Consider the following 72,089-nt stretch of genomic DNA (forward strand, 5'->3'; position numbering starts at 1 on the left):
AGGGAAGACAGGAACGAACATCCAGAACAATACAATGACGGAACTGGGGACTACTGACTTAGACACGGACTAAATACACAAGACAAGCTAGACTTAATAGGACACAGGCGAGCACAATCAGGATTGAACACGAGGTAATGAGGGGGGCGTGGCACACATCGGGATCGTACGGAGCAGGGTGTGACAGAACCCCCCCCCAAAGGCGCGCACACCGGGCGCGCCAGAGGAGAGGCGACGGACGAGACGAACCGGGAAAACAGGACCTGGAAAACAAAACAGAACGTCAACCAAAACCAGGGAACAGGATGGAGACACAGAAGAAGACCAAGGACGAGAGGAAGGACAAGAGACGACACAGAACAGGGAAGGCAGACAGGCAAACAAGGAAGGGAGACACAGAAGGGGAGACAGGCGGAACAAAAGGGCCAGGAGTGAACGGAGGAGGAACAAAGGGACGAGGAGCAGAGACAGGCGGGACAAACGGAAAGGGAGGAGGAACAAGGGGAGCACGAGGGAGCCCAGGCGGGCGACGGGCAGCGGCCGGAGGGGCCGCAGGCGGGAGGGAGAAGGGAGCTGAAGGGGACCACCCAGGGGCCAAGGGAACGGGACGAGGGAGTGACGGAGGGGACACGGAGGGAGCAGGAGGGAACACCGGTGCAGGCAGGCAAAAGGGGGAAGCCGCGGCAGGCGGAGGCGCAGCCGGAGCCGGCGAAGGCGCCGTCCGACGCCCAGCCGGAGCAGGGGGGCCCGGAGGCGACCGACATGGAGCCGGAGGAGGGACCGAGGACCAGCACCGAGGATCCAGGGGGGGACCCGGCGGCGACCGCCGACCCCGAGCCGGAGGACCCGCAGGCAGCCACCGAGCCACAGCCAGGGGCTGAACGGGCGAGCCAGGGGGCAGGGCGGGCGGGACCCGGGCCCTACGCCTATGTCCCCGTCCCTTGCTGGAGACGGAGAGGCGGGGTCCTGGGGGGCGTCGGCTTTGCCGGGGTAAGGGCGAGGGAGTCAGGAAGGAGGTGCCCGAGGGTGTAGACTCGGGCAGAGCAGGGGGCGTGGCTGCAGGTGATGCAGCCGGGGCCGCGGGCGTGGCCGCAGGCGGGCCGGGCAGGACTGGAGAGGCGGCCTCAAGCAGGGCCGCGGGCAAGACGGGAGAGGCGGCCTCAGGCAGGGCCGCGGGCAGGTGTCCAGCAGGGGGCGCCGCGGGCAGAGCGGCGTCATCCTCCGCTGGCGTGCGGCCAGCAGGGGGCGCCGCGGGCAGAGCGGCGTCATCCTCCGCCGGTGCGACTGCCGGTGAGCAGGGCTGGCCGGACAGGACAGGCGAGACAGGCAGGACAGGAGCCGGCAGGGCAGGCGAGACAGGCAGGACAGGAGCCGGCAGGGCAGGCGAGACAGGCAGGACAGGAGCCGGCATGGCAGGCGAGACAGGCAGGACAGGAGCCGGCATGGCAGGCGAGACAGGCAGGACAGGAGCCGGCAGGGCAGGCGAGACAGGCAGGACAGGAGCCGGCAGGGCAGGCGAGACAGGCAGTTCAAGAGCCGGCAGAACAGGCGAGACAGGCAGTTCAGGTGCCGGCAGAACAGGCGAGACAGGCAGTTCAGGTGCTGGTAGGACGGGCGCCGCCGTCACGTGGCCAGCACGGGGCACCTCAGAGGGCACCTCGGGTGTGCGGCCAGCAGGGGGCGCCTCGGCGGGCACCTCATTCGGAGCTGCAGCGGGCACCCTTGGTTCCTGGTCACCAGGGGGTGCCGCCATCACGCGGCCAGCAGGGGGCGCCGTCGTGGGCGCCGCCATCACGCGGCCAGCAGGGGGCGCCGTCGTGGGCGCCGCCATCACGCGGCCAGCAGGGGGCGCCGTCGTGGGCGCCACCATCACGCAGCTAGCCGGGGGCGCCGCCATCACGCAGCCAGCAGGGGGTACCGCAGCGGGCGCCGCCCTCACGCGGCCAGCAGGGGGCGCCGCAGCGGGTGCTGCAGCCAGAGTGGTGGCAGCTGCAGGAACCGCAGGCAGGTCAGGCAGGACAAGCGGGTCAGGTGGGTCAAGTAAGACAGGCGAGTCAGGCTGGACAGGCGGGTCCGGCAGTGCCGCGGGCAGAGCGGCGGCATCAGCAGCAGGCGGTGCCGCGGGCAAAGCGGCGGCATCAGCAGCCGGCGGTGCAGCCGCGGGCAGATCAGCGGCGGCAGCAGGCAGCGCAGCCGCGGGCAGATCGGCGGCGGCAGCAGGCGGGTCAGGCGGGACAAGCAAGACAGGCGGGTCAGGCTGGACCGGCGGGTCAAGCAGTGCCGCGGGCAGAGCGGCGGCATCAGCAGCAGGCGGTGCCGCGGGCAAAGCGGCGGCATCAGCAGCCGGCGGTGCAGCCGGCAAAGCGGCGGCATCAGCAGCAGGCGGTGCAGCCGCGGGCAGATCGGCGGCGGCAGCAGGCAGCGCAGCCGCGGGCAGACCGGCGGCGGCAGCAGGCAGCGCAGCCGCGGGCAGACCGGCGGCGGCAGCAGGCAGCGCAGCCGCGGGCAGATCGGCGGCGGCAGCAGACAGCGCAGCCGCTGGCAGATCGTCCCAGGCAGGGAGAAGCGAGCAAGCCCCCACGAAGAGCGTCGGGGCAGCTTCTTCGGCTTTACCCCTTCGCTTCTTCTTCTTGCGCCGCCCGGAAGCTGTAGGAGGCTGTGACGTTGTCTCAGTACCGGCGAGGGGCTGGAACCGCTTCGCCCGGAATTGGTGGACCAGCTGGAGCAGCAGGGAGCGCACCTCCGCCAGAATGCGCTCCTCTGTCACAGGGTTTACTTCCTGGAGGAGATCCCGGCTCCGTTCGACTAAGCCGAATAGCGTGGGGTCTTCCTGGATCTCCGGCTGCTCTCCCCAGTACGCGACCTCATGCAGCAGGACGAGCCAGAGGTCGTCGCCCTGCTGCGTCGCGTTGTTTGGGAGTTCCGTCATTCTGTCAGGATTCAAGGTCGGGCGAGCCGAAAAGCAGGCGATCGGAGCCGTCAATACGGACAAACGGGGTTTTATTAGGCGAGGGAAGACAGGAACGAACATCCAGAACAATACAATGACGGAACTGGGGACTACTGACTTAGACACGGACTAAATACACAAGACAAGCTAGACTTAATAGGACACAGGCGAGCACAATCAGGATTGAACACGAGGTAATGAGGGGGGCGTGGCACACATCGGGATCGTACGGAGCAGGGTGTGACAGAAACCAGCCTTGTTCATTTTTTTCCCCGCTGCGTTCCGCAACGCGCTAACATGCAGAAATGTACGAGTGGAAGTCAATAGTTAACTACCTTGGTAAACATCTGTTTCCAAACAGATTTCGCGTATTTGAGATCGCTGCTTTTTTGCTCGTTATTCCTGTTTTTATGGTTTTATTTATTTTTTTGCACGTATTTGAATTTTATTCATCAGTTTCCCGTTTTTGACTCCGTTTGCCTCTACCAATCATAAGGTACATATAATTTTAATATTGGGATAAATTTTCTTAATAATTGAACGCTATTTGCTCATCAGACCAGGCAACATTTTTCCAGTCTTCAACTGTCCAATTTTGGTGAGCTCGTGCAAATTGTAGCCTCTTTTTCCTATTTGCAGTGGAGATGAGTGGTACCCGGTGGGGTCTTCTGCTGTTGTAGCCCATCCGCCTCAAGGTTTTGCGTGTTGTGGCTTCACAAATGCTTTGTTGCATACCTCGGTTGTAACGAGTGGTTATTTCAGTCAAAGTTGCTCTTCTATCAGCTTGAATCAGTCGGCCCATTCTCCTCTGACCTCTAGCATCAACAAGGCATTTTCGCCCACAGGACTGCCGCATACTGGATGTTTTTCCCTTTGCACACCATTCTTTGTAAACCCTAGAAATGGTTGTGCGTGAAAATCCCAGTATCTGAGCAGATTGTGAAATACTCAGACCGGCCCGTCTGGCACCAACAACCATGCCACGCTCAAAATTGCTTAAATCACCTTTCTTTCCCATTCTGACATTCAGTTTGGAGTTCAGGAGATTGTCTTGACCAGGACCACACCCCTAAATGCATTGAAGCAACTGCCATGTGATTGGTTGATTAGATAATTGCATTAATGAGAAATTGAACAGGTGTTCCTAATAATCCTTTAGGTGAGTGTATGTGGCACATATATGACTGGGCCAGGAGAGGGGACCTCAACTGACCACACTTATTTACTGTAATTTCACATGAATACCTGCAAAAACAGTTCCAGAAATATTGCTAAATTAATCAACTCAGTTGAAAACATAGTAATAATGGAAATAAATACCTCTTTATCCAATCAAAAAGCTCCATTCACCTTAAGAAACTCCTTAGTGTTCACTTAACTAAACACAATCATTCATGTCACGTCCACAGACTGTGAATGGACAATGCATAAGTGCAAACCAGAATTAGCATAGTAATTATTCTCTGGTTTTCATTGAAAGCAGTGCATACTGCATGAGTAAATATTTGTCCAGGTGAATATCTCGATAAGGCTGATAACAAATGTAGTGTTGTTTTGGGGTAAAGTAATATTTTGCAAGCACCATGATATTTTATTTTTTAAATGACATCATTTCATTTTCGGAACCAACTGGAACGATTTCTTTGTAAAGTATACAGTGCCATATACAGTCTATGGTTAGACTATATCATCAACCTTAATAGTTATGTGTGACTATAATCCAACTGCTCACACCTGTCACCCCCAGGTATTTTTAAGTCAGAAACTATTAGTGCAGAATGACTATTGATTTCTCCTTTTAAATACAGTGGAACCCACTTATAGTGATCACGGTTGTAGTAATAAACAGCTTTTATGGATCAAAAAGCTTGGGAGAGAATCAATCCTACAGTCATGGCCGAAATTATCGGCACCCCTAGAATTTTTCCAGAAAATGCACCATTTCTCCCAGAAAATTGTTGCGATTAGAAATGTTTTGGTATACACATCTTTATTCCTTTATGTGCATGTCACGCCCCGCTCCGTCCGCTCCTGATGTGTGCCGCGCCCACCTCGTTACCTTGTGTTCAGCCCTGAGTGTGATCACCTGTGTCCTGTTAGGTCTAGCTTGTCTTTTGTATTTAGTCCTCGTCTGAGTCAGTCTCTCCCAGATCTGTCATTGTATTGTCCGTGGATGTCTCTGCGTGCTCGTCGTTTGCCAATTAAACCCCGTTACCTGACTTCCTGGCTGCTGTCGCCTGCTTCCCGGCTCGCCTACCGTCCGATCGTGACGGATCAACACAAAAAAACAGAGAAAAAGGCCAAATTTTACACCATTCCACACGGAACTCCAAAAATGGGCTGGACAAAATTATTGTCACCTTTTCAAAATTGTGGGTAAATCGTTTTATTTCAAGCATATGATGCTCGTTTGAACTCACCTGGCAATATAGCAATCACACCTGATGCCAGTTAAAATGGAGAAAAGTTGACCTTTCTGTTGTGTGTCTGTGTGTGCCACACTAAGCATGGAGAACAGAAATAAGAGCAGAGAATTGTCTGAGGACTTGAGAACAAAAATTCTGGAAAAATATCAACAATCTCAAGACTACAAGTCCATCTCCAGAGATCTTCATGTTCCTTTGTCCACTGCGCGCAACATGATTGAGAAGTTCACAACACATGGCACTGTAGCTAATCTCACTGGATGTGGACGGAAATTGATAAAAGACTTCAATGAAGGATAGTCCAAATGGTGGATAAACAGCCCCAATCAACTTCTAAACAAATTCAAGCTGTTCTGCAGACTCAGGGTGCAACAGTGTCAGCTTGAACTATCCCTCGACATCTGACCGAAATGAAACGCTATGGCAGGAGACCCAGGAGGACCCCACTGCTGACACAGAAACATAAAAAAGCCAGACTGGAGTTTGCCAAAATGTACTTGAGGAAGCCAAAACCCTTCTGGGAGAACGTCTTGTGGACAGATGAGACCAAGGTAGAGCTTTTTGGTAAAGCTCATCATTCTACTGTTTACAGAAAATGGAATGAGGCCTACAAAGAAAAGAACACAGTACCTACAGTCAAAAATGGTGGAGGTTCTAAGATGTTTTTGGGATGTTTTGCTGCCTCTGGCACTGGATGCCTTGACTGTGTGCAAGGCATCATGAAATCTTAAGACTACCAAAAGATTTTGGAATGGAATGACCCTTTATTGCTGTTGCAAAAAAAAAAACACCTCAGCAACATAAGCACATGGTCACTACACCTTACAACATAAAAGTCGTGAATTGCAACAGGGGAGGGAAATGGGGAGGTGGAGGTAGTCCAGCATAGACAAACATCCATCCGGTCCTGCAGCCATTACGGCGCTGGTCACAGACCCGCCTGTTCACGCTGGGGGTATGAAGCGGCGAAGGCGTGGGATCGGGGGAGGGTGTCCTTGGGATTGGGGGAGAGGAATGCAAGAGAGTCTCACTGCCTTGTTCTTCCGGGGGAGTTGTTGAATTCAGCAGCAGCCTTGGCCAAGGCCAGTGCTGATTAGGGGGGAGCCAAAAGCAGATAGATAGATATGGTTGTTTGGGTTTTCGGGCAAGAAGCTGTAATTTCGCAGCTCCTCTAATGTCCACGCTGGTTTTATTTTTTAACTTTATTTTGATAAGCCTCCTTTGCCTAGTATGGAAGCCCGTTACTACGGAGCCCCTAAGGGGACAAAGGAGGAGAAAAAAAATGGCAGAAGAAAAAAACGCAAAACATGACTTTTTTTTTTTTCTTCTGCCGTTATTTTTTTCTGCTCCCTTGTCACCTTAGGGGCTCCGTAGAAATTAAATTAAAAACTTACATTTTATAGAATTTTTTCCCCCGGTGGCGGAAAAGGGCTTCCATAGCCTTGCGATAACCTGTAAGCTTCTAGCTAACTACCGGAGGCATGGTGGGAAAAAGAAAGTTATTTGCTCTCAATGACAAGTATAAACTCATTGAAGCTTATTTAAACTGCCAAAAAACTAGCCACCGAGATGCAACGGGTACAACTACAATAAAGCTATATTTTATGCACAATATTATACTTTATTGAAGCGCCGAGCAGACCGAGGAATCGCGGCGCCGGCGAATGAAAACAACAAGAGGCGGGCTGACCCGAACTTGTTCTTTATGTTACTCCTTAAAATGACGACTCAATAAGCAACAATAAGACCAATACAAACAATAAGCCATAAATGACAGGGGAACACGGGGAAGTTACACTAAGGATGGTAAGACATATACTGTACACGGCGGGTAATAACACGATAGCTGCACGCGAGGAACAGACAAGAACCGAGTACAACCACAGTTAAAGATACACGCGACAATCGGATACTCTGCAAAAATACAAACGGGCTATATACGAGACATACACGGGGCTATATGAGATATGCAGATGCCGCCGGCGCTGCAATATTATATCGTATTTGAATTATACATAGTTCAGTAATTTAATTTGTACAGTACTTTAATTTGACAGGTGTTTGAAACAGCTGTACTGTAATTTGAAAGAGTCAATAAAATTCTGTAAATAGTGATGCTGTTCGTTTTATTACCTTATATTCATGTAATAAATATACAAATGTTAATTAGATGGTAATCTGTCTGCAACATAAAAAAGAAAAATTGGTTATAATGATCATTATAGTGATCAATTTCACCCAGACAGACTTGATCACTGTATGCAGATTCCACTGTATTTGGAGACTGCCAGATATGTAACATGTACATAGGTGATGTTGCAGAGGCAGCCAACTGACATTCCCTGAATGAGAATCCTTGCATCCATAGCTGAATGTCAGTTCATTCTGCTCCAACAGAATTTCTGATCACAACTGGTTAATGGTATACCTCTCAATCCATGCCTGCGCACTAGGCCATTTTGTAACTAGGCTATGTAATAAAAGTGGAATCACTTTTATTACTATTTATAAAATCATTAACATTACTTTTTATTTTATATTTATTTATGCTGTAATTCAATCTACTCTGACATCTTTGCCCCAGGGCAAAATCTAAAACTTTTACAATGCTTTCAGGGAAATCTGGTCCATATCTACTCCTTTCATACTCTGACCAAACCCTGTGAAATGGGTTTCTGGATAAATGGGATTGTCATTAATCCACACGCTAGGCTCATCTATAATTAAGTAGCCAAAGGATTGTGTGTGACCCCACCCCCTTCTGCCTCTGCCTTGAAATTAGACATCTGAATAGATAATGCCAACATTTATTTCCTTCAGTAAGCCATCAGATATGAAGCTGCTATTGATTACAGATGGTTCCGCTTCCTGAGCGACATTGTTGACCTTTAGGGCAGTGTGGAGCATTCTCGTTGGGGCCCACTCATTAGATGTGCCTTAGGGCCACTTTGAACACCTATAGAACACTTCACTGAGCAGATCCATCGTCCTGCAGGAAATTCTCCTGTAAAGGAGTGATTCTGAAAGGTGGTCTTTTTGAGTAGCATTGGGCAGTGCTAATTCTTTTATATTTGTCTTAGTTGTTTTTTGTTGTTGTTGTTATTTGCCACCTGTTAAACTGCATTGTTTTTTCCTGTATCCATGACATAACACAGTACCATCCCTTAGTGTATGAGGTTGTGCATTTGCATTTTAAAATCTTACTCTGATAAACAAACTAGAAACAATAATCCTTTTGAAATTACAGTGATTCAGCCCAAAATAATAGTTTTCAGGTGCAGGGTGTTTGGAGCACATCGAGGGCATTAGAAGGTGCAAGGCAGGGGAACACCCACACAGACACAAACACCCACTATGGACAAGATACCACTTCTCCTGTTTGCATGTTTATGGGATGAGGAAACCACTGCAATGCAGGGAAATAAGCAAAGTCCACACCGAGAGCAGGGCTTTGCTTTATGCAGCCATGATGTGAGGTCAACGAGGCACCCCATCTTATACAACAAAGATAATACATTTCAGAATGGAACACTTTATATTAATATACTGTTTTGTTGTTTCATAGGCTCCTAGCAAGATTAAATGAACCACGTATAAATTAAGCATATCAAATGGTCTTATTTTACCGTATTAAAAATAAATTACAGCAAATAAAAATCAGTACAATGCTACTACTACTGTCTCACAATAACTTGTACAGCAAAATATCACCTCACATGGGAAACAAAAGAAAAAAATTAACATTACAAAACCATGAGCTTTGTTCTGTCTTCTGTAAAGAGAGAACAATGTCTAAGAATTTGTATTCTAAAATCAACCATGGCTGTGTCATGCATAACATACTGTTGAATTACATGGGGACAATTTATAAAAGTACAGAAATAAATGGTTTAGTGCATGATATTTTTCCAAAAGGAAGTCAATATCCCTATTAATTAGAGGAACTAGCTAATTAAGCTACACCTATTACTGACACAGGTATTAGGCACTGAGCCAGCAACAAAAATTTTTGGTACAAAGGATGGTCGTATACAAGAGGCCACAAGATGCCATCTTTCCAACAAGTGAGTTCTCGAAATGTATGCCCCACTTGAGCTGCACTGGTCAACCACAAGTGAAGTGATTGTGAAGTGAAAATGTCTGGGAGCGAGTGGTAGGCCACACAAATCCACAGAAAGGGACACAAAACATTAATACCTAGCCTAAATGGCAGCAGATCCCACCAGCAATGTTCCAGCATCTAATGGAAAACCTTCCCAGAAGTGCTGAGGCCTTGGTAGCAATAAAGGGAGGATCATCTTCATAATAAGATGTTGGACAAGTCACTGCCCACATACTTCTGGCCATATACAGGGTACTTCAACTTCAACTGTACACCAGATTTTCATAGAATGGCAGCCCAAGATTATGTAACCAAGCATAAGTAATATGAAGTGGATGTTTGCATTGTAATGAAAGATTATTTGTTTACATTCCATAGTTTAGTAAAATTAAATTATTACATATACTAAGTCCAGGTAATTTGAGTACCATTACAGCGATACTGTATCAAATTCTTAAGAGATAACACCCATCTCCCAGCAGTCTATCTCCCAGTCAGAGGGGAGGGTACAAAATATTCCAAATGTCTTTAAATTGTTGTAGTGAACTACTGGAACATCCGCCCGAATTCCCGTGTACTGTACAGTGAAATGTGGCAGGGAAAGTATTTACAAATATTATCCAGCAGGTGGCCCTAAAAGTGCGGGTAAGCGACTATTTTCTCGCTATTTTACATTCTTCGCTGAATTATGTTTTTTTTGTATAGTGTGTAGCCAATGTCGTCCCGCATTCACAAAATTATTATTTTTGCTGTATCGCTATAAAACATAGAAGCAAACAAAGCAAAAACTATTACGAAAGTTACCTAAATGCGTATAATAATCAATGCCACTAGTAGGCCTAGTAGTTTCAATAATAAGTGTAATAGAATATCAAACAAAATAACAGCAATATATATGCATCTACTAAAATCCTAAATCTAGCCCAATATCTAGCCGCACTCATAACATCTCCTTACTACACATAGGTTTGGGGGGGAATAGATCATATTTCTGTATGTGTGCGTGTGTGTGTGTGTGTCACAACTTGTATATCATTTAATTTTATTTCGGTCCTTCCTGATTGGCTTAGAAGAACACTGTAAAATGTGTAACCCTCCCATCTCCTCTCCTTTACTCACGGCTTACAGCATCTTGCTGAGGAGCGCACATATCCATTGGATTCTCGTGCAGCAGAGCAAGTACCGCATCTACAGACGGAGGACGAGCATCCCGTTATATGGGTCCTGCTTAGTACCCGGACAGGGGACGGGTGGCCCGCAACTTCACCACCCGGTATATTAAATGCTGTTCGTTTTTAATTACTACTGAAATTCGTTCTCCAAATTATGTTGTCAACGACTACAAAACAGCTCCTTTCCAAGTTGATAGAAAATAAGGAATTTTGCGGCTGAATTTTTTAAATAACTTTTTCTTATTCAATCAGCACTCACCTGCCCATCGAGGTGATTAAAGTGCTCGATTGCATCCACTGTTACCTAGTTTTTGCGATCTGAACGAAAAGCTGCCCATGGATTTAAAAAACAAATGAAACTTAAGTTTTCTAACATTTACCCACTACAATCACTGACTGTTACATAACTGGGACGTTTCCTTGTCCCACCATTATACTTTAGTAACTATGTCCGCGCTACGGAGGAAATTTGGAGAGGACTATCAGGTTGTGAACACCAACACTGGAGCGATGTACTCAGCGCCGGCCAAAAAAAAGCGCCAGCGCTTCGTAGAGAAGAACGGCCGCTGCAATGTTCAACACGGCAACCTGGGAGGGGAGACCAGCAGATACATATCAGACCTTTTCACTACGCTGGTGGATCTGAAGTGGCGTTGGAATTTGCTCATATTCATACTAACTTACACTATCGCCTGGCTGGTCATGGCTTCTATGTGGTGGGTCATCGCCTACATTAGGGGGGACCTTAATCACGGCCACGATCAAACGTATACTCCGTGTGTCGCCAATGTCTACAACTTCCCTTCAGCATTTCTATTCTTCATTGAGACGGAGGCCACCATCGGTTATGGCTCCCGCTACATAACAGAGAAATGCCCAGAAGGCATCATTCTCTTCCTGTTCCAGTCGTTGTTAGGGTCTATTGTGGACGCTTTCCTCATAGGCTGCATGTTCATCAAGATGTCCCAGCCGAAGAAGCGCGCCGAGACTCTCATGTTCAGCCAGGACGCCGTCATCTCGCAACGCGACGGGAAACTCTGTCTCATGTTCAGAGTTGGCAACTTGAGAAACAGCCATATGGTGTCCGCACAAATTAGGTGCAAACTCATAAAGGTAAGAAAATTATGTGTCGATCCGTTACAGCAAAGAACATGTCTTGATAACCACGTAGGCTATTTTTCATGCAAGACCACTAATGTTGTTAGACTGTGACGTGGGGATGTATATCATACATTAATGCAAGTAACCGTTTTACAGGCATGCATGCAAGTTCATACAATTGTAATTCATAACCAATAAATAATTTTTTTTTTGCAAAATACTCAGTACACTCAAAACTTAAAGGACAAAAATCTAAGAAGCAACTTGCTGTCAGTTTGGAGTTGAATACATTTCCGTATATCAATTTATTATTATTATTATTATTATTATTATTATTATTATTATTATTATTATATCTTGATTAAGTAACTTTATCTAGTTATTGTCATCATGGTCTGTAGAGTCTGAGCTATGAAGCTTATGTCATGAAGAATGGTCTACTCTGGACAAACATATAGACCCATTTCCGTTCACTTTGATAATGATTGTAATGTTCACATATAATATAAAGTTAAATAAAGCTCCCACTATACTCTTGTTTCTCTTGAATCTAGGGTTTCATAAAAGTGATTTAACTTTATAATGCCTGTTAATCAGCCAAGATGCATAATCTTAAAACTTGTGAGATGAATTTGATGCTAATTAACAAAAAAATCTATATCAATTATTGTCTGGACCTCCATGCAGAATACACATCCATTAACTTTAACAGAATATAAAAATATAAACACCATGAGCAATTACACGTAAAGTGGCCATATACCAGTGTGAACATGGAGCTAAGCTTCAAATCAGAATAAGGTTGTGTAGCAATGACAGCTTCTCTTAATCACCTGAAAAACAGATCTTCTGGATAATGTGAGCCTTAATAGAGACATATGGTAAACTCATCTTACAAAAATATACTTTACACAGTGGTTAATCACTTTGGTTGAAAACAGTTTCATTGTAAAATAATAATGGCATGCTATTGTAAAGTAAAAAGTCAACATGGAAAATGCTGCCAAAACAATTCATAGGTAAAAATAATGTTTACAGCTATGTTTTAAGAGTGGAGATCACCTTGTAAGTGATCAGAACAAATCATATGACTGGTTCTAGCCTTATGTCTGGCCCTTATATCTCAAAGAAAACATCAATTGCTTCTTGAGCATCTTTCACTATTCATAGCGCCCTTTAATGCCATTACTATGAATTCTAGTATAATACTGTTTATTTAAAACTGATGGAGCATCACTACTGCATAGTGAAACTTGAACTTGGTGTGGGCCAGTGTTTTATTTGTTTCTGAGTGCATATCCATGTGATTTGCCCTCAGAAAATATGTGTGCTGATCAGCACTGTGTATCATGGTTCTCCAAGTGACACAGTGAGCGCACAGCCTGTGAATACACCCAGCCTGTAATAGCAGAATACATTTAGAATGAAACTTGCCAAAGTAAATTGTTATTGTTATTCATTCTGCAGTTGCAAAGGAATACCTTTTTGAAATCAATTTAAAGTTTGGCATCTACTCCACCACTTGCTGTGCACATTTTTATCATCAAGGTTTGCCTGCCATGTATAAGATATATTCCACAAAAATACACTACTCTCCATTGCAGTATTGTATGTTACCTAATGGTGGCACTGTTACTTCTTCCACATCCTTATATTGCATGTCCCACTTTGCACTCTAGTAATTTCCGAACTAGTTACAAAAGGATATTAATCTTAGAAATTCAGAATTTAAATTCAATTCAAAGATAACCTTCTTAGGGAAATCTAAATTATAATGTAACGCAATCCTAGAGTATATTTGAAGAACTATTAAGTTTTATGCTCTGGCTGTTTGATGACAATGTGTTGAGTCAGAGTACAAGGAGGAAAATAAAACTATAAAACTAAATATTTAATTAAATGATCCCTCGATTATGTGTTTTATACCCAAAGCATCTGACCCCTCATGTTTAACAAAATGTGACCCAACTATCAACTGATAGCCTAGAGCAAAGGGTAGAAGGTGTGGATGATGTAAATGTTAATATAAATGAAAGTGCTGCTAGGTGTGTTAGACAAAATTCATTTTGTCAAACATCATTTTATTTTCTCTGTCATTTGACACCGTTGACAAAATAATAATTTTACAGAAGTTAGCAATGCAATATTGGAAGAGGTCTTCTTTATGAGGGTATATTTATAATGTATTCTCTTATTACGTTAATAAAAATATGTGTTTTTGTTTGTATTAAATCAAAGAAAAACTGACAGCTAGAAAAAGAGGAATTTTTGTACAATGTTTAAAAACTTTTGCTGTTTTTGCTGTCACTGGTGTATTTCGATTTACTTGGCAATGAATCAATACTAATGCCTCATTTGTTTATAAAGCAATTTGAAATTTCCTCACTGTACAGGAGACAGAATAGTACATAAACACTGCTGTTTGTTGTTTTTTTATAATACGACAGACACTTTGGATCCAGGTTGAATCTGATTTACAGATGGTCTGGACGCTGTTGGTTTAGCAGTTGTGCTGCCAGAACTGGAACAATATAAGAGACTCTTGACCACAGTGATTCACAACCAACAGCTTTGCTGGCCCTAAGTGGCATGTTAAAAGTGAATCATTAAATGTCAAACACCTGCTTCCCATCTTGCACTGATAATCATTGTGGCTAATGAAATGTCTACCTCTGTTGTTTTGAAGGTACAGTATGGATGACTCAATATGTTACAGCAGCACAAAACATCAACTAATTACGAATTTGAAATGATATCTTATGTCATTGTGGTGGAGTCATATATTATGTATATAACGGAAGCTATTCTCGGTATAATCAGACTGTTTGTTTAGCCAAATAACATATTGTGCAAAATAACATATTGTCCTTACAGGGGAAAAAAAACTGAAGTGAAATTCCCCTTGACACAGGTTGTTGTTATGCTCAATATCCCTCTTACTAAATCAATCTAATGTACTCATTTAAAATGCGAATAGCTAATTGAACAATTCTTTTCATGATGGTGATTGCTTGTTGGTGATATGTAATCTAACATTTGTGGGGAATCTGTTGGACTAAAATTCCTACCTTATGTTCTGTGAAGAGTACGTCCTGGAGCAGTTTCAGTCTAATAAATTATTGTGGGAACAAAGAGATGAATCTGATACTGAAGACTTATATAATGACCATATATTTTAATACTTTACATATTTTGAATTAAACCCAATTTTTATGACAACTGTAATCAATATGTTTAATTATATACTTGATTTCACAACAGTTTGAAATGATATTATTCTCAATTACTATGAGTCACAAAAGAAAAGCACAATTAAAATGTGATATGAAATAGTTATTGTTCCCAAATGAGATATATACAAGTTCATATACACCAAAAAAAAAAAAAACTTTTATTAGTTTGTGAATATTGGTCCAGTTAATATCCACTTCCTGCTTAGCCCTGACTTAATATGAAATTTGATCACTGCAAGGTTTAGCTTGGCTGTATGTACTAGAAAAACTTGGGACAATATTTTCATTAACAAATTAGTTGCTGTGCCTTCGGAATTTTGGATGGGTTTTAAGTGATAATTAGCCACGCACAGATCCCAGCTCTCACAGCATGATGCTATCTGCTGCACATTTTCTATGGAGCAACAATCTATTCTGGGGCAAATTAGGCGGTGCTATGTCACTCATTGCATAATGAGAGTGTGGCTGTTGTGTCGTAGCGAAATGAGTCCAAAACATGCTCATTGGCAGCTGAGATGTGCTGCTTTGGCTTTACATCTGGTGAAGCAGTACTTGATGGGACCTGAGACATACCTGCCTGCAGGAACCACTTGCCTTCCTCTTTGCTTTCTCAGCAGAGACAGATGCAGGCTGCACCCAGTACCCCTGTAAATTAGATGAGACTGATGGTATATTGCTGTTTTGAAACTAAAACATAAAATCTTTCAGTTCTCTTTTCCTGGCTTTTTGTGCTAGGTATACTGGAGAAGCCATTCTGATTCAGTCTTCCATACTTTGATATCATAAAGTCTAGTGGGTGTGTTGGGATCAGAGCATGTGAGCGGAGTGGAGCGAAGCGTGAGCGAGGAGCGGAGCGGGCGAAATTTGGTCAGAGCACGGAGCGGTTTTTTAATTAAGGCTGGAGCGGTCGCTCTGTCTTGCTCCAATTTCGCTCCGATACAGCTCACACTACGACTCTGAGGCGTGCGCAAATCTTCCCAGAATTCATCTATACAATTATCAAGATTTAGATCCGCTTTGGAATCTAAAAAGACCTTTCTCGGAAACATGAGTGTGCTACGCGAACACGCGGAGGCCAGAGCAAAACTTGAGCAAGTTTTATATGGTTGTAGCATATTAAGTCTATAAAGTAAATAAAAGTATAAAAGCCTATAATTTGGCAATCAAATAAATTAGTTTGTCATTCAAATTAGGTCTAATAGGATTTTTTAAATTCACGTAACGCTGTCAGTGAAATTTTATTTTATAGAGAGACGCAGCAGCAGCATCAACAGAAAATAACTGAGGAATTTAAAACGTGGATGCGCTTAGCCTGTATATTCTTTAGGCTATTAAGCCCACTGATTCCTTTATTTTTAAGCCTATTTTGTGTGGAATGCCATTGCCAAACCTGTCCATCGTTGCCTATATGTTGTTTAAAAATAAATATTTTCTGTTCTGAGTGCCGTTGCTCACATTACTTTATGATATAAGGCATCGGTTTAAGGTGATATTTGTTAGGCATTCAGATTATTTGTCCCTCTTTTAAATTTGAGCGAGCGTGGAGCGATTTGACTGGAGCGGGAGGAAATTTTAGTGGAGCGAGGAGCGGTGTTGAGCGGAGCGACTTAGTGAGAATTAGAGCGGAGGAGCGGGCGGAGCCAACAGCCTCGTGAGCGAGAAGCGGAAATTCTCACCGCTCCACTCCGCTCACATGCTCTGGTTGGGATATATGACATGCTAATGGTCAGGATTTACTTTACAGGATAGATTCTTGGCACAATCTTTGCATGAATTTAAAGTAATGTTGGGAGTGTAAAGGATATGCTTCCCTCGACTTTGCACCATTCAGCTAACTTCAGTCAGCAGGATTTTCATTTCTCTGTCAAGGAAAACACAAAAGTCACACTGCCCGAACATCAGGAAACAGACAGGCATCGCCTGTGTCCTTGCAGGCTTTAGTAGCATTGACTGAATCTGAAGTACCTGCATGTTAAATGTATTAAGTCATATTCATCATCATAATGCACATTACTTATTAAAGCAATGTACATACACGCAGTACATGAAATAACACATTAATACAACGGCGCAGGAGAGAATTTGATACTGAACAGGATATGACTTCATCATTCAAATACAAAGGTCTATGGGGGGGGGGGTGAATGAATCCAATTGAATTCTTCCATTAAAAGTGTGAAGCTCTTACTGTAGCTTACTGAGTATAAACTAAATTTCCTCTTTAGAGTGCAGCATAACTCCCCTTAGAGGAATATTTAAGATTCCCATATATTATTCCCACGTGTTAATACTGATGCCATGCTGCTGTGCTGTGGTCGCATGATGCGGCGTCTCCAGTTTACTTTGGCTTTCGGTGTTTCGTTTCCAGTGCTCTTTGTCTATATAGATGCCCAGCAGTCTCCTCTGCAGGACTCCCATCTGCCCTGCTCATACAACAACGGGTCAGTATTAGCCAAGTGTCAGGAGACAATGCTTTCCAGTTCATCAGCTTTGAGGAAAGAGGAGTCCCAATCTGCTTAGCAATCTGCTAAAGGTGATACTATTGTGTGCTTGCAGCCTGTGTCTGAATGCTCTCTATTACACTGTGCAGTCAGATAGAGACCACATACTTCACTCTGTCATTCAATCTAACAATGAAATGTTGCATGAGTTCCTTAAGGCATTTTTCAGATGAATTGCCATAATATATATATTGATAACCTGTACTAGGTTTGCAAAAGGGTGGAGAAATTCTGGAAACTTTACATGGGAAGTTAAGCTGGGGAATTTTGGAAATATTCAACTCGACATCAGACAGGCACATGCAAACTTTTGTGAATTAATACTGCAAAAATATGAAGTAAATGACTTCCTAATGAATAGAATGCTGCGTTTTGCTGTTATTTATAGGCTATAACAGGTGTGTTGTCTATAATTAATGAGTTGAGTCGGGCTGTTGGAACTCACACTAGCTGTCAGATACAGCAAAGAAAGCAAATTCTATGAATAATACAATGTAGAAAATGTTGTAGAAGCCGTACGTTTTGATGCAGATGTTTATTTTGTGTACACAGTTACTCACAAGCACTTGGTTACAATGTTATCAAGATTACTGCCTTAAAGTTCAGCGTCTTGCGATTCTGATGGCATGGGTATGATTTCTGTGTGTCAAAGGGTTTATGAGTTATTGTTTTTAAATTCAATCAATGCATTGTACAGCGATTGGGTGCCAAAGGCTGAATTGTCAATGAAATGGTATTAGCTAGCTTACATTTAGCAGATCTGATTTACTGGCTAGTTAGCTACTGTATAAACACATTTATAATTGATAGTTTATTGTCCCCATGGAGAAATTGTTTTTACGCCTCCCTCAGCTTCCTCTTTGTAGAGTAAGTTGTCCACGAAGGGCAGCCACCCGTAGTAGTGCCCAGGGAGCTGGGGGTTAAGGTCCTTGCTCAAGGACCCGCAGACGTGCTAAGGCTGAGTTTGAACCGGCAACCTTCTGATTACAGGCACAGGCCACTGAGCCACACGCTGCTTAATATTTGCTAGTTAAACTTTATTAATATAGATCAAATATATTTACCCTAGTAATACCATCAAAACTTGACTGCATGTAGTCCTGAGCTCAAATGCAGTAGTGTGGCTTCAATAGTCCTGCTATAGTGTGCATGATTCTAGAAATGGTCTGTGCATGTGATGGAGGAATGCACAGTGCAGGGTAGAAATTCAACTGGTTCATCTGGTTGTTTTAACCAAGATCATATTGCAAAATGCTTTTTTCAATTACTTTTAAGTTCCCTGTTATAGGCTAACCTGCAATTTAGCAAATTTCCAGTTTATTCCTATTAATTCCTATGTATTCCTGGTAATTCCCATGGAAAGTGTCCAATTGAAAATTCCCAGAATTTTGCAACCTTATCCTGTACCTACGGAGTTTAAACCCTGAAACTTATCTGCTGAGCTGCACATAGCTGTACCATTTAAATCAGATGGTTCTGCTTCCAGCTGGAACAAATCCTGCAAAGTTTTTGGTAACGCTTTACTTGAGGGGACACAAATAATGTACTAGTACACTCTTACTTAATGAATTAATTAACCAGAAGCTAAACTAGGTACTGATCCCATGTTCATCATCATTAATCAATCATAACAGTTCATGTATTTCTTGCAGTTACTATATTTGTTCATAATTTATACTTAAGTAGTGAGTTACTAAGTTACTTGTGCCCCCTCAAGTAAGGTGTTACCAAGTTTTCCAACTTTACAACCCAGAATTGGAGCATCTTTATGTTTCTTCAGGAACACTATACAAGAAACATGATAAGAAAATACTTTAATAATTCTTTACTAATGACATGGTTGCATGGGGAATCAATAAAGATCTTAGCATGTAATATAGCATTCAAAATATTAGGATATGGGTATGGGAACTTCACAAGAAAGCTGAAGATCATCAAGAACAACTTATCTTTCCCTTTGAACAAATCAAATATGTACCCCTTCAGGGTCATGCAAATGTTCCCTGATCTGCCATTGCAAATCCCACTGGAGATGCGAGGAACTGATCGCTCTGCACATACCCTGTATATCCAGTCCACAGATGGTGCACTGACTCACACGTAACTCCACCCTGGCACTCACAGAGTGTGAGGTGAGATATTTCACAGGAAGGAGTCTGTACTGATATCTTCCCAGCCGTAGCATCAGTGTGGAATGTAAATGATTATCCAAATGAGACAGATTTGTAGTGCACAGTAAGATGAGACACTGGTGGGAGGGAAAACCTGTAGAAAGATTTCAGAAAGCTCCCAGACTCAGATGTGTAATATATATCCACGTGGCAATATGTTGCTTTTCATGTGCTGTGCTCCTGACGTAGCCTATTCTAAATATGTCTTTATAAGAGAGGGAATTGTCTTTTCATCCATCCAGTGACCAGAGCCTATCCCGGAAGCTAGCGGCACAAAGTGGGGAAAAACTCTGGGTGGGGCACCAACCCATTGCAGGGCACACACACCATTCACACCTACAGGGAATTTTCTTTACTCAAATTCACCTTAGTTTGTTTTTAGACTGTGGGGGGAATCCAGAGGAAACCCCACGAGGACATGGGGGAACAGCACGAACTACTGCACCATCATGCAACCAACATGATTCACTGCTCACTTTCTCTGGAAACACTTCACCATTGTGCCATATGGATACTCTCAAACACAGTAGGTGTTAATATGCAGTAGATAACACACTGTAAATACTAATAGTTATCTCAAATACATACTAAATACATTTGTTGACTTTACTTAAGTTTAAGTTTTTGCAATTCTTACTAGATTTTATCGAGTTGCTGTTGCTTCAATGGAGAAAAGCACAGTTTACTCATTATTTTCAAGTAAAGTTCATTCAACTAATCTTGTATACAGGATTTCCAACTTAGGTCAGGTGGCTGGCGTGAGATTTTCAATTTGATACAAGTCTGCACACGCATTTACTTGTATGTAACAATTTTATTACCTTGTAAATGGTCTGTAGGGTTTGCAAACTACCCCAATGCTTTTGAGATAGCTAATTTTAGGTTTATAATGGAATAATATAGATTTACCGTAATATTGCTTGTGTGAGCGTGAGAGTTTGAAAGCGTGACTGTCACACCAGATGTGTGAGAGATGGCAACCCTGTGTATAGGAGGGATTCAAAAGCATTGCAGAATCGCATCGCACTGCCATCTTGGCGCATTGTCCCTTAAAGTAAGTAGTACTCGGAGAATGTGAATGCAAGCCAGTAGCACGGTGGTCCTGAAGGTCAAAACACAACAATATTTCAGAAAACACAATGACATTTCAAAAAACACAACGACATTACAGAAAACACAACGAAATTTCAAGAAACACAACGACATTTCAAGAAACACAATGACATTTCAGAAAACAGAAAGAATAGGACCAAACTTCTTGTTCGTGATTGGACAGTACCCTTGGAGTGACATGTGTTGTGTATGCGTATGTTCACTACAACTCCCAGGATTCAAAACGTCACGAGGGAGTTATAAAAATGGCAAGGCCCCTCCCTACAGATGAAGTTTCTGGGAAGTGTGCGATTGTTGTATGATTGAAAAAGTTCAGTTCTAACAACACAACTTGGTCTCCATCTATCTTATTCTTTTAATAGTATGCAATCTGTGTGTTACTTTACGGACACAACAACATGGTGAATTTATTTTGTTCTTTCTCTGTATACCTCACTTACAGTAATCATGAGGAAAGTAAAACGGCTGAAAGTGTTTTAAATTTTGCACATCAGTGTGTAACAGGTTAAAAAAGAGTTGGATTATATGAGCAATGTGATTTTTGTTATGAGGACAAAATATCCTTTTTATAAATTAGTGTATAATTAGTGTGCGGTTGGGTTAACTGTGCAAAGTGTTTTGAAAAAAGGGGCAGCAGCTGTTACAGCACAAAGTGTACTGTACTGTTACGTTTTCCATGGCAGTGTCACGCACATACAGGCAGTGTCTCGTGACTACGGCAGCACTGTCACAGGACAGCGCTGCACTGTCACAGGAGAGCGCAGAAGTGTACTGTTAAGACTGGCATGCACGTATGGGCAGTGTCTCGTTACTACGCCGGCAGTGTCTCGTAGTGCAGTCTTACTTGGCGAATTGTCTCGTGGTAGCACGTTGAGTGCCACTTTAGGTACAGTATATTCGTCCAAAACAAACCAATATTCAATCATTAGCAATTTAAGTGTTAATGGGAGTTTTGTTCTTAATCGTCACTTTGTCTTGTCATATTTATTCGGCTATATTAATGGAAACATAACACGTGGGAAGATGTGAACATGATTTCTACTGTTACTTAATGACATAACAAAGAAGTTATGGCAACGAAATGCTATTGTTTTTCATCCAAAGATGCTCCCCCTAGTGGTACATGCCAGTTACTTCAGAATAATTAGTGTTTTTTTAGCTTCTAACAAGCATCACTAGCATGTGTGAAAGCTATTGTGTCAAGCTAGTACAGCAAGTTTTATTGTGGCTGTCAGTGTAGGGACAGATGTACAGACACACACATAGACACACACACACAGTGACTTACTTGCCATTATGTATTACTCTGTCTAATGATGTTGTAATGTATTACAACACATCCATGTCAAGCGCCTTGGGACGACTCTGTTGTGAAAGACACCATATAAAGTTGAATTGAATTGAAATCCATATGCATATAGCCATATTGTTTATGTTATACTGCATTACATTTGCCAACTGGACGTCCCATTTCTTAAAACAACGTGACAATTTGAAGTAACCGGCATGTACCACTAGGGGGAGTGTCTTTGGAATACCTATAATAGCATTCGTTAGACATAAAGTTTTCAATCTTTTTTTTATTAATGAATGGTAGATATTGTATTCTCAGCAGTGTAATGCTTACAGCGTTGTGAAAGGGCGCTTCCAGACATCGTATTTCCCCCACAGCGTGACAATCTGAAGTATCCGACATGTATCACTAGGGGGAGTGTCTTTGGATGAAAAACAATAGCATTTCATTGCCATAATTTCTTTTTTTTGTCATTAAGTAACAGTAGAAGTCACGTTCACATCTTCCCACATGTTATGTTTCCATTAATATAGGCTAATAAATACAACAAGACAAAGTGACGATTAAGAACAGAACTCCCATTAACACTTAAATTGCTAATGATTGAATATTGGTTTGTTTTGGACGAATATACCTTCAGTGGCACTCAACGTGCTGCCATGGGACAATCCGCCAAGTCAGACTGCACTACGAGACACTGCCCATACGTGCATGCTAGACGTCACCCCTGATTTACACTGGATGCGTATCCGCTGCGGTGCGAATGCGCTGCGTTCCCATTCCGTCCGAGGCCGTCCGCCAATTCACACTGGATGCGTTTGTATCTGATCCGGCGCGCCGCTGGTTTGCGAGATCACATGACCACGGGAGAATAACATTTAACATAACATGTATCTATGTTTCTATGGATAAAATAATGTGTCACTCCCATATAGGTTACTGAACACTTTATTAGGAGTTTACAAGTACTTCACAGTACAGGTTACTTTCATTAAAAATCAAGTATATACATAGTTAATTGGAAGATTCAACTTATCGTCAAATCCCAAAACTTCTGAAGTTTCACTCCACGCCTTCTCCTTTCTACTATTATCCTTGTAAAAAGGATGTCTGGGGTCGTACACAATTCCGTGTTTCTCCACCACCAAAATTAATTTTTCCTCGTCCATGATGTGACGGAGAATTGGCGCATGCGCTCTGTGTTGCGTTCTTGATCCGTATCCGTCAAAAATAGACTTGATGCGCATCTCGACGGACTGCCGGACGCGTGACGGAACAGAGACGTAGCGGAGACGCAACGCAGCGGATCTGGTGTAAACTGATGCATTGACTTTATTGGCGGCTATTGCCTGCGGCTGCCGTGTCGGAAACGCACCGCAGCGGATACGCATCCAGTGTAAATCAGGGGTAAATCAGGGGTGACAGTACACTTCTGCGCTGTCCTGTGACAGTGCCGGCGTAGTCACGAGACACTGCCTGTACGTGCGTGACACTGCCATGGAAAACGTAACAGTACAATACACTTTGTGCTGTTACCCCTTCTCAAAAGGGGCTTTGTTTTCAAAATTGTGCCTAAGCAATCGAAAAAAAAAACTGTAATAGCTGAAAGGTAAGCCACATAGTTCTGTGTGTCCAACCATCTGCCCAGGTCCACGCAGCTCCGATAAGATAGCCCTTCTCATGTCAGCTTCTGAGTAACAGGTATCCGTCTTTTCAGTCCTAATTCTCTAAGGCGTGTTTTCAGGGTGCTTAAGGAAATGTTAATGTTATAGTACGCAGCAAGCAAATCGATAATAACCTTGTATGAATGCCCTCGATCAAAATACAGTAAGACCTCGGACATTCACGAGGTTACGTTCAAGAACTTTCATTTGAAAGTTAGCTTAATACATTACCTTTAAAAAACCAAATGTTTGAGTACAGTATCACCTAACGGGTATTTGTCACACTAGCACAGTTACAGTATACTAATGTTACCCCTACTAATTCCTAGAACACGGAATTTGCTGCCGTTTTCTTTTGCATTCACAGTAAGGTAAAATGAGTAAACGAACCCTTTCGGTGGATCCACCGGAAATACGTCACCTCCACAGGAAATACGTGATTTTAAGGGGCGTAAAGTGGAGCTCCACAGGAAACACGTGACATGGAATTATTTTTACATGCCTGTGTTGACCAGCAGGGCCTCCGGGTTAATGCTGTTTGTTATGAGAAAAATTAAATTACTGGCACATGAGTGTGTTGATTGATTTTTTTTAAAATTTCATTCTGTTTGTTGTTGCTGTCTAAATAAATTTAGCTGTTGATTGAATATAATTGTTACATGTTGATCATCATTTATACAACACATACAGGGCTGCATATAACTGGTACGCAAGTACGCATTCACCTTTAAAAGCGATACGTGCGGCAATCGATTGCTGTGACAGTGTAAATGCGTACGTATTTTATGTGCATTTGCGCTGATATGACAAGAAAATACCGTGCATTTCAACCTATATACCGCAAATGAAGTACGAATTAGCATATACAGGTTAAAATGCACAATAATTTCTTGTCATATCAGCGCAAATGCACATAAAATACGTACGCATTTGCGCTGTTCCAGCAATCGTATATAGTATATGTTTATAACAGTTAAGGCAAGACCAATATTACTGTATATATTAGTAATGTGTATGGAAAGTAACATAATAGCAATTGCGTATGTATGGCATGTTTATAACTGCTTATCTTATGACCAATATATATATTCCACAAACTAGATCAGACCAGATATATATATATATATATATATATATATATATATATGTGTATGTGTATATATATATATATACAGTATATATGTATATATATATATATATGTATATATATATATATGTATATATATATATATATATATATATATATATATATATATATATTTCTCTAGCGTATAAATGAACAAAAACATACTTTTTGAGAATTTTACAACTGAAATTCCGCGGTAACACACAGTTTGGTCACGTGTTTCCTGTGGAGCTCCACTTTATGCCCCTTAAAATCACGTATTTCCTGTGGAGGTGACGTATTTCCGGTGGAGCTCCACTCTACAGGCGTCTGCAGCTGGACACTCTTGGAAATATAGACTGCGTTCGGTTTCATGCAGCCACTTACAGCGCTGGCTTAAAGCAATGCCTTCTGGTCCTGATGCAATGCATCATGGTTAGATTTTTTGTCCGACATATTGGCTGAAGATATACGCATGACGTTTTTATCCCAGGAAGTTCCGATGCGTTATCTGCTATTTCTCTCGAATATTTTACCTGCTAAAAAGTTTAAATAAATGACATAAATGCTCTAATAGTACACATAAGTTAGTGGTTTATTTATTGTTCGTTACTGCACTTACTGTCACGTGCAAATCAGACAATGGACCTCAGTTCAGATGAGAACAATTCAGACACTTCTGTGATGAAAATGGGATCACGCATGTGAAAACCACACCAAAATATGCTCAGGCCAATGGGGAAGTTGAGTGTCAAAATGCATCACTGATGAAGAGAATTAGAATTGCTCACTCAGAGGGATTAGACTGGAAAAAAGAATTGCGAAAATATGTGACTGTGTACAGAGGCATTGCCCATGCGACAACAGGTAAAAGCCCCGCCGAATTGCTCTTTAATCGAAAGGTCAGAGGAATGTTGCCAGAACTTATTGAGATGCATGCTGATCAAGAACTATGTGATCATGACACAGAGCAAAAAGCAAAGAGTAAAATGTATGCAGACATGCGCAGAGGGGCACGACAGTCAGAAGTCAGTGACAGTGACACTGTACTCTTGCGACAAGACAAGACTGACAAGATCTCAATGACATTCAACGCGACACCACACAAAATCATCAGCAAAACAGGAAACATGGTCATAGTGGAGAAACAGAGGGAGCTGAGAACATAGAAACCAACGAATCAGGAGGAAAACACATGAATGTAGCGCAGACTCTGCAGTCAGAAAATGACACTGACACACACAGGCAGGCAGAAAGGTCAATTAGGCCGCAAAGGGTCAAGCGAACACCCAGTAGACTGTCTGATTATGTTTGTGAGTGATATGAATATGGTGCATGAGCTTCACAAGGTCAACACTTTAACGTTGCTCATGATTTTGTAAAGAGAAGTTCACACAGTTTATGTTTGGTAACCATTGAATTCAACTTCTTGTAAATGGAAAAAAACCTTACAGTTCATGTATTTTGAAATGGAAAACATCTGATTCATAGGTGACAGTCAGCAGAAGACAGAAATGTCTCTTTATGCTTTAGTAAGTAATCTACGGTGATTGATGTGGTAATGTTGTGTTACAAAGCTGGTTGTTTAGAGAAACCTGCAAAGGATGTTGTTGAAATAAGTTAAGCTATGACTCTGATTAGTGTAATGGATCTTGATATGGTCCCATTCCATTTTGTTGTTGTTGTAACTGGGAGTTTGATGCTAAGAAAAAGGGGGATGTCATGTCCAGGGTTAACATGACTCACGTCAGTATGTTCGAAAGGTATTATGGGAGGAAGAAAAAGGAAATAAAGAAAAGTGAAGCATTCTGAGCAGAAGTTCGAGAGAGAGTGGGTGTGTCCGAAATCGCGCACTTCCTCCTGTAGTGCACACTACCATGGGTAATGGTGCGTTCGATTATTTCTCTCCAAGTCGGAACTCGGATGAAAACGTCACGATACGTCACGAAAAACATCACTTCCCGTCGGAAACACGCCCCTTTTATGACGTTGAATTCGGATAAGATTTTGTTGCCCGAGTTGCCCTTGTGACGTAATTTCAACATGGCGACTTGGTTTGTTTGTAGTTTATTTACTGTTCGAAAAAAGAATATCGCTATGAATGTACTAAAATATTTTATAAAGCTTTTAATGTGGTTTGACTAGTTCGTGTTTCTTGTTTGTCTCTCGGAAAAATCTAAATTTCTCCATTTTCTTCATTTGTAAAACTCCAAATCTGCTAAAATATAAAGCAACAATACACAGCAACGTGTTCATGGAGGCAGCCATGTTTGTTCCGAGATGTGGGTAGCTCGAACGGGAGATTGTCGGACGTGATGTCACTCAACTCGGAATTTCCGAGTTCCGAGAGAAAAACGAACGCACCATAAGTGCTGTCATAAATGGAACACTAACGTTTTGCACTTACCGGAAGTGACGGACTAGCATTTGATCACGATTCTCCAGTGCCACAAAATATTTGCCGTGTTTTGTTTACAATGAATTTCCTTGTGGTTTTATTTGCGTGTATATAACTTATCTACGACCGCCTAACCGGATAAAAAACTGCTAACATTTATGTGTGCGAACTCTTCCAAGCCGATATAATCGCAAACTCAAAATTATCTATAACTGTCATCAGAGAGTGACAGGCTACACACCGAAGTATACATCAGTAAAATAATTTTATTAATGTTACATTTATATGACGCATGTTGCCTCCGCTTGAGCTTGCGTGTCTGTGTTGTCCGCCATTATTTAAACTTGCCGAAAGTCCCTCCCCTTCCGCTACGTAGTCAAAATGGCGTCCGTTTAGTGCGAGTAGTGTCCATCGTTCTGCACTGCGTTTTCTGTCCGTTTTCAGTGCACCATCCGGGTACTTTCAGTGCACTTAATTTTGGCTTAGTTGTCAGTGTGAACGCACTACGCCCTAAAATCGCGCACTAAAAGTGCGCAAGTGCGCGATTTCGGACACACCCAGTGTGCGTGGTTTTTAAGCCGGATTAAAGTCTGAGGATATCTGTCAGTGCGGAGCTGAGTAGATATATAACAGTCGCATTTAACCCATTCAATGTATTTGTATTAGAATAATAGTTATGTTGGTAGTTAGTGGATTTAGCTACCATTTTCATACCAGTGTTTTATTCAAACAAGTTACTGTATTAACTACCTGTTAATGCCACAATCCACTTCCCGCCTTCAACTAGAGATGCACCGATACCGATATTCGGATCGGTATTGGCGCCGATCCAGACCTATTTGACGGATCGGGAATCGGCCATGCGTGACCGATCCACATCCTATACTTACTTATTTAGTTTTTGGCAATCAATCGCACGACAGCTCTTTCCCATTTTACATGTGTGTTTTTGCGGAATTCAAATCGAACGCTATCACTGCCCCTAAGTCTTTTTTGCTACTCAGTCAGTGGGTGTGAGTACAGTGACTTCCGCCTGCTGTGAGGTCATGCGCATACCCTTCGCAGTACGAGGATCATAAGATAAGACGTGACGATCTGGGAGTATTTTAGGCTTTTAACAGAAATCGGAAGCACAGCGTTTTGCAATCTATGTAAAATAAGGTTTTGAGGTGGGAATAGCGTTTAATGGAAAATCCCATTTAACAAAGCGCACGCAACTGCGAGACAAAACAAAGCAATGGATGATTTGGGAGTCGCTAACTTAATTGGACTGTTTTGCGAACTCGTTGCTTGAGATACAAGAGGGGCTGCCATCGCAACAAAAGTGTAACTGCGCTGATGCCAATGGGAGAAAAACTGTTAAAATTTTAAGCATTCGCCACTTGTGTATATTTGCTTTGAAGATATTCATATTGAACTGCAAATGCCTCAAAAACGCTTAAAACAAATGAGGTGGAACAGTACGTTATGTATGTTTGTAGTAGCCTAATTAAATATTTTTTGTCATACATTTTTTCCATCTGTATTTACTAGCTTAAAAAAATAATATGTAAAGTATAACAAAGTAAAAAGAGCTCTTGTATCGGAATCTGTATCGGTATCGGCAGTTGTGTATCGAAATCGGATCGGAACTGAAAAAACGTGGATCGCCCATCTCTACCTTCAACATGTCCATTAGCTCGCTTGTGCATCACGTAATGGCTGCATCGGGAGACGGCTATAGGGTAAGCTGCTCTAAATATACTTGAGGAAAAAATAGATTCCAGAAAGTTCCAAAAAGCCAGACTGAAATTTATCGTGCACCGAGCACTATTCGCCAGAGAGACTGATAGATAATTTGTATTTTCTCCATTTATAATTACATTTTCTATATGTCCTTGTATTTGAAATATCCTGTATTACTATATGTATTTTTCTACCAAACATGTACAGACTTATTTTTCTTGTAGTTATTCTCTAAACAATACAGTATACTAACTATTTACATAGCGTTTACATTGTATTAGGTATTATAAGAAATCCAGAGATGATGGAGTGATAGAGCGGTGGCCAGCTCTTTTTACAGAAAAACAAGTAAGTATGGGACTTTTATATCCCTGTTCATTGTTATTTTGTCTGTCAGTTTTACATTTAATTATGGTGTTTTATGTCTTATATGTAGAGTTTAACAGGATAGCCACCGCAAACCTGCAGAGTGACTTTTTTGATGCCTTGAACTGATACACACCATGCTTTATCACAATCTTCAAGTCTAAGAGAGGAAATGTTGGGCAGACATTGACTGAGTTACTGAAGCAAGTTGATGTTGGGGTTAGTCAATTTTAGTTTTGATTTACCTTTTATTCAAGGGTAATGTTTACCTAAACAGTCCTGGACTGTCAAACTAACAACTGTCGTCATGCTTTCTTTCCAGGACTATAATGTAAATATTGCTAATTCTTGAACTTAAATTGTTCTTATTCTTTAGAAGCCAGATGTGACAGCAATGTGGTCCCTTGTTCTCAATGGCCTCCCTGTTCTACTTGGTGATGAACCTGATGACTTTTACAAGACCTGCTTTGTAAGTTATGGTGTAATTAAAGCCCTGCTTAAGAGTAGGTTTGCAGTTTGCCGTAAATCTATACAAGTACAAAGGAAAGCATCAATATTGGGAAAAAGGTAAAACTAACATGGCTGGATCACTTGTTTACGGTTTCCAGCATGTCCTTGTTTAGATGAAACATTATATTGGTGGTTTTCTCAATTTTCTCCTATGCAGGATTCAGAGAATGAAGAGGCCTTCACACAGATGTCTGTAGGGGTGCTGACTTTAGTCATTGAAGATACACCTCAGTGCTCTCCATATCAGCTCCACCTTCATGCAGTCTTGACTGCAATCGTTGTTGAGGGAACGATTGTAATGGGTGATCTCTACAACCTTCCACAAGCACTTTATCTCCTGTTTGGCCTGTCAGATTCCTTGCACTTAGAGTATCCCAAGTCCATGAAAAATACTTTCAGCTTCATTCAAAAAGTAATGCTTGGCTTGGGACAAACTGCAAACACTAAAAAATCTCCTTTTGAGTTAGATTTTCATGTTGTTATGGCCATCTGATTTACAAATATAACCAAAACCCTGATTTCATTTTCATTATGGTGTACCAGGGATGTACAAGAATTCTGTAATTCCGAATGTTTCATTGATTGATTTGTTTAAATGGTTTCAAACTGTTTTAATATGATTTTCTTTGTGCAATGTCTATATGACTGCATTTTGATATCTTATTTTTGATGCCATGAAGGACTACTTGATAGTTACAGGGCAAGACATCGGTTATTTTCATGAGATGGCAATGTGACAGACGTGATCAAACGACAGATTTTTTTAATTTGATGCATACTAGAATATACTGGAGACAACAACTGAAATTAAATAATATCAGGAAAAGTGGAAATTATATAGCTCATCTTTATTTAAAATTGTATTTTTTCTATTAAATTGGATGCTGTGTGGTTGGATGTAAAACAGTAAGGGAAAAATAAATTGCAAAAGTTATTTGCAACTGCCTCACTGTTTTGATTCTTGGTTTAGGATAAAACATGATGTTTATTGTAGGAATATGAAATCTGTTTTGTGTAGTACTGAAATCACACCAGAAAAATTTACTTGGTCTTTTTAAATCAATCAGTTCACATGGTTTTATCAAATACATCTGATTTCCAGTTTGAGTAAAATGAACATCAAATATTGAGTAATAGTTAATACTACTTTAGTTAGTCCAACTTGAAGAAATATATGGTTTGAAAACCATTTGCAGTTTGCTTTACTTCAAAATAATGTGACTTGGAATAGTAATGGAATAGTAAAGTTGCCCATACTAAAGCTAATTATGTGAACTGTAGGGACTTATTTGAGTTACTTGAACTCAAGTGGAGGTATAGTAAACTTGGGAAATATTGGTCATTATAACAAGCAAATCCTAGTCCACATTACTTAAGCTGAATAAGTACATTTGCTAAAACTTTTCAAGGCAATCGGTTTGCATGCTTTTTTTAAGTAAAGTCAACTAATTGCATTTTACAGTGCAGAACAAATATATCTGGTCCTGTTTATGTAACCTGGTCTTGTTTGTGTTAACTCAATGCTATAACTTGCATATTTTGAAAGATTTTTCATTTGTAGCCACCAAGGGAATGAAACCATCACTGGTAAAGCATTGATCTGTTATATGTTTCTCAGTCTAGACAAACTCCAGAAGGTGAGTTCCTCCCCTTGGACCAGTGTGAGCTGGATGTGGGTTTTGGGACCGGCGCAGATCAACTCTTCCTGGTGTCTCCACTCACAATCTGCCATGAGATCAACCCCAAAAGCCCCTTCTTTGACCTCTCGCAGCGCTCCCTCATGAGTGAACAATTTGAGATCGTCGTCATCCTCGAAGGCATTGTGGAGACCACTGGTGAGTGTGTATGTCAGGGGAGAGAGAGATCCCCTTATCCTCTTCCTCATGTTTCACTCCCTCCTCAGTCTGTATTCACCTTTTCTGCTCTTCCCCATTGCAAGTAGAAGAAATAACAATTCTAAAATTGTATGTTAATATAATAATGTTATGATTTGTTATCAGTTGCCCCCTAGGACAAATAACGTTTATCCTAATAACTATTATAATTTAGAATTATGTTGCTTCATCAATAAGTAGTTGATTATTGATTATTAACAGTTTATTTAATAGGAATATTGTTTCAAATTCAATTATAGGCCTTAATATGAATTTCAGGATGATTGTTATACAAAATGACTTGGGATTATGTAGAAAAAAATGTGCAAAAATGTATTACAACATAATACATTTGGACTTGGACATTACGATTTCGCACACAATTACACACACATACACACTTTCTAGCTAATCAGCTTTCATATGACTGTAGTCCTCATGTTCTCATGCATAAAGAGTATGCACAGAAAGCATGTGCCATACCTTTCATACATCAGCCTCATTATAAAAAGAGTACCACCAGTAGGAAACTTCTTAAATCAGCAACTGACAACAACTGTGTCACGCTACGCCGGTGAGCGGGCGGGTAAACAGGATCACAGAGTCGGAGGTTCGGGGAAACGGGACTTTAATGATGACCAGGGCAGACAGGAAGGGACGACACGTAACAATACAATGACTAACCTAGGGATCACTGACTATGACAAGGACTAAATACACTAAACAAGGTGAGGAAAACGAGCAACAGGTGAGATCCATCAGGGAAGAACACGAGGTAATGAGGGGGGCGTGGCACACATCGGGATCGTACGGAGCGGGACGTGACAGAACCCCCCCCCAAAGGCACGCACACCGGGCGCGCCAGAGGAGAGGCGACGGACGAGACGAAACGGGAAAACAGGACCTGGAAAACAAAGCAGAACGTCAACCAAAAACAGGGAACAGAACGGAGACGCAGAACAAGAACAGGGACGAGAAGAAAGACAAGACACGACACAAGACAGGGAAGGCGGACAGGCAGACCAAAACAGGAGACACAGGGGGAACAAAGAGCTGAGGAACAACAGGGCGAGGAGAAAAGACAGGTGGGACAGGCGGGAACGGAGGAGGAGCAAGGGGAGCCCAAAGGAGCCCAGACGGGTGACGGCCGGAGGGGCCGCGAGCGAGAGGAAGGCAGGAGCCACAGGGGACAATACGGGGGCCACGGGAACGGGACGAGGGAGAGATGATGGGGACACGGAGGGAGCAGGAGGGAACGCCAAGGAAGGCAGGCAGGAGGGGGAAGCCGCGGCAGGTGACGGCGCCGTCCGACGAACCGCCGACGCAGGGGGGTCCGGAGGTGACCGACAAGGAGCCGGAGGCGCGACCGAGGACCGGCACCGCGGAACCAGGGGGGGACCCGGAGGCGACCGCCGACCCCGAGCCAGAGGACCCGCAAGCGGCCCCGGAGCCCCCGCCAATGCCAGCGAGGGCGAGCCAGGGGGTAGGGCGGGCGGGAACCAGGCCCCACGTTTATGGCCCCGTCCCTTTCGGGACACTGACAGGCGGGGTCTTAAGGGGCGTGGGTCCCTGTAGGAAGATGGATCCCACTCAAAGTCCCCCTTGGAGACAGGAGTTTGAGTTTCGGGAGGGGCCACGGGCGAGGCCGTTGCAGCAGGGGGAGCCGCAGGTGAGCCGGCCTGGACCGGCTGGACCGGGGAGCTGGACTGGACCGGAAAGCAGGGCTGGACCGGGGAGCTGCCAACACGGGATGCCGCGGGCAGAGCAGCGGCAGCAGCTGGCAATGCAGCCCCGGGCGTGGCCTCAGGCGATGCAGCCAGAGGCAAGATGGGTGAGACGGGCAAGTCAGGTACGTGGCCAGCAGGGGGTGCTGCAGGCAGAGCAGGGACCACTGCAGGCACCTCGGGCGTACGGTCAGCAGGGGGCGCCTCAGCGGGCGCTGCCAGCACGCGACCAGCAGGAAGTGCCGCAGTGGGCGTACGGTCAGCAGGGGGCGCCTCAGCGGGCGCCGCCAGCACGTGATCAGCAGGGAGTGCCGCAGCGGGCGTCACCATCACGCGGCCAGCAGGGGGCGCCGCAGCGGGCACCGCCATCACGCAGCCAGCAGGGGGCGTCGCAGCGGCCACCTCAGGCAGCTCAGGAGCCGGCAGGACCGGCAAGACCGGCAGTTCAGGTGCCGGCATGACAGGCGAGACAGGTAGTTCAGGTGCCGGCATGACAGGCGAGACAGGTAGTTCAGGTGCCGGCAGGACAGGCGAGACCGGCAGTTCAGGTGCCGGCATGACAGGCGAGACCGGCAGTTCAGGTGCTAGCAGGACAGGCGAGACCGGCAGTTCAGGAGCCGCGGGCAGAGCGGCAACAGCAGCAACAGCAGGTGCTGTCACAGGCAAAGCGGCAACAGCAACAGCAGGCGCTGCCGCGGGCAGAGCGGCAACAGCAACAGCAGGCAGCGCAGCTGCGGGCAGAACGGCGGAAGCAGCAACAGGCGGTGCAGCCGCGGGTAGACCGGCGGCAGCAGCAGCAGGCGGAGCAGCTGCGGGCTGATCGGCGGCAGAAGCAGCAGCAGGCGGTGCAGCTGCGGGCTGATCGGCGGCAGCAGCAGCAGGCAGTGCAGCCGCGGGCAGATCGGCGGCAACAGCAGCCAGCAGCGCAGCCGCGGGCAGAGAGGCTGCAGCTGTAGCAGGAACCGCAGGCTGGGTAGGCGGGTCAGGCAGGACAGGAGATGCCGCTGGCTTGGCGGCGGCAGCTGCAGCAGGCAGCGCAGCCGCAGGCAGGGCGGCGGCAGCAGCAGCAGGCAGCGCAGCCGCAGGTAGATAGGCGGCCGCAGCAGCCAGTGTTGCTGACAAGTCCGAAGCAGCCAGTTCCGGAGCCAGCAGGTCCGGCATGGATACGCCGGGGTTCATCCCTGTAAGGACGGCATCCGCAGCGTCTTCCCAAGGGCGGAGAAGGGAGCATGCTCCCAAAGAGAGCGTCGGGGCGGTCGTCTTTCCCTTTCCCCTTCGTCTCCTCTTTTTCGGATGAGCGGGGCTCTCTAGGACCCCGGGCAGGTCCTTGTCCTGGGTGCGTTGCCCTGGCAGTTCTTCGGAGTAGGGGGGTTGAGCGGCCGAAGCCGCGTCACGCTCAGGTGTGCGCCGCTGAAGTGACGTCCTTCACGGTGGGGTTGAGGCTGGAGTCCTTTCCGGCTTGCTAGCGACTGGGATCGAGGCAGGCGGTGAGTCGGGGGGCGGCTCCCAGGAGGTGTACCCCAAGGGGCCCAGCCAGACTGCCGCTCTCTCCCTCAGCTGCTTAAGGTGTTCTCCCACCTTGTCACGCAGCTGCTCCTCACCGATCTTGTGCCTCTGTCTCAGGAGCACCCAACATTTCTTCACCAGTGGGCGGGCTATTGGATCCCCTTGAAGCTCCAGCATGTTCGTCCACCAAACGATCTCTTCATCGAGGGGAAGCTTATCCCAGGCAGCGCTGAGCGTGTTCGGGAGGTTAGTCATTCTGTCACGCTACGCCGGTGAGCGGGCAGGTAAACAGGATCACAGAGTCGGAGGTTCGGGGAAACGGGACTTTAATGATGACCAGGGCAGACAGGAAGGGACGACACGTAACAATACAATGACTAACCTAGGGATCACTGACTATGACAATGACTAAATACACTAAACAAGCTGAGGAAAACGAGCAACAGGTGAGATCCATCAGGGAAGAACACGAGGTAATGGCACACATCGGGATCGTACGGAGCGGGACGTGACAACTGTCAACACAGATGACAAATACATGGAGACTAAGCCAGTGGTATAGATCAAACAACTGGGAGATGTCACCATTAACAGTAATGGAAAGGTATCTTGCTAAAAAAGGGCCAAATAATCACCAGTGGCTGTTAACACAAGTCTAAGGGTGAAAATGCTAGTGAAAGACCAGTGGATTGACTGGGAAGTGAGGCTTGAAGGTTCTTCTTGAGGTCTTAAGGACATGCACAGCTTATGCTGTGAGAATGCTGTTATCATTTCTGTAGCTTTCCTTCTTGTCTACTTTTAAAACATAAAAAAATCTATATATAAGATCTGAATAAAGAGTACCGTGAGAATTGTAGTCCAGTGAAAATAGGGAATCATGCATATACAAAACAAAACCTTGGATGATGACTATATTAGATGCTAATCAAAATTGTTGCATATTCTTTACTTGGATACTTTTCAAGGTCAGGTAAAAAACAAGGTAAAAAGACAAGGGTGGTGTGGAGGTACTTTTTGCAGTTTAAAATCTGATATACAACAGACTGGTGCTGTATACTGTAAACTCTGCTGAAAACATGTGCCAACTAAATCTGGAAATACTGTGAACTTATTTCTCCTTTTGAAGTTTTGCCATCCATTGGAACTTACAAAATACAATCATAAACACCAACAATAAGTGTTTCCACTTTCAATCTGAAGAAATATGGGACAAATCGTGTCCGGTGTTGGTTAAAAATGGAACACCGCATTTTGTTTTTCAGTACAGGGTGGGTGACAACTCTCCAGGAATGTCAAATCCGTTCCCTGTAACAAGCAGTGAGACAGTCAGAGAAAAAACCCAGGAACAACCCTCACTGTTGGTGTTTTCTAGTGTTTTGCCTTTTTCTAGTGTTACGCCCTTTTCTAGCGTTATGCTCTTGCCTCCTTCATGTTCTGATTCTAAGGGCAATTCTAACTGAATTTTAAGCAAAAATGGAGCCTTTAAGTAAAGAAATAAAGACTTGACTTATATTGTTACCATAATAACTATCAGTATCGACTGATGGGAAAAAATATTTGCCATGTGTTCCAGCCCTAGATGTGGGTGGCACCTCTTAACTAGGTTTTTGTCCTCTTAGAATATTGGTGCATGTGGAGCTGTGGTGAAATTACACAAAACACTCAATGTCTTTTTTGGTGCTGTCTTACTGTGTCAGGTATGACGTGCCAGGCTAGGACATCATACACTGAGGACGAGGTTCTGTGGGGCCACCGCTTCCTTCCCGTGATGTCCCTAGAGGAAGGCTTCTTTCGTGTGGACTACTCCCAGTTCCACAGCACCTTCGAGGTGCCCACTCCATCGTACAGTGTCAAGGAGACTGAAGAGAAGGCATCGCTGCATTCGCCTGCACCAACACCAACTCTCAGTGACGGTCGCGTTCAGAGGGAACGTGTCTTCTCGCTGGACTGCATCAATACCATCGAGGAGCGGGTCAGGGCTGGCCGATCCAAGAAGCTACACCGGTTGAGCTCCGGAAAAGAGGACCCACAGCGCCAGGCACATGGGACGAGCTCCCACCAATCAGAGAAGGCCTGCAGCACCGGCGACCTGCCCCTTCAGCTACAACGTATCTGCTCTGTGCCAGGCCAGGGAGAGGCAGAGCAACAGCAGCAGCTCAAGGCCTTCAGTATACACTCTAGATCTACGACTCAGTCCACAGGGGACCTGCAGCAGCCTGGGCTTCCCGCTGTCCTCCTGCCCACTCCTGTCACCTTAGCAGGAGGTCGCACTGAGGACAACTTGCCAGCCAAGCTGCGCAAAATGAACGCAGATCGCTGACTTCTCACAATACATACATATAAAAAGACAAATGGAAGCATGATGAGTTTAGCTCAGTGGGAACTACTGTGATTTTGGCTCCGCTGTTTGTATTCGCCATATAAAGCAGTCCAAGCGCACATATTGTTAGCACAGCATAGGGGGCCATGAGGAATGCCTTTGGCTCCCCAACATCCATATAGTGCTATTCAGGATTTTAGATAAATGATTGAATAAACAAACTTTTGAGGAAATATTTAATAGACAAATAAACTTTTCTAAAATAACTAAAATACTTGTAAGTCGTTTCCATCCAGTTTAGATCCCAGTTTAGATACAGAGACTTCGTTTTCTTCTTTCACAAGGTCTCTTTTGAAAATAATATTCTCCTCCTGGATATACTGTACTCTGTGTAACCCTACAGTAACACAACATCTATGTCAGTAGAGCTGGTGTTTCGAACATTTCTATTGTATTCCATAAATTTTAATGTTGCTGTATAGTATAGAGGGAGCGGACATTGGTGTCAAAATTTATGTTAAAACTAAAGAATCATAAATAAAGTGCCATTTTGAACTTGTCTAACAGGATTTCCAGTTTACTTGAGGGGATTTTTCATTGGGGGTATACACTCACCTAAAGGATCATTAGGAACACCTGTTCAATTTCTCATTAATGCAATTATCTAATCAACCAATCACATGGCAGTTGCTTCAATGCATTTAGGGGTGTGGTCCTGGTCAATACAATCTCCTGAACTCCAAACTGAATGTCAGAATGGGAAAGAAAGGTGATTTAAGCAATTTTGAGCGTGGCATGGTTGTTGGTGCCAGACGGGCCGGTCTGAGTATTTCACAATCTGCTCAGTTACTGGGATTTTCACGCACAACCATTTCTAGGGTTTACAAAGAATGGTGTGCAAAGGGAAAAACATCCAGTATGCGGCAGTCCTGTGGGCGAAAATGCCTTGTTGATGCTAGAGGTCAGAGGAAAATGGGCCGACTGATTCAAGCTGATAGAAGAGCAACTTTGACTGAAATAACCACTTGTTACAACCGAGGTATGCAGCAAAGCATTTGTGAAGCCACAACACGCACAACCTTGAGGCGGATGGGCTACAACAGCAGAAGACCCCACCGGGTACCACTCATCTCCACTACAAATAGGAAAAAGAGGCTACAATTTGCAAGAGCTCACCAAAATTGGACAGTTGAAGACTGGAAAAATGTTGCCTGGTCTGATGAGTCTCGATTTCTGTTGAGACATTCAAATGGTAGAGTCAGAATTTGACATAAACAGAATGAGAACATGGATCCATCATGCCTTGTTACCACCGTGCAGGCTGGTGGTGGTGGTGCAATGGTGTGGGGGATGTTTTCTTGGCACACTTTAGGCCCCTTAGTGCCAATTGGGCATCGTTTAAATGCCACGGCCTACCTGAGCATTGTTTCTGTACCCATCCTCTGATGGCTACTTCCAGCATGTCACATGTCACAAAGCTCGAATCATTTCAAATTGGTTTCTTGAACATGACAATGAGTTCACTGTACTAAAATGGCCCCCACAGTCACCAGATCTCAACCCAATAGAGCATCTTTGGGATGTGGTGGAACGAGAGCTTCGTGCCCTGGATGTGCATCCCACAAATCTCCATCAACTGCAAGATGCTATCCTATCAATATGGGCCAACATTTCTAAAGAATGCTTTCAGCACCTTGTTGAATCAATGCCACGTAGAATTAAGGCAGTTCTGAAGGCGAAAGGGGGTCAAACACCGTATTAGTATGGTGTTCCTAATAATCTTTTAGGTGAGTGTATTTCATATCTGATAACGCAATTTATCATTATCTTTTTGAAGCATAACACTGCAGCAACAACAGTGCTCCATTACTTCAATCTCCTTCATATTTAAGCATATAACTGTGGCAAATCATATACGTTACTAGAAAGTCACTTCTGAGGTACAGGCTCACAGCTCCTTAAAGCCCTTGCTTGACCATTTATATAATCTTGTATAATACTCTTAGCATTGGATTAATGCTGTTTAATTGCTGTCACGTCACATCAAAAGAAACTAAATTAATTTGTTATAGTAATACATTTAAAATACCATATGAATATATTTATTTATACCATAACCCTGGTAATGGAAGAATGAGCTTATTATAAATAACAAACTTGACCTCCACATTACTGTTTCAAAGAAAGATTGATTGGAACTGTTCCTTATAGGCAATTGAAAAACTCCTCAGATGAGAATTCTGCAGCAAAAGAATATACATTTTTTCCTGTCAAAAAGATATGCATTCTTAAAAGCTTGCTGGCTTATTAATAAAGAGAGTTATGAGTCACAGATCTAGTTAAAGTGAAACAACGTAATGTTAATAAAGGTTATTATGATTTGTTATGCAGTATAGGTATACATAGCTATACAGTGGTACCTCAGAACTCGAAATTAATCCGTTCAGAACTCCGGACCAAATCCTAAAAAGTTCAAGTTCTGATCGAATTTCCCCCATAAGAAATAATGGAAAACCAACCGCTTGCAGCTCCACCTGCGCCCGACACTCCGCCCGTGGCTCCACCTGCCACTCCACCTGAGGTCCCAGTGCCGCCTGCAGCTCCGCCCACGCCGGAGGACCCGGCTACAGCCGTAGTCCTTTCTCCAGTCTCCCCAGCACTGGTCCCAGTCCCCGAGGAGGTCCCAGACAGTCTGACCACCGCTCCTCCCTCCTCGAAGGAGGAGGAGCTCGAGTGGGACCCCTCGGGGACCTCCCTAATGACTGCTTTGCCCTTGCCCCAGCGACACCGACACCCGCAAAGACCCCGTCTTTCGGTGTCCCGAAAGGGGAGAGGACACAAATGCAGGGCTGGGGCCCCGCCCGCCCTGCCCCCTGGCTCGCCCTCGCTTGCCTTGGCTGGGGCTCGGGGGGCGCCTGCAGGTCCTGCGGCTTCGAGTCGGCCGTTGCCTTTGGGTCCCTCTCCGAAGAAAGGCTATTTCCCCTATTTTAGGAACACCGTAGAACATCAAAATTACATCGGACCCTACCCACCACCTGATGGAAAAGGAAAAAAGAGAGTTTATGGCTTGGTACAGCACTGTTGTTGGGGGGGTGTTTGATTTTAGGAAAGAAATGGCAGAGTACTGTAAAAATGATGTTGTCATCTTAAGAGAGGGCTGTCTCAGATTCAGGGGTGAGATCATCAACAGCTGTAATCTAGATCCTTTTCAATGTGTTACCATATCCTCAGTGTGCATGAAACAGTTTTGCATGAGTTTTTTGCCTGAAAATACAGTCGCGCTAGCCACTCCAGATAATTATATCAAGCGAAAAACTAGAGATTCAGCATGCGCTGTGTAGAGGGGAGGTGAAAATGGGTCCCTACTACAACAACAACAACAACAACAAATTTATTTTTGTATCGTCTCAAAGTGCTTTACAGCATCCCCACCCAAAGCCCCCAGTGAGTAAGATTTCCCTTGGGAGGGACCAGACTCAAAGGGGGAACCCATCCTCCAGGGGCCGGCAGGGAGAGTCAAATAAAGTAAATTTTGAGACACAAACGGGGAGCAGGGGGCAGATGGCAAGCCGGTGCCAACGCTCCCTCCAATCACCAGGCAACCAGATGGCAGGGAGCGGGTCATACAAGGAAGATGACACAGGCAGAACGGCAAGCTGGATGCACAGACGTCATTGGTAGAGGGTACTACCTCGATGGCTATGCCGAAATCGATGGGGTTCGTACGGCATACGAATTTGCGGGGTGTTTTTTTCATGGGTGCCCAGAATGCTTTGATTCAAACGAAGTGAATCCTGTAACAAAACTGCGTTTTGGGGACATGCATCAGCAGTTTCAGGATAAGATCTTTGCCTTTAAAAACACATACAACCTCAATGTATATGTTATTTGGGAACACCAGTGGGATAAATTGAAGGCTGAAAAGGGTGATGTACAGGCATTCTTGAGGGAATTTGACTTTCCAGAGCGCATTGAGAGAGTCTGCATGAAAACATTCAGCGTTGCTGCATGCAGCCGGGTCTGCGCGCAAGAAAATCTATTCCTGGGACAGCTGCCTAATGCCCCGCTTTTAGCTTGTATTGCAGGATTGCCGGTATTGGCACTCGGCCGGTCACGTAAAATAAGATGTCTTCTTCCACCAGCGTGTCCCACGTTCGCGGGTACTGGATTTCCGCTAATCGTACTTCCCATTTACCGTTCAGATCAATCAGTTTGGCTAGTTTTGTCGTGTAGCTTGATATGGTATTGTGCGGGAAAACATCCATAGACGCGTTGCTAGGGAGCGTAACATAAAAACCGCTTTCCTCCATGGCTGCTTTTGATGTGAATGCATGCCACAAACACGCACCATTTGGCTAGCGGGGACCCAGCTGTTACAGTTTTTCTCAAATGCTAAAACACATTTCACAAACGTTTCCTCCATGTTCCCCAATGTCTAAACACAACACCCTTTTCTAAAGCTACATAAACACAACCACACCTTCTCACTTCAAAACTCAAACTTTCACACCAAAAGAGCAGCTCGAAGCTTTCAAAAATGTAAACACTATACACATCATTACACACTACAGCAAAACAATTGAAAACACAATGCTCAATTTGTGAGAAGGTTCTTTGTTTCATAACTGCCAATGCATATTTTTAGAAACTTTACAGTAACGGATCTTCATAGATCTCGGCAGAGGATTAGGCATTTAGATTTGTGAGTTTCATATGAAGAGTATAAATCTAAAGAAAATTCTGCATGTACACTACTGTAACACAACTCAATGCAAAAACAGAATCTATTGCACACAACAGTACTCTTGAAAACATGATCAGGGTGTGAAGTTTTTTTATTTACTTTATTCACACCACAATGTGCGGCATCATGTCGCTGAGCTGCATCGGGCCACGTCACCTCATCCACATAGCAGGCTATATTGTCTCTTGCCAGGCACCGCGGGAAAAACGCCCTGGAATGGCGAATCCATCCTTGGAAGGCCTCCACTGGGATGTCAACACAGGCCAGCTCCATTGCCCTTAGGAGGTTCTCTCTAGTGTATGGTTGTCTGTCATAAACCTTCCATTTCCACGATGAGAAGAACTCCTCTATAGGGTTCAGGAAAGGGGAGTAGGGTGGCAGACAGACGTTTAAAGAGTGGTTACTGTTGGTGGTGAACCACTCTCTGATTTGGTTTGTTCTGTGGAAGCGGACATTGTCCCAAATGATCACATAAATGTGATGTGCGGGCCCAGGATGGTGTTGTTGGCGGTCCAGGAGGATGTCTTTTAGCTCCTCTAGGAATGTGAGGAGACGTTGGGTGTTGTAAGACCCAAGGACAGCATGCCGGTGGACAAGCCCCTCCGAACCCATGGCCACACAAAGAGTAATATTACGCCCCCGTTGGCCAGGAACCTCAGTGATGGCTCTTTGACCAATGATGTTACGGCCTCTTTGCCTTCGTTTCTGCAGGTTGAAGCCAGCCTCATCCAGGAAGAGGTACTCATGAGGTCTGGCCATCGCGTCCAACTGTAATACCCTCAATGAAAAAGTGAAAGTGCACAGGTGTTCAGAACAACAGTCAATCAGGTAGCACAGTATTGTCCAGAAGTAATGTAGGCCACTGAGCAACACAGTATGTCCACTAACTGTACTGTGAACATGGATGTATACTTACTTGCACATACTCGTAACGTAGGTCTTTGTGTCGCGCAGAGTTGCACTCAAAGGGAACCCTATGCTGTAGACCTGTTTCATCCGCATCTTTTGGCCCCGGAGAACTCGGTATATTGTGGCCAAGCTGACATCATCAATGCTCTCAAAGTTGACATTATCGGCAATGACTTTGTCTCTGATCTCCCGGAGTCTGATGAGGTTGTTCTCACGAACCATATCCACAATGAGGGTTTCTTGTGCCGCTGTAAATATGGCAACCCTCCCACCTCTATGTGGCATTCTTTTAACTCTAAAGAAAGAAACATGTGTTGTCAATTGACATGTTTTGCAATAACAACTGATTTGAAACCAATAGACTACTTTCACAGGCTTGTAAAACTGTATTGTGACAAAGACAGCAATAGAGTACAATACCTGTTGTGTTGTCTGAATGCCCTGATAATGGTGGCCACGGTGAACCTACTCAGGTTTGGACGGACTCTTAGTCCTGCTTCAGCCATTGTCATGCCATGGACAATGACATGGTCAATGACTGTTGCTCGCATCTCGTCCGTAATGATGGTGCGAGGTTGTCTTGCTCTCCCTCCTGGACCTTCTCCTCTCCCTTGTTGGCCTCCTCCTCTTCCTCGTTGGCCTGCTCCTCTTCTTCCATGGCCAGCTCTTCTCCCTCCTCTGACTCGAATTCCTCTTCCCCTGACTCTGCCTTCATCCATTGTGTTTGTTTGGAATCTTCAGCAAACTGTGCACTCTGAACTTGCTTTTATACATGTGGTCACAGCATTAGCAACAAGTGTCTTCAATTTTGAGTCATTGTGTGTAATGAATGACGCCAGGTGTGTTCATTGTGTTCAAATATTGCTGACTGTGGCAAGCATTTTGCATCACATGAGCTTTCATTTGAGAATATGAGCAGAGTTCTTTTGCAACTTGTGTTTTAGATTTATGAGAACGGAGGATTGTGTTTTGTGAATTGTGTCTTCATGTGAAATGTGTTTATGATATTGGAAAATGATAGCTAGATTTAGTAAATGTGTTTAGACAACTGGTCATTTGGTTTAGAGGATTGGCTTTTGTGTTTTAGCATTTCAGAAAAACTGTAAATTTGTCATGCCACCCCAGCCATTTCACTAAAAACATTTTTTTTACCCCTCTGCGTTCTTTCCGCAACGATTTTCTCAACTTTTGAAGTTTTTGTCTTTGTCTATTCCGATCTTTTGTAGCTCTTCTTGATAAAATGTGCCCTCTATGAGCTCACCGTCATAATCTTTTAGCCTGTAGACCAGTGGTGATCTAGGCAGACGTTCGGTGACTGTAAAATACTCGTCCGCTCATATCCTTTGGTAAATTTCCCCCATACTTTCGATACCCTGACCACATCACCGATATTAAACTTATAACGACGTTTTTCAGCTGCACCAGGTGTCAAACCATATATGTTGTTGAAGACATTCTGTGCATTTACCTCCACCGGCTTCATTTTAATGGTACAGTGGCAGGTGTTATTGTAAGCACTCGCTAGATCTTGTACAATGTCCACATACCTTCTTGTATTATAAGCTGTAAAATAGCGCCACATTCGTGTCTTTAACGTACGGTTAAACCTTTCCATTACAGATGCCTTGACATCGTTACTGGTGGTGAAATGTATTATTCCATGTTTCTCCGTAAGCTTATGAAACGATGTGTTAAAAAACTCTGTCCCTCGATCGGTTTGCAGCTTTTTGGGTATCCTGCCTTCAGAGAGAATGTTTTCAAATACTTTCTTTACCTCTGCACCTGTCTTGCTTTTAAGACACCGCACCCAAGCGTATTTTGATAGAATGCCTATGCACGTCAACATGTATTTAAAATCATCATTCTGGTCCGCGTTGTCACACCCAGCTCCGTCCGATCCTCGTGTGTGCCACGCCCACCTCGTTACCTCCTGTTTCTCCTTGATTGTTCTCACCTGTTGCTCGTTACCCTCAGCTTGTCTTGTGTATTTAGTCCACGTCTCGGTTAGTTTCCCCCAGATTTGTCATTGACGTTTTATAGATGTGCTTCCCCCGGTCCAGTCTTCAGAATAAACCCCGTTTCATTGACTTCCTGGCTTGGCTTGCCTTCTTCCCCGTTCGCCTGCAGCACTTTACGTGACAGAATGACAAATCTCCGCAACAAGCTCAGCGCTACTGAGGAGGTTCTCCCCATGGAGGAGGAAGTAATCCGGTGGACGAATCTGCTCGATCTTCAAGAGGATCCAGTAGCCCACCAGCTGGTGGACCGATGTTGGGAACTCCTAGACAGGAGGTTCCGTACCGGTGAGGAGCAGCAGCTAGAAGAGGTGGGTGACAACCTACAGCTGCTGAGGGAGAGAGCGGCAGTTTGGCTGCCCCACCTGGGGTATGCCGCCTGGGAACTGCCCCCCGACTCACCACCTACCACCATCCCGGTCTCGAGCAAGACAGCAAAGGCTCCGGCCTCGGCCGCACAGCTAAAGACTACTCCTCCAAAGCGCAAGACTGAGCTTAACGCGGCTTCGGCCGCTCAGCTCCCCAGCTCTGGGGAACTGCCTGGGCTAAGCACCCAGGGTAAGGACCTGCCTTGGGTCCCAGAGGGCCCCTCTCTTCCTAAGAGGAAGAGGCGCAGGGGAAAAAGGAAAGGAGCCCCGACGATCTTCATGGGGACCTGCTGTCTCTCCGCAGTCACTCTCCCCACGGAATGTCAGGAGAAACCCCTCCTGGTACAGAAGCCGCCTCCATTGGAGGCATACCAATACCGGCTGGAGCGCCTGCACAGTAAGGGGATCAGCGCCATCTGGGACGCTATTCCCCAGGTCCCTAAAGCCCTTAAAGGGGCAGCTCCGGTCCTGCCTGCGGCACCGCCTGCTGCTGCTGCTGCCGCTCTGCCCACGGCACCACCTGCTGCAGCTTCAGTCGCCGCTCTGCCTGAGGTGCCTGCTGAGGCGCCCCCTGCTGGCCACGTGTCGGCGGCGCCCGCCGAGGCGCCCCCTGCTGGCTGCACGCCAAGAGGTACCCGCCGAGGCGCCCCCTGCTGGCCGCACTAAGGGTCCAGGTGTGCGTGCCTTTGGGGGGGGGTTCTGTCCGACCGATCCTCACGTGTGCCACGCCCACCTCGTTACCTCGTGTTAATCCCTGATTGTCATCACCTGTTTCCTGTTCCTTTTTGACCTGTGCATATTAGTCCGCGTCTCCCACTGTCTCCCAGATCGGTCATTGATGTTGTCGTGTCTCGTGCAAGTTCGTGCCTGTCTGCCCTGTCATCTCCAAATAAATCCCGTTTGGCTCTACTCGCCTGCTTCCCCGCTCGCCTGCTTGCCGAATCATAACACGCGTAAGCCGACATGTCCACCAAGTCAGCTTGCCATTGAGAATCGATATTAGTCACAAAGACTCTATTCCTTTTAGAGTTAAATCTGATTGGCTTATGTAATGTGTATGCATCTTCACCAGACAGCCATGTCACCTCTACTGATTCGGGTGTTTCACAGAACACCCGACACAGGTCTCCTTCATGTCATCTTCGATGATCCGATCCAGAATAAAGACCACTTCATGGCAGAGTCGGTGATGCTCCCATCCACAGCATCTTCAGATAATGACTGCGCCGCAAAATGTGCACAGAGCTCATCCATCGTCGGGGCAGGGGGCCGCGATGTGTCCATTAGGTCGGAGGCCTCGTGCGGAGGTTGTTGTGATCCTGGCCACACTACCCAAGTAGGACTCGGTGGGGGTGGTGGTGGCAGGAACGGATCCCCATACAGGCCCCATGATGCGGCCTGCCGCGGGATATGTTGAGGAAGCTCTGGCGGATTGTCCAGTCGCAGTTCAAAAGATGATGCCCGAGGCTATGATGGATACCACTGAAGGTATGGGTCTGTATCACCCATTCGCAGGCCAGAAGGCAATGCAGGCTCCAGTAGGGCGGCTTCAGGAGATGCCAGGCTGATGTGATGTCAGTTCGCTCGCCATTGCTTGCTGGGGGATGTGTCTCGTCCTGAGTGATGGCTCACAAGATGGCCGGGTTCAATATGGTTAAGCACGGCCTTCTCTCATCTAATTGGTTGTTATCCGTTGTTGTCGCCATTTTGAAATGCGTGTCTATGTGAGTGCGCCTGCGCCAAGTGCTGCCCCACGGACAATCATTTGACGCACAAGTTTTGAACGGAGCGGACGCACACGGCCGAGCTGCGGTGCTAAATGTTTGCTGGTTAAATGTTTTCTTAAACCTAACACTGGTAAATATCACTAAAAGTTTTTCTTCTTCTTCTTCTTTAAACATGTTGGTTAAATGTAATGGGTTTAAGTGCTTTCTTTTAAAACCTTGGGCTAAAATATTTGTGCTTTATGTCAGAATGTAGTCGGGCCTACTCATGCCTGTAACCATACCCTTGATTTGATTATTAGTCATGGCATCCTGGTGGAACATGTATCTATTATGCCTCAGAGTCCTCTGCTCTCAGATCATTACTTGTTAACGTTTGAAATCCAGTATAGCCTCCCGTTGACCACAGCTCCAAAGTACAGAATCAGACGTTCCATTGCCTCACTAACTACAACAACATTTATGAAACAACTTCCACAGTCCTTCAGCCTTACATCTGAAGCATCGTGTATAAATGAACTTGAACAGGCAACTGCAAACATGGAAAAATTCCTTTGTAGCACTCTAGATCTTGTAGCTCCACTTAAGAAGATAAAGCATAGAGATAAGAAACCTGCCCCCTGGTACTCTGATCATACACGTTAACTCAAACAGGCATCACGCAAGCTAGAGCGCAAATGGCGCTCAACTAAACTAGAAGTTTTCAAATCTGCATGGAAAGAGAGCCTGTCTAAATACAGACAAGCACTAGTGGCTGCTAGGTCTGTGTATCTCTCCAGATTAATAGACGGGAACAAAACCAATCCAAAATTCCTATTTGAATCCGTGGCTAGGTTAACACAGAATTCTCCATTAAACTTGCAAGTCCCGCAAGCTCTTAAGAGTAATGACTTTATTACATTTTTTAATGGTAAAATAACTAAGATTAGACAGATCATCCAGTGCACGTCCTTAGCTACCTATGGCTGCCAGACTCCTGCTAGTCTTATGTCTATCAATAATGAGACCTTTGAATCTTTCATTCCTATAAAACACTCAGAACTCTTGAGCTTAATTTCCTCCTGTAAATCCTCTACAAGCCTCGTAGACCCAATTCCTACAAAATTCTTCAAGGAAATTACACCGCAGATTAGCAATACCCTGTTAAATGTGTTAAACTCATCTCGTAAGCTTGGATATGTTCCAAAACCTTTTAAAATGGCTGTTATTAGACCCATCCTAAAGAAACCAAGTCTTGAACCTAGTGTTTTAGGAAACTATAGACCTATCTCAAATCTTCCTTTCATTTCAAAGATCATGGAAAAGGTTGTAGTTCGTCAGTTGTCTTCTTTCCTACAAAAAAATAATACTAATGAATTATATCAGTCTGGCTTTAGACCAAACCATAGCACAGAAACTGCTCTAGTCAAAGTAATTAATGATTTACTTATGGCTTCTGACCATGGCTGTATATTGCTGTTGGTATTACTAGATTTAACTGCAGCATTCGATACTGTGGACCATAATATGCTCTTGGACCGGTTAGAAGGTGTAGTTGGCATTACGGGGACAGCACTCTCTTGGTTCCGCTCATATTTAACTGATCGCTATCAGTATGCCCATGTGAACAATGAATCATCCAAGGCCACCAAAGTCACATACGGTGTCCCACAGGGATCAGTACTGGGCCCACTACTGTTTACCCTATACATGCTACCTCTTGGTAACATTATTAGAAATCATGGTGTTGGGTTTCATTGTTATGCAGATGATACACAGTTATATATATCTGTTAACCCTGATGATACATCACGCCCTCTCTCAATTAGAAGACTGTTTGTTAGATATCCGGTGCTGGATGGCAAAAAATTTCCTAATGTTAAACACAGAAAAAACAGAAGTACTGGTAATTCATCCCAAGGCTGCAAGAAATAAGTTTCACCACCTCAGCATTAGTGGCCTTCCTACACAACCTAACACGGTGGTTAGAAATCTTGGTCTTCTAGTTGATTCAGGTCTATGTTTTGATGCTCACATAAGAAGTATTACTAGAACTGCGTTTTATCATCTGCGGAACATAGCCAAGCTTTGTAAGATGCTCTCACTTCGTGATGCAGAAAAATTAATACATGCCTTTGTAACTTCCAGACTGGACTACTGTAATGCCCTCCTGTCTGGTTGCCTGTCTGGATCCTTACATAAACTTCAGCTGGTACAGAATGCAGCAGCCAGAGTTCTCACAAACACTAAAAAATTTGATCACATTACACCAGTCTTATCCTCCCTTTATTGGTTACCAGTTAAGTCTTGGATTGACTATAAAATACTGCTATTAACCTATAAAGCACTGAATGGCCTTGCATCAGAATACCTTAGTGATCTGCTGACATCATACAACCCCCCACGCTTGCTTCCTTCTCAAAGCGTGGGATATCTGTTAGTACCTAGGGTAGAAAGAGCTACGGCAGGCTGCTGAGCTTTCTCCTATAGAGCTCCTCAGCTGTGGAATGGTCTTCCACCAGATGTGCGGGTTTCAGGCTCACTCTCAATATTCAAGTCTAGACTAAAAACACACCTGTTTAGTTTAGCTTACAGGGACACTAGTTCTAGCTCTAGCTAACTCCTCACTCCCAGTTAGACCTATAGTGTAAGGTGTAGAGCTGGGTGGGGATCGGTGCCATTGGCCTTGGATAAACTGAATTGACAGTGCTGTCACTCTAGCTTCACAATCGCTTGTGGGATTGGAGTGCTGACATTTCAGGGACTCCCCATGCCTGCATTCCCACTTGCCTCTCCCTCCTACTTATGCTGCCATAGCCATATCTGCCGGAGCTTGCACACTGCACTTTATATTGCACTCATCTAACTTTTAGCACTGCCTATAGTCTCCCCTACTTTGACTAATTGCATATTTTATTTCCCCTACTCCTCCTGGGGTGTGCTGCCTGGAGACCTCAATCTATTAAGATGTCCAGCACATGCTGCAACATGTGATGTTGCCACTACCAATGACGTCTGTGCATCCAGCTCACCGTTCTGCCTGTGTCATCTTCCATGTATGACCCGCTCCCTGCCTTCTGGTTGCCTGGCGATTGGAGGGAGCATTGGCACCGGCTTGCCATCTCCCCCCTGCTCCCGGTTTGTGTCTGAAATTTTACTGTATTTGACTCTCCCTGCCAGCCCCTGGAGGATGGGCTTCCCCTTTGAGTCTGGTCCCTCCCAAGGTTTCTTCCTTCTATGCAGTTTTTCCTTGCCACTGTCGCCTATGGCTTACTCACTGGGGGCTTTGGGTGGGGATGCTGTAAAGCGCTTTGAGACGATGTAATGTTGTGATAATGCGCTATACAAAAATACATTTGTTTGTTGTTGTTGCTTGTTTCGCATTTGCTCTTTTTTCGCTCGGGTATGCCTCTACTTAAATATGGTGTCTCTAGTTAAAAGTTTGGGACTTGTGTTGTTTGCTTAAAATATGGTGTTTCGCTCGGGCATGCCTGTACTTGTTTAAAAGTTAAAAGTTTGGGGCTTGTGCTGTTTTGTGCTTAAAATACGGAGTATTCTTTAAACATTTCTGTTAAATATAATGAGCTTGCGTGCATTTTCTTTTAAAATACAACGTGTATGCACTAGCTTTCATTCAGTCTACTATACGCTTTATTATTTCTTAAAACGTAATTAATAAATGTAACCATTGTTTTAATACAAGCTTTAAATTACTAATTTAAATTTTAGCTAGGTTGTGGGGGAACGGAGGCCGCTGGCCCTGTCAATCATCGTTGGGGTGGGGGTATGCAGCTGGACCTGTCAATCATCATTGGGGTGGGGGTATGCAGCTGGATCTGTCAATCATCATTGGGGTGGGGGCATGCAGCTGGACCTGTCAATCATTGCTGATGACATCATAGAAGGGGGGAGCTTTATGGTGCGTTCGTTTTTCTCTCGGAACTCGGAAATTCCGAGTTGAGTGACATCACGTCCGACAATCTCCCATTCGAGCTACCCACATCTAAAAAAAAAAAAAAAAAAAAAAAAAAAAAAAGCTACCCACATCTCGGAACAAACATGGCTGTCTCCATGAACACGTTGCTGTGTGTTGTTGCTTTATATTTTAGCAGATTTGGAGTTTTCCAATTGGAGAAAATGGAGAAATTGACATTTTTCCGAGAGACAAACAAGAAACAGGAACTAGTCAAACCACATTAAAAGCTTTATAAAATATTTTAATACATTCACAGTGACATTCTTTTTTCAAACGGTAAATAAACTACAAACAAACCAAGTCGCCATGTTGAAATTACATCACAGGGGCAACTCAGACAACAAAATCTTGTCCGACTTCAACGTCATAAAAGAGGTGTGTTTCCAACGGGAAGTGACATTTTTCGTGACGTTTTCATCCGAGTTCCGACTTGGAGAGAAATAATCGAACGCACCATTAATGTAGGTGCCAGATGTTTTACACACTGGAATTTAAATTGGGTTTATATTTGATATTTTATATATGTTCATGATTTACATAATGTTTACTTTAGAATTTATAATGTACGTGGTTAACACTTGGATTTAGTGCCATTGCACTTTAATGATGAAAATAGGTACTGCCACTTTAACTACGTAGCGGCAAGGGCGGTGGGTGGTGCTTGATAGTGATTTTTTGTTGGATGAGTACGAGCGGAGAGGCTTGGAGTCACACGGTTTTCTGACCATGTCGTCGTGTCGTCTTAGATTTGTGTGTGCATTTATTTAGAACCTTTTGATTTGTATATGTGGAATTCATATATTTGTTCGTAAAATAAAACAACTGCAAACGCAAGTCAAGGGGAAGATTTGTTTTTGGATCCTGGAACACGCGTCAGCCACAAGACTCCTCTTCTCTTTTAAATTAGTTTCGGAATACCCTACATCTTTAGTCAGAAAACCCGTCTGCTTCGTGTGGAAAAGGGATATTGGAAAGGATACGAGGCTCGAGGAAACTGTGGACCGCTTGGATAACGTTAGCAAGGAACCGAAAGTTAGCCGTGCACAGCGGATGAAAGAAAGTTTCGGTAAGCTGCAACTTGCTTTGCTATTTTTGGAAGTTTGCCATAATGAACGAAGTTATTGGACAATTAGCTTGTGGAAAAAGAGAATCGAAAATGACAGAGAAGGCTATTGAGGAAAGGTTAATTCAATAAACTAGGTTAATTCAATCTAGAAAGGCTAAGGTAGGCCACCTAACTAGCAAAGCTAATCAGATTGAAAGACTAATGGAAGACGATGCTAACGTGAACACGGTTAAACAGAAATTGCGTATGGACTACCAAGACTCCTTTGGAGAACTGCGCAAGATAAATGTTAGCTTAGAACAATTAATAGATATGGAAGAATTTCAGAAGGACCAATGTTCTTGGTATGAGCTGTAAGGAAAAGCAGTAAAGATGCCCCAATGTTCTTGGTTGATCATTTGAATGGAGACAGTGTTAGCTATTAATGATCAAGGGGGAATGATCAAAGGGGAAGTCAGGGAGAGAATGGGGGTTCTGGTCGGCACCACTAGGGTGATAATGAAGATAACTAAATTACAATGATCATAAAAGTCTCCACCCTGTCCTGCCCCATCCCTGCCCCAGGCTCCTCACAGGCCAGGGGGGTCACTCTTCATATGTAAATTCACTCACAACACCTACACACAGCACCTTGTTGGGGAGGGTCTTTTGGGGTATAAAGGGGGGTGAAGAACTGCCCTTAATTTGTATTTGAGCTGCCTTTCAGTACCCGGTGTATGTCTACACTGTATTACATTATATTATTTTTGCTGTTCAATAAACCACCATTTTGCTGAAACTGCGGAGACTCTGCAAGTGGATTCCTTACATCTTATTGGTGAGCCAGCCAGGAGAAGGGGCTAACAACTGGAAGAGTCATCTGGGAAACTTTTTTTGGCTGATATTTTCCTCAAGAAGAGAGAAGATTTCTTCACCTAAGAGAGAAGACTGACCAGAAAGCTTCATTCCAGACGTGCCACCTTCTTCTGCGAACCGAAGGACCCAGAAAGAATCACGCTTGTGAGTATAACTGGTTTGTGATATCAGACGTCCGCTGAGACGAACAGTAAAGTAATATAGGAAATAGGGAGTAATTCAAGACTTAGGCATGAGAATTCTCCTGGTTTGACCTGTTTATTAGTAATAGAGGGTAAACAGGAGGTGTGTTTGTAGAGGAACTGGGCTTTGGTAAGAAAGCACCAGCAGGGTTCCCCACATTGTAACCCTGTGTCCTTGAGATAAATCACCACCGTAGGTATATTGTGTAAGTTTATACTGTGAGAGTTTAAATTTATACTCAGAACCTACAATGATGGAGTGGGCCATCGAATATGTTGCAAAGCATTGCAAGGAGGGATCATATGGATCTCTCATAGATAAGCTAGACCCTCTAGAATGGCTAGAGGAGGCATGCAGGGAGAGGAACATGAAATGTTCCAAGAAAAAACAGAGGCATGCTAACGTGTTACAGGCCTTGCTGGAAGGACAGCAAAAAATTAACGGCAGACTGGCAAGTTCGCAGTCTGAGTGTACTCAGCATAGGAGTACAATCGGTGAATTGAGGAACAGAATAGAGAGTCTCAAACAGGAGAGCGTCGGCTAGCTGCAGAAAACAGCATTGAACTGAGGCAACTGGTAGCTTCTCATAGGCAGGGCCTGGAAGCAGCTAAGGAAGCTAATGCATTCCTGCAAAAAGAACTGGAGAAGTGTCAGAATGCTTATGAGGCACTTTGGTCCAGAAGCATTAAAAACCCAGAAGTGCATAAAAAGCGTGCTGGGGATGAGGATACTGTTCTAAAGAGCAAATTAGAACAGGTTAAGGGACATGTTGCAGCTTTGGGCATTAGTCTGCTGGAAGATTCTGACAGTGATAGTAAGACTTCAGATAAGGGAGCTAATGTGAGCCCAGTTAAAGTTGCACCAGTTCGTGTGAGAGAGCGCAGGACACGCAGAAGGGCAGCTGCCGAGGTTGACGGGCAGCCTGCCACTGCACAGTATGAATATGAGGAGGTTTGTGAGCATATTCCACTGGCTGTGTCTGAACTGGGAGATTTTTGTGCTAATGTGGGTAAATGGGATGGCGTGTCTGATCCTCATTCCTACTTAGCTGAGTTGCAGAGACAAGCCAGAGCAAATGGTCTAGATGACCAAGATTGCTGTCGAATAGTTCAGTTAACCATACCTGCAGATCTAGTAGAATTGCTCCCTGACAATTTCAAGATGGCTGTTAATGGTGAATGGGCAAATGCACAGCAGAGAGAGGCAGCATTATTAGCCATGATTGGCAGTCCACAGCCAAACTGGGGGAGAATTCTGGAGACTAAGCCAGAGAGAGGGGAAAATCCTGTGGCCTATGTGAATCGCTTATTTAAGTGTTACACTGGGAATTCTGGAATTCCAAACCCACTGAGGAATGACCCAGCATTCCTAGCATTGGTCATGCAGCAGTATGATCCAATAATAAATGATGCTGCAAGACTAATGTTGAATTTGAAACAAAAAGAAGGTAGTTTGACCTTTGCCTACATCTGCAATCTCCTCGGTAGCTGGAACGAGACAAGCCGAAGTCCCTTAAGAAAGGTGAAAAAGGTTTCAGCAGTAGCCACTAAGGAATGTAGGCTTAAATCTGCTAGGAAAGATGCTTGTCATAATTGTGGTAAGATGGGTCATTTTAAGAAAGATTGTTGGTCAAAGGGTGGAGGTGCAGCAGGACACAGGCCAAGGGTACAGAGAGATGGGGAATCTAGATGTAAGAAAGAACCAACCCCATCAGTACCAGCAATGACTTATGAAGATATGAACAAATTATTACATGAAATCAAAGAAGTGGTAGCACATCAGCGTGCTATTCAGACTGGTTCATGTATCAAATGCAAGGGGAATGCTTATTTGAAGTCACAGGGGTACCTGGCCTCTGTTAAAAAATTGGATGATGTGAAATCAGATGAATTTGCCAGTCCCAGTGTTGAAATTACACTTAGGGGCTACTGTGACAAGTGGCTAGCAGACACGGGCCCTGCAGTCACTGAAACACAGCAAAGCACTTCACAACTCATCCAAGATTGGGCAGAACATGACATGTTCTCAAAAAATGTCCAGAGAATTCTAGATGATGATTTTCTGTGTGAAAATCATACCATAGGAAATACCTACCAGGGGAACAAAAGACAATGGGATGATGTTGTAAAACACAACATTGCCAAATTTACAAAAGGGGAACAAGTATTGGTCAAAAATTGCCTCCAGAAAGGGCTTTGGGATGCAAATTGGACAGGGCTACATGAAACCGTGGACACCTGTGGGGAGGGCAATCTTAAGCTTAGAATCAAAGAGAGGAATGGACCAGTAATGAAGTGGTTCCATGGTGACCAATACAGACTGATTCAGAATGTAAGATGTTAACCTGACATAAGAATGAATGCTGCACTTGATGTCTTTCAGGTTACATATTCCAAGTCTCACTTAAAACCACGGCACAACAGAAGAAATGATCAAGGGGGGCAGATGCATCGTACACAGCAAAGGAAAAGCATATGTCCAGCGCAGGAACAACGATGTAACCAGCCACATCGGTGCCATAAGTGGGATAACTTCCTCGGGACAATGCAAGGACTCTGCAGACCTCATGGGAGGAAGAAAACCACCTCGCATGTCAACCAAATTTGCATTAACACATATGGGAAACTACAAGTGTGACTGTAAGCTTGGGTTGAGAATCGATCAAAAGCAAATGTTTGTCTTAGAATGTGGTATATTCTAGATATTTGTATAATCCCTGTTACCACCACATACAGCCATATTATTGTGCAATAGGATCTGAAGAACTTACACACATAATTGATTGCTATAAGCTGATTTTGTTGGGAATTGTGATTCAGAGGGAGCGTATTCTTGGGGATTTGGGAGGTATACATAGTTTGTAGAGATCTTTGTGTAAAAAATAATAATTTGACATAAGTAATCTATGTAACACGGGAGCATGGGATGACAGTGCAGGATGGAATAGCAATGTTAGCAATAGAAAGTTTAGAGGGTTGCAATATTGGTAGGAATATAATAATGTGCTCAGGTGATAGGTTACATCCAAGTCTAGGTTGTGGGTGGATGAACAGGAGTGATGTACACTGTGTGATCTCCACAGAAGTGGTGAAGCCACAGTATGTGGACATCAGGTTCATTGGTAACAACACCTATTGCATTAATGCAATTAACAATAGTTTAACCACAACCAATTTACAGTGCAAAGCACCGAGCAATGCTTTATGCATTCAGGTGATCTACCCAATGAACATTGGAGGCAGAAAATTGTACTATACCAAGAATAGGATTGACCTTTACTTAGATGACCCTTATGCAGAATTCCTCCAGCCTGAACCTTTGCCTGAAACAAACAGGATTCAAGACCTGCCAGAGGTTGAGCAGCAACTGAAGGTTCAGCTGCTTAAAATGCATGAGCGTGAGAAGGAACTGACAGAGCAGGTCAGTAACTATATCAGTGGAATGTCGACGCTGAAGGAGCACTACCAGGACATGTACTGGGATGTACAGTTCAAAACAGTTATCACTGCATGTGTCGGGGTACTGCTGCTGGGTGTGGCCTTGATGGTCTATCTCAGATTCCTAAGGGAACAGCGGAAAAGGGACCTTGGATATGTGGAGAGGAAAGTGTGCATGACACAAAGTAGGGTGTAGGTTATGGAGACGGACAACCACACCGCTACGACCTCCCCTATCCAACCCTTGGGTGTCAACCACTGATCAGTGTGATGCTGGTACTGTGCTCTGGGTAAACCTTTCACTGCTCTTGCACTAAGGCTCAAGGTTTAAGGGGGGATTATGTAAGGAAAAGCAGTAAAGATGCCCCAATGTTCTTGGTTGATCAGACAGTGTTAGCTATTAATGATCAAGGGGGAATGATCAAAGGGGAAGTCAGGGAGAGAATGGGGGTTCTGGTCGGCACCACTAGGGTGATAATGAAGATAACAAATGGCGCTTTTCCACTGCATAGTACGGCAAGGCACGGTTCAGTACAGCTCACCTTGGTTTGGCTCAGTTCGGCTCGGTTTGCATTTCGACTGCAGTTTAGTGCCGCTTTAGAGTGGGCGGGATTATTCACGTGTCGTTATAGTTGCGCCGCCTCTATTGCCGTGACATCATCGTAAATGCGCCACAAACAAACACACAACAATGGAGCATATCGACGGAATGGTGTTCTTCATTTTCGGCATGTGGATGTTTTTAACAGCAAGACCATTTTTAGTTAAAACAAAATGGTGCGTCCGAACCTTCGCTGGCTGTGCTAAAAATCTAGCGGGTCTGTTGTGTCTCGTGTCGCAAGTTCAGTGACGCAGTAATGACGATTTTCTCCGGCCAATCAGTGACCAGTAGAGTTTACACGTCACGTTTTGGTAACGGTTCGGCGCGCTTGGAACCTCGGCTGAGGTGGTACTAAAAAAAGGACCAGGTACCAGGTACTGTTCCCAGTGGAAAACCCCCCAAAAGTGAGCTGAACTGAACCGTGTCGTGCCGTACTATGCAGTGGAAAAGCGCCATAAATTACAATGATCATAAAAGTCTCCACCCTGTCCTGCCCCATCCCTGCCCCAGGCTCCTCACAGGCCAGGGGGGTCACTCTTCATATGTAAATTCACTCACAACACCTACACACAGCACCTTGTTGGGGAGGGTCTTTTGGGGTATAAAGGGGGGTGAAGAACTGCCCTTAATTTGTATTTGAGCTGCCTTTCAGTACCCGGTGTATGTCTACACTGTATTACATTATATTATTTTTGCTGTTCAATAAACCACCATTTTGCTGAAACTGCGGAGACTCTGCAAGTGGATTCCTTACAGAGCCAAATGCAAGTCATATACATGGATTTATTCAACATGTGGAATTGTGGATTAAAACAGCTGAGGAACGCTCAGAACAAGCTAGACACTGTGACGCAGACCTCCATCCATTTGACAGCGTCTCTGCCATGTCTGCATTAAGTAGTAAGAGCAGAAAGCACGGGTCAGCCACTGGGAGCAAAGTGTCCAATGCTTCCGCTGTGCGCCTTAAAGCAGAAATGGAGAGAGCTACATTGCTTGCACAGGCAGCAGCTCTCAAACAAAAACAAGCTCTTGAGCATCATGAAGCTGAATTGAAATCAAAAAGAGAAGAATTAGACTTAAAAACTGCTCTTGCCGCGTCTGATGCAAAATTAAGAGTTTTAGAAATTTTTGAAAATGGGTGTTTATCACAAGTGAGTCTTACACATGTAATGGAAATGGAGTCTGAATATATTCCATTATCTGTAAGACGAAACCCAGTTACTAATACAGAAAATTAACATGGTGACTTAGTTTCTCTTCAATCTAAGCCTATTGGCACACAACAGTCGAATTTCGTAGCAGATGATCATGCAGTTGAAACACTTTGCAGTGTTATGACTCGTCAGAATACAATAACAGAGTTGATGGTGAAACAACAGAAAATGATGACGTTGCCACCTTTAGACATTCCTACATTCAGTGGTGATCCTCTTAATTACAATACATTTATAAGAGCCTTTGAGCATGGTGTAGAATCACGCACTGAAAACCCCAAGGATTGTCTCTATTTTTTAAAGCAGTTCACTAGTGGACAGCCGAAGGAGCTGGTAAAGAGCTGCCTCCATATGCAGCCAGATGAAGGCTACCACAAAGCCAGACAGTTACTTAAGGAGCATTTCAGAAATGATTACAAAATTGCTGTAGCCTATATGAACAAAGTATTGAATTGGACACCTATCAAGCCAGAGGATGCAGGAGCTTTAAATGCATTCTCACTTTTTCTGATGGCTTGCTGTAACACCATGGCTGAAATTAGTTACATGGAGGAGCTTGATAACGTTGCAAACCTGAAAGTCATTGTAACAAAGCTTCCATATAAGCTACGTGAAAGGTGGAGAAATGTTGTATGTAGCATTCAGGAACAATGTGACCGGAGAGTCAAGTTTAAGGATTTGGTGCAATTTATTAATAAACAAGCCAAAATTGCACTTCATCCAGTCTTCGGTGACTTAAAGGATATCACAACTGTTAAAACATCTACAAGCAATAACAAAGAGCAGAAAAAAGGCGTAATCATGAAGTTATTCACCACAAGTGCTATACAGTTGAATAATCAGGAGAAAGACACAAGGTCAAAGGAAAACACAAATTCTGTGAAGACAACAACACAGACATGTCTCTTTTGTGATGGTGGCCATCCCATAGACTTGTGTGGTAAGCTTAAAGGCAAGACACACGGCGAAAAGTTAGAGTTCTTAAAGAAAAAGGGAATTTGTTTTGGCTGCTTGAAGCAAGGTCACATGAGCAAATTCTGCAAAGGAAAGGTCAGCTGTCAGGTGTGTTCTCTAACTCATCCTACACTGCTGCATATTATGAAAGGGAACACAGCTGCTGAAACAGAGAAGAAAATTAAAAGCAGCGGAACTCAAACAATCTTCAGTGCCTTCATTGCTGCGGAGTTCGAGGGTTGTGAGCTGACTGGGGCCGGGAAAGATGACTGCACACTTGCAATCGTTCCTGTTCAGGTCAAGGCCAAGAGGGGAAGAGCAGTGGTGCAGACTTACGCCTTCCTGGACCCAGGAAGCTCAGCCACGTTCTGTACAGAGGCATTGATGGATGAATTGAAGCTCACCGGGAGAAAGACTGACATACTACTGAGAACCATGAATGAAGAGAAACCCCTCCATACTTACATGGTGTCAGGCTTGGAGGTCAGTAGTTTGTCTGGTGAGGAATACATTGATCTTCCAGATGTCTTCACGCAAAGGTCAATACCTGTAGGAAAGGAAAACATACCACAACAAAGGGATCTTGAAAGGTGGACCTACCTTAAAGATATTTGCTTATTGGAGCAAATGTACCTAAAGCTATGGAGCCGTGGGAAGTGGTGAGCAGTGTTGGTAATGGGCCATACGCTGTACGAACCAAGCTAGGCTGGACTGTGAATGGACCTTGGAGGGAGTCCTGCAGTCATGCGGACAAGAGAAAGCCAGTGAAGACAACGGTAAACTGCCTATCAGTGAGCAGTTTAGAGAACCTGTGGCTACAACAGTTTAAGGAGGATTTTCCAGAAGGTGGAAAACATGATGAAGTGGAAATGTCTAGAGAGGACCATCAGTTCATGGACATGGTCATGGAATCTGTTAAACTGATTGACGGCCACTACTCCTTATGTTTACCCCTCAAAAACAGATTAGTCAACATGCCAAATAATCGCGCAGTTGCTGAGCAACGAGCACACAACTTAAAGTGGAAATTTCTTAGGAATGAATGCTTTAGACAGGAGTATACGGACTTTATGGACGACCTGATTAAAAGGGGTTATGCAGTGAAATTGTCCAATGATAAACTGACACACAAAGAAGGAAAGGTGTGGTATATACCGCACCACGCTGCCCCGTCAAGCAGAAATTAAGAGTTGTGTTCGACTGTGCAGCATCCTGTCAGGGCACATCCCTGAACGATCAACTTCTTCAGGGTCCAAACCTGACAAGCAGTCTGATTGGCGTCATGATCCGATTCAGACAAGAGCCTGTTGCGATCATGGCGGACGTGGAAGCAATGTTCCATCAGGTAAAGGTGCCTGAAGAAGACTCTGACTTATTCAGGTTCCTCTGGTGGACGGGTGACTGCAGTCAAGCTTTGACTGAACACAAGATGACTGTGCACTTGTTTGGGGCCACATCCTCACCTAGTTGCGCCAGTTTCGCCTTGAGGAGGTGTGCTGAAGATCAGAGTGGACAGTTCAGAGCTGAAGTGGTTCAGACAGTCTTACAGAACTTTTATGTTGATGACTGTCTCAAATCTGTTACTACAGAGGAGGCAGCCATATTAATGTGTCAGGATCTTATGCAAATCTGTGCTACTCAATAAATGGGTAAGCAACCGACGTTAAGTGCTCGACTCAATCCCAAAATCTGAACTGGCTGCAGAAATTAAACCCTTAGATCTGGATCAAGATGAACTTCCTGTGGAGAGGGCCCTCGGTCTCAACTGGTGTGTTGAGTCTGACATGTTCAAATTCAAGATCACCATTAGAGATCGCCCATTCACAAGAAGAGGTCTTCTTTCAGTCATTGGATCAGTCTACGACCCATTAGGCATTTTGTCACCTGTAGTTTTGCCAGCAAAGACTATCCTGCAAGAATTGTGCAGATTGAAGATTGGATGGGACGACGACTTACCTGAGCATGTGAAGCAGCGATGGGTTGACTGGTTAGCCAGTCTTCCTGCTTCTCCATTGCAAGATGTCTCAAGCCTGAAGAATTTGGAAGTTGCATATTCGCGCAATTACATCACTTTGCGGACGCGAGTGAGAATGCTTACGGATCAGTTAGCTACATTCTCCTGCGCAATGCGAATAATGAGATACATTGTGCATTTGTAATGGGCAAGTCCAGAGTAGCGCCTCTCAGGCCTCCTACCATTCCCCGCATGGAGTTGACCGCTGCTACCGTTGCCATTAAGATGGACGGCGTCCTGAGAAGAGAGCTACAATTGGATCTTGCAGAATCAATTTTTTGGACTGACAGTATGGTGGTACTGCGGTATCTCCAGAACAAGACCACACGTTTTCGCACATTTGTGGCAAACAGAGTTTCAGCTATTCTGAAGAGCTCTGATGTGGATCAGTGGAGACATGTCAGCACAGACAAGAATCCGGCTGACTGCCCCTCCAGAGGGCAAAGAGTGGTTGAATTTATGAAGAACACTACTTGGGTAGCTGGACCTGATTTTCTCCGCAGTCCTGTAGACTGTTGGTCCAGTACTACATTGAGCTACATGGAAATCACTTCAGATGATCCTGAGATCAATAGGGTCACAGTAAATCGAATAGAAGTAGAAGAAAACATTACTCCATTCAAGAGACTGATCAACTACTTCTCATCATGGATTAAGTTAAAAAGAACTGTGGCGTGGTTCCGGAAGCTTAAAGCCTTATTATGGAGTCTCTGTCAAAAACACAAAGAGCTGTGTGCGCCCAATGCGGAGAACAGCTTAGATCGTGGTCAACATCTGATCCAAAGTCAGATTGACAGTTTCAAGGCGAGCTTTAGGCTTACACAACTTTCAGTGGAAGAACTGGATCAATCTGAACTTGACATAATCAAATTTTGTCAAAGGGAGAAATTTTCAGAAGAGATTTCAGCTTTACACAAGGGGCGGAATATGAAACGCAGTAGTCACTTGTACAAGCTGAACCCTGTACTACAGGATGATCTGTTGCGAGTTGGTGGGAGACTGAGTCGGGCAGCTATGCCAGAAAGTAGCAAGCAGCCTGTCATCTTGGCCAGAGACTTTCACATTGCCGATTTAGTCCTCCAACAGATACATAAAGAGACTGGGCACGGAGGGCGCAATCACATGCTCGCTAGATTGCGGCAGAGGTTTTGGATTCCGAGCGCCAATACAGCTAACAGAAAGGTCATTGCAAAGTGTGTGACATGTCGCCGCTTGCATGGAAAGGTTGGAAAACAACTAATGGCTGATCTTCCACAAGAGTGAGTGATGCCAGATGAGCCACCCTTTACCCGAGTTGGTGTAGATTATTTTGCACCATTCGAGGTGAGGCGCGGAAGAACCCTCTTGAAAAGATATGGAGTCATATTCACTTGTTTAGCCTTTCGTGCTGTGCACATCGAGCTGGCCTCGTCATTAGACACAGATTCGTGCATAAATGCAATCCGGCGCTTCGTAGCACGGAGAGGACAAGTGAAGGAGATTTGCTTGGATAACGGGACTAATTTTGTTGCTGCCAATCGCGAGCTGAAGGCAGCCATAGCTGACTGGAACACTTCAGAGTTTCAGCATCTGTTCCACCAGCATGGAATTAGATGGACTTTCAACCCTCCCGCTGCTTCGCATTACGGTGGTGCATGGGAGAGGTTGATAAGATCAATCAGAAAGGTGCTGAATTCCACTGCAAAGGAGCAAGTTCTTGATGAGGAAGGCCTTCATACAGTCTTATGTGAGGCAGAGTCGATCATCAACAGCCGACCAATCACTAAGACATCCAGTGACCCGAATGATTTGGAGGCTTTGACACCTAATCATCTGCTGTTGCTGAAAACAACACCATTGTTGCCTCCAGGATTGTTTGACCAGGACAACATCTATTTACGGCGCAGATGGAGACAGGTACAATATATGTCCAATTTATTTTGGAAAAGATGGACTAGAGAGTACCTACCACAACTTCAAGAGCACCAGCGGTGGGCCACAGCATCTAGGAACTTTGCAGAAGGTGATGTCATTCTTCTTGTAGACGATTGTGCGCCAAGGAATTCTTGGATTATGGGCAAGTTCATCGAAGCAGTTCCAGACAAGAAGGGTCTTGTCTGCAGAGTACGGATAAAGACAAAGACTAACATCTTGGACAGACCCATTACGAAGATATGTCTGCTTGTGGAATCTGACTGGGCTAGTGGTAAAGATTGAGCCCCAACGAAAGGCCATGTACTAGCAACCTCTGGCTTTCTTTGTATTTCTTTCTTTCACTCTCTTTCCTCTCTGTCTTTCTTTCTCTTCTCATTTTTTTTTGGAAATGGACTGATAATGGATTTTACATCCTTTGAAAGGTTGAATGACAAAGCAATGGACGTTTAGTATGTTTATTACAGCATCTTTGTCATGTGAGAAATTTGGATATTTCTTAATGTGGATACTGTTCATATTGTGCCGTAATACGGTAATTAGAACAATTAGGGGCCGATTATTTAGGTGCCAGATGGTTTACACACTGGAATTTAAATTGGGTTTATATTCGATATTTTATATATGTTCATGATTTACATAATGTTTACTTTAGAATTTATAATGTACATGGTTAACACTTGGATTTAGTGCCATTGCACTTTAATGATGAAAATAGGTACTGCCACTTTAAGCACGTAGCGGCAAGGGCGGTGGGTGGTGCTTGATAGTGATTTTTTGTTGGATGAGTATGAGCGGAGAGGCTCGGAGTCACACGGTTTTCTGACCGTGTCGTCGTGTCGTCTTAGATTTGTGTGTGCATTTATTTAGAACCTTTTGATTTGTATATGTGGAATTCATATATTTGTTCGTAAAATAAAACAACTGCAAACGCAAGTCAAGGGGAAGATTTGTTTTTGGATCCTGGAACACGCGTCAGCCACAAGACTCCTCTTCTCTTTTAAATTAGTTTCGGAATACCCTACAATTAAGGTCCGCCCAAAGTGCCAACTAATGCTGCATTCCATTTGCCTCGGGATCCGATTTTCGAATTCCGAGATTACATCACATCTGTCACGCCCCGCTCCGTCCGCTCCCGATGTGTGCCACGCCCACCTCGTTACCTCGTGTTCAGCCCTGAGTGTGATTACCTGTGTCCTGTTAGGTCTAGCTTGTCTTTTGTATTTAGTCCTCGTCTGAGTCAGTCTTCCCCAGATCTGTCATTGTATTGTCCGTGGATGTCCGTGCCTGTTCGTCGTGTGCCCAATAAAACCCCTTTACCGGACTTCCTGGCTGCTCTCACCTGCTTCCCTGCTCACCTGCCTGCCAAAGCATGACAGAATGACAGATCTCGGAAAAAGCACAAAGCGGCAGACCGAGCATGACCGGCTCGGTCTGCTGCAGGAATTTGTGTACTAGCGTTCCCAGCCAGAAGTCGAGGAGGACCCCGTAGCCCTGGAGTTGGCTAACCGGGGCACGGACCTCCTTGGCAAGGACCGCCCAGCCGGGCAGGAATACCCGCTCCAGAGAGCACAGAAATGCCTCCGCCGCCTGCAGCGCCGGCTCATCGAGTGACGGGAGGCGATCCCAACGCTTCGCTTGGGAGCCTGAACTCTGCTCCCAGCCTGTGAGTACGAGGGCTCACCACTCGCCTGGGATGACATCGCCGCTGCCCGCCTGGCCAGCGTCCACGGAGAGCAGCCGCCTCCGTTAGAAGCTTATTTTTTTCAGCCGGAGCATCTGGGGCACGGCGGTATACGCACCGTAAGAGACGCTATACCCCGGGTCTCTAAAGCCCATACAGGGGCAGCGCCTAGACGCTCGGCTCCCCTCCTGACGCCCGTTCCGGACCTGCCTGCTCCGGACCTGCCCGCGGCACCGCCGCTCTGCCCGCGGCACCGCCTGCTACTGCCGCCGCCGCACTGCCCGCGGCACCGCCTGTCCTGCTGGCGCCTGATCTGCCTGTCTCACCTGATCTGCCTTCCTAGCCTGATCTGTCTGTCTCGCCTGTCCTGCCTGACTCGCCTGTCCTGCCGGTGACTGATCTGCCTGTCTCGCCTGTCCTACCGGCGCTTGAACTGCCCGAGGTGGCCGCGGTTGCGCCCCCTGCTGGCCGCGTGATGGCGGCGCCCCCTGCTGGCCAGGAAGTGGTGGCGCATGCTGCAGCCTTGCCCCAGGTCCTGACTTCACTTCTGCCTGCAGCTGAGGCCACCGCTCTGCCTGCGGCACCCGCCGAGGCGCGCCCTGCTGACCGCACGCCCGAGGCGCCTGCCCAGGCGGCCCCTGCTGACCATGTGACGGCGACGCCCGCCGAGGTGCCCCCTGCTGGTCGCACGCCTGCAGTGGCTCCTGCTCTGCCCGAGGCGCCCCCTGCTGGCCACGTGATGGCGGCGCCCGCAGAGGCACCCCCTGCTGGCCGACTGACTGAGGCGCCCGCCACGGCGCCCCCTGCTAGCCACTGACCGACCCTGCCCGCGGCCCCGCCTGAGGCCGCCTCTCCCGTCCTGCCCGCGGCCCCACCTGAGGCCGCCTCTCCCGTCCTGCTCACGGCCCTGCCTGAGGCCGCCTCTCCCGTCCTGCCCGCGGCTCTGGCTGCCCCGCCTGCGGCCACGCCCGCGGCTCCGGCTGCCCCGCCTGCGGCCACGCCCACAGCTCCGGCTGCACCGCCTGCGGCCACGCCCCCTGTCTTGCCCGAGCCTCCACCCTCGGGGGCCTCCCTAATGACTCCTTTGCCCTTGTCCCAACAAGGCCGACACCCCACAGGACCCCGCCTTTCGGTGTACCGTAAGGGACGAGGACACAGGCGTCGGGCCCGGTTCCCGCCCGCCCTGCCCCCTGGCTCGCCCGTTCGGCCCCTGGCTGTGGCTTGGTGGCTGCCTGCGGGTCCTGCGCCTCGGGGTCGGCGGTCTCCGCCGGGTCCCCCCCTGGATCCTCGGTGCCGGTCCTCGGTCCCGCCTCCGGCTCCGTGTCGGCCGCCTCCGGGCCCCCCTGCTACGGCTGAGCGTCGGACGGCGCCTTCGCCGGCTCCGCTTCCGCCTGCCGCGGCTCCCTCCATGTCCCCTCCGTCACTCCCTCGTCCTGTTCCCTTGGCCCCTAGGTGGTCCCCTTCTGTTCCCTTCTCCCTCTCGCCTGCGGCCCCTCCGGCCGCTGCCCGTCGCCCGCCTGGGCTCCCTCGGGCTCCCCTTTGTCCCCCTTCCGTTCCGGTCTGGTCTCCCCTGTCTGCTCCTCCTCCCTTCGTCCCGCCTGTGTCTGTTCCTCATCCCCCTCTGGTTCCTCTGTTCACTCCTGGCCCCTTCGTGTCGCCTGTGGGTGTTCCCTCCATGTCGCCCTTTTCTGTCTGCCTGTCTGCGTTCCCTGTTCTCTGTCAGGTCTTGTCGTTTTTCTCATCTTTGTTCCTGTTCTGTGTCTCTGTCCTGTTACCCTGGTCTCGTTGATGGTTTTGTTCTTGTCTTCCAGGTCCTGTTCCCTGGTCCCGGTGTGCGCGCCTTTGGGGGGGGGTTCTGTCACGCCCCGCTCCGTCCGCTCCCGATGTGTGCCACGCCCACCTCGTTACCTCGTGTTCAGCCCTGAGTGTGATCACCTGTGTCCTGTTAGGTCTAGCTTGTCTTTTGTATTTAGTCTCTTTGTATTTAGCTCTCGCCTGCTTCCCTGCTCACCTGCCTGCCGAAGCGTGACACATATGCTAAAAACTCAGGAAAACCGAGTCGGATGCGTTCCATCTGCCACAGAAGTAGCAATACCATGGATCCATATGAAAAAGCAAGATTTTTTGCTTAGCCGGACAACTTGTCGGATTTAAGGTACCTCAGTTTAAATGGCCTTTATCTTCGTCCACTTACAATTAGCCCGAACTACGTTAATCCGACAAATAATCCGACTAATCATGAAATCCAATTCAAACCCGGTTAATTGGTAGCTATTGTTAGCAATATCACTTGATAACACATTACGCGCGGTGCTTGACGTAGCAACACGTCCACAGATAAGTTGGACGGTATAGTGTGTGCGACCGATTTAATGAGCCACAAATGAGAAGTAGTGCTTAAACAGGATAAAACTACAACTTTCCCTTCTGTTGATAAAGGACGCAGCCATCTTGGATTCTGAACTCGGGATCTTCTGCGTTATCTGAGATATTTCGCATGTCGTCACTTCCGGCTTCAAAACTCGGAATCCGACTCGGAATCCGAGTTCCGAGGGCAAATGGAATGCAGCATAACCTTTTTTTCCTGCCCCTGGTGTTTTTCGCAAAGAAAAATATGGTCACCTTAGTTGTAATATTTATCTGGCAGTCATGCAAACCGTTTGGAGAAGTGTGGGAAAAAATAGACCACAGCTACAACTATACAGACGGTATATAGCTATATATAACACTCTCATTTTCACTGTCAGGTGACGTCAAGAGGCGTTTCACACCATAGTTCCTCGGAGGCAGCTCTGGAACCCTTTATAGTACCTGCCCCAGAGTAGGTACTTTTCTTTCAAACATGGAGCTAGGGCAGGAGACCTCGAGTGCTTCAGGAAGCGAGAGATTCTGACACTTCCGGAAGCAGGGCAGAGGAGGCCTCACAGGTGTCATAAGCAGAAGCAGTCAGCTGTTTCTGCTTCTATTTTTAGTGATGAGAACTAAAAGAGCATCTTAGTCTGTCTGTCGGAGTGTCAGGGATGAGCAGCAAGGCTTCCACCCGCTTCTTGGTATCGAGCAGGTAGCTCTCCACCAGTTCCATCTCCTCTGCCTTTGCTCCATAGACCAGCTCCCGTAGCTCCGGATCACTCCCATCTGGTTGTCCTAACACCTTCAAACTAGGTAGGAGTAGGAGACCTTATCTGGAGCACTACTGGATGGGTGGGAGGTGGAGCACAGCGGCAGGGTTTGAGCGCAGTGGCATGGGCAGGTCCTCCTTGCTGCCGTAGGAAGGAGTAAGGCGTCCACTCCAGCGGGCCTATCTGTGGGCAGGCAGTCTCCCCAGGATTCTCCTCCTCACTGTTGTCAAGGAGGTCAATGAGAGGGTTATCCACACACCACCTGTGTGTATACTGGAGGATTGGGGAGAGAGACTGGAGGCAGACAACTGGGGAGAGCAAGCTAGCCGAAGAGTTGAGAGTGCTGGGCTCCCTTAGAAGACTGCTTGGCAGCTTGAGGAATCGGGTAATTCTGTCAAAGTCCGAAAACGAAGGAGGCAGGAGCCAGGAGCCAGTGTTATGACGAACAAAGATGGGTTTATTAAAACAGGAACAGGGCATCAAAATAATCCGCACAGAATTGAACAGAAGCCACTACTAGCAACAGAGAAAATGGAGCATACTCAAGGGCAATGTCAATGACCAGACTAGGGCACACAGGACTGAAGGATGCTTTATACAGGGCACATGAGGGAACAAATGAGAGTCAACTGGGGTGATCCACACGAGGGCTATAATGAGAGGTAAGCAACAGGTGTAGCTTGTTAGAGCCACACTAGCAAGAGAACGGGGGTGGGGCAGGAATGCAGTATGTGACAGCGTCTCCCATGCTTATTTAGCATAAAGGTCATAGTTCCTGTTGTGTGGTGTGAAAGTGAGAAACAAAAGTGGCCAGGAGGTACAAAAGTTCCAGGTCAAGACAGCCAAGGGACTTGCACACTGGGACCAGGTTCCGGAACTGTGGAGTGCGCCCAAGTTCTCCTTAAAATACAGTGGTACCTATCCTGAGCTGGAATGCTAACATGAGCATTGTAGTGGGAATTTATTCTAAGTGGCAGTGCATACCGGGTACCAGTAGTCCCATAAAATCTGGACCAGCATCCTAAATGCATTATTAACCCAAATTTTACAAATGGTTCTAGCAACTTTAAGAAATGATGCAAGCTTGATTTTTAAATTCTCTGCATGGTCCAAGAGAACCTCATGAAAAAGTTAAATATCAAAGTCCCGTTTCCCTCGCCCGGACTAGGGTCACCGGGGCCCCACCCTGGAGCCAGGCCTGGGGGAGAGGGCTGTCTCTCTGCGCCTTCGGGTCGGGGATAGGTCTCTGACTGTCATCTGCGCTTATGCGCCGAATGTCAGTTTGGAGTACCCGGCCTTCTTGGATTCCCTTAGCGGTATGCTATTTGGCGTGCCGCGGGGGGATTCCGTTGTTTTGCTGGGGGACTTCAACGCTCACGTGGGCAATGACAGTGTAACCTGGAAGGGGGTGATTGGGAGGAACGGCCTCCCTGATCTGAACCCGAGTGGTGTTCTGTTATTGGACTTCTGTGCAATGCATGGTTTGTCCATAACGAACACCATGTTCGAGCATAAGGGTGTCCATAAGTGGACATGGTACGAACATGCCCGGGGCTACAGGTCGATGATCGATTTTATAATCGTATCGTCTGATCTGCGGCCTTCCGTCTTGGACACTCGGGTAAAGAGAGGGGCAGAGCTGTCAACTGATCACCTGATGTCAACTGATGATGAGTTGGCTCAGGTGGCAGGAGAGGAAGCCGGTCAGACCTGGTAGACCCAAGCGCATAGTGAGGGTATGCTGGGAACGTCTGGCAGAGGCTCCTGTTCGCTGGAGCTTTAACTCGTGCCTCCGGCAGAATTCCAACTGCATGCCGGGGGAGGTTGGGGACATTGAGTCTGAATGGACCCTGTTCCGGACCTCCATTGTGGAAGCGGCCGTACGGAGCTGTGGCTGCAGGGTGGTCGGTGCCAGTCGTGGCGGTAACCCCCGTACCCGATGGTGGACACCAGAGGTGAGGGGGGCCGTGAAGCTGAAGAAGGAGGCTTACCGGGAATTATTAGCCCGGGGGTCTCCGGAGGCAGCTAACGGGTACCGGCAGGCCAGGCGGAACTCAGCTCGGGCGGTCGCAGATGCAAAAACCCGGGCGTGGGAGGAGTTCGGTGAGGCCATGGAAAGTGACTTTCGGTCGGCCTCAAAAAGGTTCTGGCAAACCATCCGGAGTATCAGGAGGGGGAAGCAGCTCCTGGTTCCTACTATTTATAGTGGGGGGGGGGAGGCTGTTGACCTCACCTGGGGACATCACCCGGAGGTGGAAGGAGTACTTTGAGGACCTCCTCAATCCTGCCTCAAATACATCTACGCACACTGCCTTTGAGACATCTGAGGGCACAGAGCCCGAGGGTGCTGGGGGGGGCTTGCCCATCACTGGGGCTGAGGTGGCCACGGTGGTTAAACAGCTCCGTGGTGGCCGGGCCCCGGGGGTGGACGAGATTCGCCCTGAGTACCTGAAGGCTCTGGATGTTGTGGGGCTGTCGTGGCTGACACGCCTTCTCAACAGTGCGTGGAGGTCAGGAACAGTGCCGCTGGATTGGCAGACCGGGGTGGTGGTCCCCTTATTTAAGAAGGGGGACCGGAGGGTGTGTTCCAACTACAGGGGGATCACACTTCTCAGCCTCCCTGGGAAAGTCTATTCCGGGGTACTGGAGAGGAGGGTGAGATCGATAGTCGAATCTCGGATTCAGGAGGAACAATGCGGTTTTCGTCCTGGTCGTGGAACACTGGACCAGCTTTATACCCTTGCAAGGGTACTGGAGGGGGCCTGGGAGTTTGCCTATCCAGTCTACATGTGTTTTGTGGATTTGGAAAAAGCTTACGACCGGGTTCCCCGAGGTGCTCTGTGGGGGGTGCTTCGAGAGTATGGGGTCCGGGGTCCGCTGTTGTGGGCAATCCGGTCCCTGTACGAACGGAGCAGAAGCTTGGTCTGCATTGCCGGCAATAAGTCGGACGTGTTCCCGGTGCGTGTTGGGCTCCGCCAGGGCTGCCCTTTGTCATCGGTCCTGTTTATAATATTTATGGACAGGATTTCTAGGCGCAGCCAAGGTGTCGAGGGTGTCCAGTTTGTTGACCTCAGGATTGCCTCGCTGCTTTTTGCAGACGATGTCGTCCTGTTGGCTTCATCAGCTGGGGATCTCCAGCATGCACTGGGGCGGTTCGCAGTCGAGTGCGAAGCGACAGGGATGAGGATTAGCACCTCCAAGTCCGAGACCATGGTTCTCAGCCGGAAACGGGTGGTTTGCCCTCTTCGGGTTGGGGAAGACGTACTGCCTCAAGTGGAGGAGTTTAAGTATCTCGGGGTCTTGTTCACGAGTGAGGGTAGGCGAGATCGGGAGCTGGATAGGCGAATCGGAGCGGCGTCTGCAGTTCTGCAGGTGCTTAACCGGTCCGTCGTGGCTAAGAAAGAACTGAGCCAAAAAGCCAAGCTCTCAATCTATTGGTCCATCTTTGTTCCTACCCTCACCTATGGTCATGAGCTATGGGTAATGACCGAAAGAACGAGATTGCGAATACAAGCGGCCGAAATGAGGTTTCTCCGCAGGGTGTCTGGGCTCTCCCTTAGGGATAGGGTGAGAAGTTCGGATATCCGGGAGGGCCTCAGAGTAGAACCGCTGCTTCTTCACGTCGAAAGGAGCCAGTTGAGGTGGTTTGGACATCTGGTGCGGATGCCTCCTGGGTGGCTACCCGGAGAGGTTTTCCGTGCATGTCCTACAGGGAGGAGGCCCCGGGGCAGGCCCAGGACTCGCTGGAGGGATTATATCTCTCGGCTGGCCTGGGAACGCCTCGGTGTCCCCCCCGAGGAGCTGGTGGAGGTAGCTGGGGAGAGGGAGGTCTGGGTGCCTCTCCTGAAGCTGCTGCCCCCGCGACCCGAGCCTCGGACAAGCGGCAGATGATGGATGGATGGATGGATGGATGCAAGCTTGATTTTTAAATTCTCTGCATGGTCCAAGAGTGCCAATATACCATCTGCTGCTGGGCTTATTATATACTGTGTATTGCATTTTTCAGGCTCTAATGACACTGCGGATTTCACAATAGAAGTTTACTTCTGAAAACTGCATTTACATTTCCTGTTTGAAAATA

General features: G+C 45.6%; 1 protein-coding gene and 2 long non-coding RNA genes across 4 annotated transcripts; 2 read left to right on the forward strand and 1 right to left on the reverse strand.

Annotated features, from left to right (window-relative positions):
- Positions 1–10,605: 10,605 nt before the first annotated feature.
- Positions 10,606–37,819, forward strand: LOC111838945 (G protein-activated inward rectifier potassium channel 1-like). 2 transcript variants are annotated; one of them, XM_023802430.2, is made up of 3 exons: positions 10,606–11,763; positions 31,450–31,666; positions 36,633–37,819. In XM_023802430.2, exons 1-3 carry the CDS (start codon positions 11,098–11,100, stop codon positions 37,253–37,255), a joined length of 1,506 nt encoding a protein of 501 aa, XP_023658198.1. In that variant the 5' UTR covers positions 10,606–11,097; the 3' UTR covers positions 37,256–37,819. The 2 variants fall into 2 exon arrangements, with proteins under 2 accessions (XP_023658198.1, XP_023658199.1); XM_023802431.2 differs by lacking the exons at positions 31,450–31,666; positions 36,633–37,819 and adding an exon at positions 17,353–17,425.
- Positions 19,544–22,488, reverse strand: LOC111838946 (uncharacterized). Its single transcript, XR_002836996.1, has 3 exons — positions 22,397–22,488; positions 22,058–22,134; positions 19,544–20,758 (listed from the first exon to the last, which is right to left on the reverse strand). It is a non-coding gene; the product is annotated as an uncharacterized lncRNA (long non-coding RNA).
- Positions 37,820–51,482: 13,663 nt separating the features above from the next.
- On the forward strand, positions 51,483–57,836 carry LOC140590938 (uncharacterized). The gene is made up of 2 exons (XR_011991843.1): positions 51,483–52,036; positions 52,823–57,836. It is a non-coding gene; the product is annotated as an uncharacterized lncRNA (long non-coding RNA).
- The last annotated feature ends 14,253 nt before the right edge of the window (positions 57,837–72,089 follow it).

Source organism: Paramormyrops kingsleyae, chromosome 5 (assembly GCF_048594095.1).
Source record: "Paramormyrops kingsleyae isolate MSU_618 chromosome 5, PKINGS_0.4, whole genome shotgun sequence".
Taxonomy (NCBI): domain Eukaryota; kingdom Metazoa; phylum Chordata; class Actinopteri; order Osteoglossiformes; family Mormyridae; genus Paramormyrops; species Paramormyrops kingsleyae.

What these genes read in the sequence shown, in the direction of transcription:
- LOC111838945 (XM_023802430.2), top strand. Translation starts at nt 11,098, where the DNA reads ATGTCCGCGCTACGGAGGAAATTTGGAGAGGACTATCAGGTTGTGAAC. An exon ending in TTAGGTGCAAACTCATAAAG is followed by an intron (nt 11,764 to 31,449) that starts GTAAGAAAATTA and finishes TATGTTTCTCAG; the next exon opens with TCTAGACAAACTCCAGAAGG. An exon ending in AGGCATTGTGGAGACCACTG is followed by an intron (nt 31,667 to 36,632) that starts GTGAGTGTGTAT and finishes TTACTGTGTCAG; the next exon opens with GTATGACGTGCCAGGCTAGG.